Genomic DNA, 72,089 nt, shown 5'->3' with positions numbered 1-72,089 from the left:
GAGGGCTACGAAGATGGTGAAAGGCCTGGAGGGGAAGACGTACGAGGAACGGCTGAGGGCACTGGGCCTGTTCAGCCTGGAGAAGAGGAGGCTAAGGGGAGACCTCATCGCAGTCTACAACTTCCTCGTAAGGGGGTGTCGAGAGGCAGGAGACCTTTTCTCCATTAACACCAGCGACAGGACCCGCGGGAATGGAGTTAAGCTGAGGCAGGGGAAGTTTAGGCTGGACATCAGGAAGGGGTTCTTCACAGAGAGAGTGGTTGCACACTGGAACAGGCTCCCCAGGGAAGTGGTCACTGCACCGAGCCTGACTGAATTTAAGAAGAGATTGGACTGTGCACTTAGTCACATGGTCTGAACTTGGGTAGACCTGTGCGGTGTCAAGAGTTGGACTTGATGATCCTTAAGGGTCCCTTCCAACTCAGGATATTCTATGATTCTATGATTCTATGATAAATATCATATGGGTTATATAAAGAGTATGGATATCAGATGTTGCAAATTACTTTTCCCAGCACTGGTCAGACTCCATCTGAAATAGTCTCCAGGTTAGAGCAACATAGAATCATAGAATACTTGAAGAAGAGCCAATTATATATCAAAAATCAATAATGAAAGTAATAATAAAATGTAATTTTTCACTAGATGTTAGGAAAAAAATAGATAATTGTGAGATCAGAAAACTATGGAGTAAATTGGCTGGACATGTTCTGGAATCTCTGCCATTGGTGAGATGGCCTAGAAAGTACCTGTTAGAAACAATGAGTGATGAAGTGGAAGAACAAACAGATGACTTTTTGAACACACAAGCCTTCTTGTAGACATACTGTTGGGAGAATAAAAGACATAGAAAAAAAAAGACACCATTGGTTTCTTGAACAGGAGAATTAATTCAATGTACTGGAGTCTTTTTCATCCTTACAACCGTAATTTTATGTCTAAATTGTGCAGGAAATGTGCTCCTACTGGAACACAGTGTGATACCTTGTGTATTCTGATTTTCTTCGGTAAACAGGAGAAAACTGGAGGGAAGAACAGATTTGGAGGTGATGGCACGTGCCCAGATCTTCTCATGGAAGCAGCAGCAAGAAAACACACTATGCACACTCAGGTCTTGAAATTCTGCTGTGTCCGTCCCATATTTTAGCGTACTTACTACCTTCATGAATCCGAGACTGTGAATATAATTTTAGCTGTATAAATGACTGTTTTCCTATCCCCACTATCCATACTCCCTCCTCCTGTGTTTTTAGGCTTCTCTCCTGCATTTGATCATTTTGACTACTTGCAGGAAGATGCTTCCATTCATTCTACACCTAACAACATGGATAGCTAATTAAAATTCAGAAAGTAACATTTTAGGACCTTTCTGTAAAGTGGAAGTCTTCTGTTTGGATAGCCTGGACAAAATATCAGCCGTATTCTTAAGAAACAAAATAATAATAATCAAAAAAAGAAATAAAAAGGTACACGATGCTTAGGATAATTCATCTGATCACAGAGACATATAAGAATTCCTTTATGTGTAGTTGGAGAGGAAAAAAAAATATATATATATTTTTAGAAGTCTATCCTATCCCCCTTCTGACAATTCACTAGCTAGCCTGACTACAAAAGTATTTTGTATTTTATCCTATTTTCATATGGGCATAATGTTAAACTTTAATAGTTTCACAAAGGAATGTTTGAAGTGACATGAAAGTGCAAGTCTTTCATTGATACAGTGTAATTGTGTCTATTCCTCACCACAGAAAACTCCTTACCTTCCTAAGACCAACATTTCAAAGACTAATCTCCACTGTCCTACACACTCCCTAGCAGTGATGGATTTACAAGTGTGTGTCCAATGGTTGTCATGTTCATGTACTCATGCTGATGACAGTTATCTTACCTAATTGTTATTTTCCTCGTCATTTTTCCTCATTGTGAAAAATAATTATTAGAAAACTCCAGATGCAGTTTCACAGTTACTTCCATCCATTGATCAGCACAGGTGTGACTGTGAAATCTACACACAGCTTTATACAGAAGAAAAGTTATACCTACAGAGTCTCTTTAGAAACTACAAAATAAAGTTTTTTTCATGTTCAGGTGTTCAAATAATGAGTTTGAATGTTGTTGTGCAAAGAACATGAAAATAAAATAACTTTGACATGATAGAACTATCACAGAAAGCCTCATTTACTATATTTGTATGCAAAATAAGCACTTAAGTGCGAGTCTGACCTCATTATTAAAGGCACTATCTTCTCTAATTTTTTAGGATATTCTGTAGCCTGATCTAAGCTTCTTAAGCCTTTTCTATATTCAAGTGTTGCCCACTGCTGAATTTATATCCACAGAAAGCTGAAAATGAAAGATAAAGGCAGGCTAGGGGAAGATTTTTTACAGAAAAGTATATGCTGACAAAAGTGTATAAGCAAGTTGTAGCACTGCAACGCTATCAATACCACAAGAAAAAATATTTTTTATCATAGCTAAGCATAAAAATAATGTGAAACTACAAAGGAGCAAAATGGTGTGGTAGAGCTGCAGAAAAAAAAATAAATAAATAAATAAAGGAAAAAAAAAAGAAGAAGGTGGCATAAAAATGTGTGCAAGTACTAAAATTTGCAATATAAAGCTAAGGATGTAGAATAGGCAGGAGATATGTCCCATTAAAACAAAATAACCCTGCAAAAGAAGTAAAAATGATGCCTGACATTAGATGAGAAAAGACAAGGAAAAAACACTCACCTTGAGCTTCCCTCAGTAATGAGCTCTTGAGCCTGACCATTTCAACCTCCAGAACCAAATACTGATAAAAAGCAATGTTTACTTGCAAAACGCACTTGCCTATACACTCTTATTTTACAGTCCGTACTTATTCATCCTACAAAAACAATGATCCATTCAGACATCCAGATCCAGAGAAAAAGTGGCCTGCAATCTACTTGAAATTAATATCATCTAGTTGTTACAGTAATATCACAGGTATGTGTTATCAAATTGCTTTATGCTTGCATGCAATGTTTCTCTACTTTTTCCAAACAAAATTCATTTTTAGTTGACATGCTATCTAACCTCTTTTTTACAGTCATGCAAACCTTAACCACAATAGTAAATATCAAAAACATAATTTTATGGAAACATCCAAGTATTTTCAGCAAATTTGATGTCATATTGCAACTGGAAAATTTAACAGAATTTTATATAATTATCAGCAGTTGGGTCTGAGACTATGAATCACGAGGAAAGAGTGGAATAACAAAAAGTAAAAACTGTTCTTCAAAATCAAATATCAATATCAAAACAAAAAATTTAATTTGCAAGTGTAAGTCAACTGCAAGAGACAAAAAGAGAAGATGCCAAGCAAACTGAGGACAAGTGAAGTTTACTGATGCTTTTCAGCCCCATGAGTAAAACAAGTTAATGCTAAATATTATAAGAGTGGACCCAATTCTTTCACAGATTCCAATGTAAGAATATTTGGACCTGCTTGCACTTTTGGACATCTCGTCAAAATATAAAGGAATTGCAGGATATGAGTGACTTCAAGGTTCTCTTTAATCTGAATTGGACTCAAAGGCCCACATCCAGTGAGCAGAAGCACTGTTCAGATGAACTTGTTCTTGGAGAAGTCTTAAAACTACCTATTACACTTAAATAACACCATTCAGAAGCCTGGCAACTGTTTTGATGTGAGTGTGACCCAGATTCACAGTGAGGTAATAGAAAGTGCATTCCCTCCCTCCTAGGATTTAACAGGCTGCATTCAAGATAGATTCACTGATAAGAGTGATCTGTTTGAGAAAACTTGGCCTACTTCAGAGCTCTTTGGGAAAAAAAAAATAAAAAAAATGGAAGAAGCTTCAGAAGCAGCATTCACTGGGACAGTGATGAAGCTGAGGCTGCTGGGCTTGGCATCTAGCTGTGGATGCATTACCACCAGGTCTGCACCCTATCTTGTACATCTCTTATCCAAACCCACAACCTGTTGATTTGACCTTCTGGTTTGACCTTGGCCCTACCTCATCACTATGGACTTGCTGAGTGCTTGCTTGGCTCTTGAGTGACCCCAGTTACCATCACTGGACCTGACAGTGGCCCAGACCTTGATCCTGAATCCCTGCTGCTGCTGCCTGCTTTGCTTTGACTTGTGGATCTAGGTCACCTTCCTTTGCAGAGCAGCCTGCCTTCATTGTTCCTCAAAAGCAGACTTCTCATGCATACTAAAGGAACATTTATATATATATATACACATACACATATACATATATATTAAGTTAGATCCTCTATGCTTAATAAAAATATGTATAACGAATATAAAACCATACACATTTCAGCTGAAAAGATACCCAGTCCCAGTCAAGGCAAGTCTTTGATATTTTAACAAAACCTGAAGTTTTTGCTGGCCTCTGCCAAACTATTTGTCTAAATTTAATCTATTTGGACTGGAACTTTATCCAAACCAGGAATCATAGCTAAATTTAACTATAAAGTTATTGGATTTACTCACACAGAAAGTTAGGAGAAGGTGAAATGATTAGCTCACTCACTATTGCTCCCAAGGACCTGCTGTGCAGTCTTTCACTATGCACAGACCACATCTACCTGATACTTACAAAATCATGCTTCCCAGCACAGTGTTCACAAACTAGTGATTTTCCCTGACCAAGAAGTAGTGCAATTTGCATGTGTCAATCTGGCTCCAGTGCTTCCTGTAATTATGCTCACTCATTTCAAGCTAGATCACTTATCTCTACATTATACCACAGCTTGAATTGCAAATATGTCCATAGTGGGTTCAGTTGTCTACAGATTGTTAGTACACATTTTGTGACAGTCAGAAATATTTGGCTAAGAGTACACAGGCAACTGGTGCTTGTTAGTTAGAACACAGTTATTTACACAATTGATGTATGGCATGGAGTCTACCTTGACTTCTAACTGTAGACAAGCTCTTAGTAAGAATAACAGCTTTGTCCTTGGGGGTTATTCTGGTTATTGTCTATAGCTACATCCTGCTGATTTAGTTGCATACAGTTTTGTTAGCCTCTGAATAAAAATGAATTTACTCCAATTTATCCTTTCCATCCCATGGGCTGTTATTGACCCAAGTCTTTGGGGACAAATCCTTAGACTTTATTTATATATCTAATTGTCAAAAGGGACAACATTACTGTATACCTCATTAAAAACGTATATTTGAGAACACAAGTTATATTCTATGGCACCATACTTAATAAAATAGTCATTAAAATTAATAAAAATTATATTTTAATAATTCATAATGTACTTTCTTTGCCTCATTTATATGTGATTATGTTTGTGCTACTCACATAGTTCTGAAAATTAGATATTTACTTGGACTCATTAGCAAAGATCAAACAGTAGGAGAGTTTTACTGAACTGACAGTAATTTATTAAAACAAAACAAAACATTACAGAATGTGATGAAGAACAATCTACAGGAGAAAACAGCATTTTAATTCATCTTTTAGGGAATCACCTTATAATAGCTTATTACATATTGATAGAAATAGTAGAAGAATGAAATGTCATCATAGAATTATATATATTTACGTAACCATGGTAGCAGTTTAATTTCTGGTGAAAGCATCGATTATTACATTGGGTGGTGGAAAAAAAAAAAAAAAAATATTGGTTCTCATTGGCTCTCAGACATTAAGAATAAATGAAAAATTTGTCTCGCATATGTAAACTCTTTCATCTGTATCAACGTTAGAGCTATTTGACCAAGCAAAGTTTTAACTAAATTAGTTAATAAATTACCATACTTTTAAAAATGTGTTAAAAAAGATTATTTGCACCTGTAACAGTTCCAGTCAAAAGACACAAAAAGATATCTTCTCAAATATTGTGCCTTAACAAACTATACAAAAAGTTCCCAGAATTAAAATAGTGTTTATTACATTAAGGCATGAGGTTCCTTAGCCATAAGTTATTGAAATCAATATTATTCTCAAATTGATGAGAAGGAGTTACCCTCCTTGTAAAAGTAAGGAATTACCATCCTGTAGCTACAGAAGTTCAAACTCAATGAAAATACTAGTATCATTTTCATCTCTATATCAATAAATCTAGGAATATTTTTTTTTCCAGCTAATCTAATAGACTAATTCTGAACTATTTTCTTTCTGTAAAACAAACAGCTAACATTATTTTAAAAGTTCTTCATTTGCTACTGTATTTCTAATCCTTTGAGCCTAGGTACCAGTACTTTATTTTCTGCTGAGAATTTAATTTTAATTTAATAACAGTTCTCCATAAAACTTTCTGAGGATAGACTTTCATATTTGTTAATTCTTTATGTGTCCACTATAAAACATTTTTGTTAGATAGTAGGTATGGAAGCTAGTTATTTTTTCATTTCACATCCTTTTTAATGTGCTTTTTTCCTAATCTATGCCATCACTCAGCCATTCTATAGCCTGACTTTACTTCCTTACTGTGTCTTTAGTCCAAAACTGACTTAAATTTTAACAGAAAATAAGACTATAGGACCAAGGACCAACCTAGAAGGATTGAAGAAAATAAACTGCACAGTTGCTAGACACCCAAAAACCTGGGGTCCTGAGTATAACATAGAGTGTGTTTACCCTGTTACTCTGAAATCGTGTCATCTTATTCTCTTCTCTTAAAACAGAAATTTTGACTGGAGTTTTAAAATAATAATAATTCTGATGTAGCATATCATTACGTTGTGGTTAACCCCAAATATAGTATAATTCAATAAAATCCCCAAATATTGCTTAATTGTGAAAACTTTGACTATCTCAGGTGAGAGGCACAACTGGAATTGGACTGTCTCAGATAGGCGATCTCTGTCCTTTCACTTATGAAGAAAGGGATCTCAGGAGAGAGCTGTTCTGAGTAAGAAGACCGAACTCAGAGTAATAGCTCATTATTTCTGGGGTAGAATAATTCATAGAAATTTAACAGTAGTTAGAACGACATCCCACACTGAATATCTGAACTGTTATTAACAGAGCAGAAACATTAACAGAGCAATGTAACATTACTATAGTTATAGTACATCATTCTAGATGTGCATGCATCATGATAGTAAGACTTAAAGATTATTAAATTGTACTAAATAATGACTTTTATTTAAAAACTGATTTCCTTCCATTGGTCCAAAGTTTTGCAGTGCTTAAAATGTTCAGTTCCTATGTCTGCTGCAGTAAATATATAAACATTTATATATAAACATATATATAGACATATATAAAGCACTCTAGAAGGCAGGAGTCCCCCTCTCTCTAAGTGAATATATTAATCTTGAGAGATTTTCAGATTTAGTCAGCCTTGGATTATTTTCTTCACAGTTGTAGTTAGAATGGTGTAGAGAGCCCATACATTTACCTACTCCAGATCCTGGTAACTACTGTGTTTAATTAAAAAGTGAGCATGTGGATTTGAATTTCCTTAGGTTAGGGTGGGATTCTGAAGTCACATTTCTTGCTGTAGTATGTTTAGGATATAAAAATATTTAATATAAATTAATATTAATTAATTAATATAAAAAATGTTTAGGATATAAAAAGGTTTAAGAACGGGTCACTCAAAGTCTTGCTATTCCCACAGTTTTTAAAGGGGAAGAAAAGGGCAGTCTTCAGAAAATAAACATTATATCTAGCTCTATGAGGAAGCAATGAGGCAAAGACACCTACAACAATGAACAGGTGTTATTTCTCTGTCATTGGCTAGGTCCTTCTTTTGTTCAGCATTTCTTATTCAATTTATCCACCCCTCAGTGTCTTAGCTGTGTGTTTCTTTCTTAGATACTTAACACTTGTCCCATACTTATGGAGAGTTTTATGCCAAACTCTTGACTTCAAGGTCCGGTCTGGAATTGGGATCCAGAGACAATAAAATTGAATACCATATGAATCTAATCTATTTGGCTATGTCTATATTGCTAAATTAAACAGTGCCAGGAAATTTTTCTGGACATTTAGACAAACATTTTTTCCCTCTTTTGTGTGTATGTGTGTGTTTGCATATGTGTGCTCAATATATTATAACAGTCCCTGTCATGATTTTGGCCTGGATAAGCTAGTCTTCTTTCAAAACATTTCTGATTGTGCCCCAAGAGTTCTCATAGGCCAATGACCATTCCTAACAGATATTTTAAAGGTTGAGAGAGCTTGGTAGGATGGGTGCTGGTTATTCCATGCCAGCTGGTGCCAGCACTGGAGAGCAATTCTGGCCACAGTCAATTTAGCATCCACACAGACGTGAAGGTATTGACCTGAGCCACAGCAATGCAATGGATGAATGGGATATGAGAAAAAAGAGGTGGGGAATGGCTAAAATTTAAATACTGCAGCTGTTGTGAATGAAACTGGACCTAGATGTGATTGCCTTATGTGAAAGGAACCAAGAATGTTTCCATAGTGGGTCTCTTTTTCTTTCAACGACAACAACAACAAAAGACAGGTTCCTCTAGAGCACACAGATGTTGTCACCATTTTTTCTTGTACTCAAGCTGTATGAATCATTCTGTTAATAAACAGCAGATGTCCAATGTTGAAGTAAATGTTCTAGATCTAGATAAAACAAGCACCAACACAGCCAACATTGACAGTGTGAAAGTCATCTGAACTTTGTGAAAGCAGACCAGAAGAACAATACAACAATGAAAATAACAACAAAATAAGTAATTTTCTAATACCTCAGTAAGCACCTTAAAACTCACAAGTAGTTTAAAGACCTTTGCTATACAGATATTTTCATCAAGTCTAACAATAATTAATACGATTTTCATAGGAAAAAAAAAAAAAGTGAACTGTTGACATGTTTTTATGTATTTTAATGTTAATGAAGATAGTTATGGCTGTACTTTCACATTCACAATTGTAAGTGTCCTACCTGAATATTTCTTCAACTTAAATTAGTAATAGATAGTTTGTAATGAATGAAATGTAGAATGTTCACTTAAATTCTAAAGCATGGCAGATCGCAGCAGTGTCTGTTTTAATAAGAATGTATTATAGATGAATTTCAACTTTAATTCTAATCATACTCTTTCAGTTATTGCAGCATTATTATGCAAAGTCCTTTCAGATGATATTTCCCTTACTTAAACTTAGTCAAAAAAGATTTGAAAGTACAATCAAAATCAGCGCAACTGTTTCTGAGAATTTGGGGTGCATGGGGAAAGAAAAAAAAAAAGATTTTTTTCTAAAAAAAAATTTTTGATCAATGTTTTTAAATATTCTATCAAATTGTTACAAAACACAATAACATCTTTATTTACTCATAAGCCTAATGAGCAACAGTTAGATACATGGATATGTTTCTAACCCCAGACCTTCCTAGGGAAACATACGGTCAAGCTAGCTTCTTACAGATGAATAACTATGTAGTGCATGTATGTGCCCTTTGCCATCTTGCTTTACCATCCAACTCCAAGTTTTACTTTATTAATAGGTATCTCCTGGACTACTTGACCATTATACAGGAGTGCATTATGCAGGAGTAACTGTGGAAAGACATAACTAAGAAATAGAATCATAGAATATCCTGAGTTGGAAGGGACCCTTAAGGATCATCAAGTCCAACTCTTGACACCGCACAGGTCTACCCAAAAGTTCAGACCATGTGACTAAGTGCACAGTCCAATCTCTTCTTAAATTCAGTCAGGCTCGGTGCAGTGACCACTTCCCTGGGGAGCCTGTTCCAGTGTGCAACCACCCTCTCTGTGAAGAACCCCCTCCTGATGTCTGCCTAAATTTCCCCTGCCTCAGCTTAACCCCGTTCCCGCGGGTCCTGTCACTGGTAAATATTAGGCATCAAACATTTTTTATATAGCAAAGCAGCATGAAGTCAACAATCTTTGTTTCAATAGGTTTTACATAACCTACTCTAACAAAAAGCAATACAATCTATTTTGTATATAATGATGAACCCTGAAAGGGAGTAATATTTTTCCTATAAAATATATTTTCTTTTTGAAACATTTTATATTTGTTTTGTAATGCATTTTGAGAAAGTAGGTAAATTTCTTAAACTAAATATCCCAGTATTTGCAATCCAAACTAAAAATATTCAGCAATGATTTCATTTTTATACACATTATTACAATACTTATGTTACAGTATCAGAAAACTAGGAAATTCAGAGCAAAGAATCTAGAAAATTAATCTGAAAATAAAGAGAAATTGCATTTTAGAAGTAAATTCAGTTATGCAAAACTTTTTATGACCTCATAGCCATGGCTATGATGTGCCATGCTTTTGGCTGGGATAGAGTTAATTTCCTTCATAGAAGCTTGTATGATGCTGTGGCTTGGATTTTTGATGAAGATAGTTGTGATAAGACAATGACGTTTTAGTTGCTTCAGAGCAGTGCTTAGAGCCAACTTTTCTGCTCCTCATGCTGCCCTGCTAGCAAGGGGTCTGGGGGTGCACAAGTAGCTGAGAGGGGACAAAGCCAAGACATGTGGTGTCATGCTCAGCAATAAAGGCTGGGGTAGAGAAGGAGAAGATATGTTTTGAGTGATTATGTTTGTCTTTCCAAGAAACCAAGGGCATGATGAGTCCTGCTTTCCTGGAAGTGGATGAACACCTGCCTGCCAATAGGAGGTAGCAAATGAATTCCCTCTTTTCTTTGCTTGCATGCACATTTTTTTGATTTACCTAGTGTTTTACCTAGTGTTTTATCTCAACCCATAAGTTCTCAAACTTTCACCTTCCTGTTTTTTCTCTGACATCCCATCTGGGGAGAGTGAGCAAGTGGTTGTGTGGTACTTAGCTGCCTGTCAGTGTTAAACTAAAACAGTCTGCAAAGCATTTATAGACTTCAGGAAATAATTTGATAAGAAGATACCAGACCTTCACATTTATTTGCAATGTAGCCACAGATTTCTACAGGGGAAGATGTGGGTTTAGCATAGCTTGGGAGACTTCATAACTGATAGTTATAATGTGTTTGGATTTGAAAGTACTGTTAATGTCCATCTGTTTTTGAAGCAAATATTTGTATATATTTCCAGCAAATTTGCCTTTCCCTGTCTCCTTTTTGGCAAGTTGTATTAAAAGCTTTGTAAAAATGTGTGGAAAACATGCTTTCATACATTTACATTTACCTTTGCCTTTAAAATGGTACAAACTATTTTATTGCAAGACTCAATAAATAATTAATGTGATAAACAGTAGAACCATGATAAATGACATACATTTTATCCTTCTGACTTGACAAAAACCTCTAGTTATCTCTATAGGACATTGGCATATTTCACAAGAAAAAAAAAAAATCATAAAAGCTTCAAGTGCCCATAAGAATACTTCTACCTATGAAATCTTTCTCTCACTATTAACCATGAAACTTTTTGTCTTCAAGAAAAAAAGAGATCTTGCCTCTTGAATAGGTAAAGGATTGTCTAACAGAGCCATATGATCACACTGAATTCTATCCAAAAAATGGTTACAAACATCATCCTATATTTCCTCTATATCACATGCATTTTAAAATAAATACCCTCTATAGGAAGTCCTTTTCCAGTGCAACTATGCAAAAATTCCATTCATTAAAATATCCAGCCACTTTAATTTTCAAATATAACTACTGTACACACTAATTTCTGCTTTGCTACTTTTTCTCATATATAATGTATTAAACTGTCTCTCAGTGAGAGAATGTTCTTTTACATGTGGAGCAGAACTGGAGAGAGGCAGAATCCCATCTCATCTCATAGACTGCTTGAATTTTAAGTACCTTTGAAGCAACTACAAGTACCAAATGCTTTAGAAAGCAAAGAAACATTTTATAGTAAAACCATATCTGCTGAAGCATTTTCTGAATAACCATAACTGTACTTAGAAAGGTCAGCCTTTCTGGAAATTGAGTTTTCATCATAGTCTCTCATTTAAAATCTCAGCTTTTGGACTTATTCAGGACTGGTGGATGGTGAAATTGGAAAGCTAGTGAGAAACGGGAAGAAACTAAGCATTACAGAGAATAGAAATAGGAAGTTAGGAGAAAAAAAGTAAAATGAGGAGAAAGAGCAACAGGAATAATGAACAATGAAAACAACCTAGCTGTGATTTAGCCACAGGTTAGTGTCACAGCTGTTAATTTTCATGGCATCCACTATGGTAGTCTACAAAGAGAATGTCAGAATCATTCCTGATGACTTTCCACTAATGGTGTTATAAAGTTAACCAAGAAAGTTACTGCATTTGTTTTTTTATTAACACAATACAAAAGTTTGATTAACACAATACTAACTTCTGAAATATTCTGTGAGAAAAGTCTTTGGAGAGTGGACTGTACTGAATAAAATTAAATTTATACTCGTACAGAAAATTACTCAGAATAATGCATTGTGCATAAGCTGTAAAAACTGAAATGCACTACATGCAAGCATTTTCAATTCCACTCCAGATTTCATGATAGTTTTCATGTTGTGAGGCATTATATTTTCCTTGAAAACAATGGATTCAAAGTAGATTGCCCATGATAGAATGTGCACATTACATGATATTACCATTTGATAACAGAAAAATAGAACTTCTCATTTAATTTCTTCTGTTTTTTGTTTTGTTTTGTTTTGTTGGTTTTTTTTTTGTCTTATTTATGATTATCTACCAAATTACAAAACTGAAAAGATAGCCAATATTAAATCACCTGACATCATTTTGATACCTGAGTTCTATAAAAAAAGTATGAATGATAAGACACAGATTGGGTGAGAGTATATAAAGTGAATTATCTTCAAATTTTGCCTCAGTTAAAAAACTTTGCAGAAATTCCATTTTCCAGTGCCTCTATTTTTAAAGTTACAGTGCATATCAGAATTCATCCCTGTCTTCAGTCTTTTAGGTCAGTGTTTTGCATAATGTCCCTCACAATGGCAATCATGTGACATGACTTTTCGATACAAAGGAAAAAAACTTAAAAATCTAACTTTAACAGTTCAGAAACTTTCATAAGGGATAGAAATAACCAAAATAAAGGAGGAAAATGATGCTAAATGGAGCTTTACCTTTTCCATTCTTTTCTTTTTCACAAAAATTATGAAGCAACTGTGATAAAACCTGCACGAAAACAATGTACTTTATGCCTCATTCTCTTTATATGTGTTACTTTCTATATGTATTCTCTTTATATGTATTACATTCTGTATGTAGTACCTTCTATAATACTTTCTGATTGGCTGACTTTGATTGGCTGCCAGATGCCCAGCCATCTACTCTCTCAGTTTCCCTTGAGGGAAAGGGGAAAAATGAGATGGAAAAGGTTATGGGGTTGAGACAGAGAAAGGGATACCACTTAGCAATCACTATCACAGACAAAACAGACTTGACACCCTTTCAGGGAAAAAGCTATGGATTTGATGTTTACTACTGATTTAGTTTTCACCTCAGAATCAGTGAAGAAGTAGGGACCAAAGCTGTTCTTGCTTAACAATGCAACTAGGGTAGCACAGAAGTGCTGAGAACAGACAGTCTCTTGTAACTGAGAAGAAGCTAGCTGAGAAGCAACCAAAGAAGAATGAGCATGGCTGAAATCATTGCAGACAATCACGAATACAGTCAGATTGAAGCATTACAGGATGTACCATCTAGATGTACTTTCTGCAGCAACAAACACCTTACCTAAATATATATATATATATATATATATATATATATATATATATATATATATATATATATCAAGTGAATTCCTGTTATACTCTAGTGGCTGCAATACATATAAAGAGAATGGAAATCCAGCAACAGGGTTTGTGGGAGAAAATAATATCACCTCACAGTCATAAAGTCACTTCATACTATTCCTGTGTGGATCTTCGATTTATCTTATCTTCGATCTATATTAGAGATCAATAGCAGCCTGGCCTTTTCCCCAAGCAGAGCTCTATTATAATTCTGTGACTTTCCCAAGCTTCTTACTCAGTAACTATTTTTAACTGAATTCAATCCTGATATGAGTAAGACTTTCAAATCCACCTCTGATTTTCCTCTTCAGTCTACAAAGTATATATATATATATATATATGTGTGTACGTATAACATATATATATGTTTTATGTATATATATATGTATAACACATATATATGTATGTACATGTGTATATATATCCTTTATACATGTATATATATATATGCGCATATATATATACTTTATGTATATATATATAATCCTAATATCTAAATATAGATGGAAAATATTAGTTTCATTTTGATGACCCATCTGATTGTTTTGTTTCAGAGTCACCATATTATTTAAACTTACCAGATTTTGCTTTTTTTTTTTCTTTTCTTACTGTGACTATAGATCTTACATCATATTAGTCAAGCCTGACTTATTCTTCATAGTCCTTTGGTAGAGAAAATTATTTCAAACATGACTTAAAAATCTCCTTTAACCATACACACATCAGTGAACTCTACAATCCAATGTCTGATACCCAGCTAATCAAGATTAATGCATTCATTTACCAGACAGTTACAATGTTATTAAAATGCAAATGGTTGGTTTCTGTTAATTGTTTTATATCACATACAATTAAGTATTCTTGGGACTTATACACTTTCTAGCAGTTTTGGTGCCATTCTACTGAAAATCATGGGGAAAAGAAGTGAAATCTATTTTATTTTTACCTATATTGTTACATGAATAGAAGCATTATAAAAAGCAGCAATTTTGAGATGGAAGTGAATTAGAAGACTTTAAAACCCATCAGATGCAGGAAGTTAGAAGAGATGCAAAGAAAGTGGTTAGATAGATTTTCTAATATAAGAATACTTTTAGAAATTGAAAAACAAAAACAAGAAACAAGGAAGAAAAAAAAAAGACCAACAACAAACACAACAAAGAAACAAACAAAACCCACAAACCAAACCTGACCAGAAACTTCTGTTTAATACTGACTAGGTGTTAAAATTTTGATTTTGAATTTGCAAAATAAATTTTATCATGTTAACCTTTTATCTGAACATTTTGAAGAGTTGGACAAAGACTTGGGAGGACTAAATCTCAGGTAAGTCTGTTAAATTGCTGCAGCTTAACAGAATAACTAATGGTATTCATTCAAAAAGACAGAAAGTTGTGCTTCAGAGAGCATACTTGGTTGCTGTAATTCCTGCCCTCCATTGGTTGCTGCATTGCTACAGTTTGCACAGCCCAAGCAGTTGTGCTCTGCTAGCAGTTTGGGTATTGCTAACCCAAACAGTACAATTTCATTTAGTATTCTGGACTATAAAACCATGATGGAAGGAGGTGAGAGTCACTGAAGGTAGAACGAGGCAATCAGGAGACGCTATTACTATCCTAACACAAGCTTTTTCTCTTCTAAATCACATAGCAGGCAGCTATGCCACAGTTTGTTCCTAAAATTTAAGAAAGGTTCTAGAAAATGTATTTGCTCCTTTCAAATATGAAGACAGCCAAGGTATTTTTGCTATCTTTGAGTATTTAGGGATTATTGTAGAACAGTTACGTGATTTAAGACATGGCATTTAAACCTGGGATCTGTATCTGGTTCCTAAAGCTACCTTATCCTAACTGCTGAAAGCAGCAGATACCCAGAATAAGAAGGGGTTCAGAAGAAGGTTCCCAGAAGTACAAGTTAAGGTGTCCAGGATTGCTAGGGAAAATCAAGCACCTACAAAGAGTTGTCACAATGGCCAACACACTTAGTACACTTCTGCAGTTAGCTGAAAGTGATACACCCAGTGGGAAGCCAGCTGGAGCTTGTTAATAGGGAATACAGGAAGGGCATTGACATTGAGCCTTCTCTTCTTTTTTGACCATCAAGCATAATGACCTAAATTCCAGTCCCTGTTCAAAGATGTTTATGCACATTGCAAAATGTGTAAGCAATGCTCAGTGTGGATTTAAATCTAGGATTTATTTTGCTGTGTAAGCGATGTTCAGTGTGGATTTAAATCTAGGATTTATTTTGCTGTAAATGATAAGCTACACTGTTGTGCTTTTCCTTGTAGTTCTTTTCCTGCCTTCAGTTCTTTTTGGTGTGATGAAAAAACTTTCACTGAAAGGGCGATGTGTCCTGTAAATAAAGAGCCAACAGATTTCTGGATAGGGTACACCTGAATACTGTGGACCCAAATTCCTTCCTAGTAAAGAAAAAGAAGAGGTACCTTCTCACACTCCCCTGAAAGAAAGCAGAAACCAATACTTTCAGACTGTTTATTGGACTGTTCTCATCTATCTACCGGGAATCAGGAAGAATTCCTAGCTCTCAGACCTTGTCAAGATAGAAACATTCACTTTGCTTAAAGCTTACAGAATTCTCTTTTTAGTCTGTCTCTTAATTTTTCCATGATGCTATTCTGAGAACATAAAAGCAAAACATCTGTGCTATGTCAGATCAGAATTCCATCATTGTCAGAGTAGAGAAACAGCATGTGCAAGAAGAGTACTTTATTTTTTTGTACCTGTTCTTCTGCTCTACCGAATTCAGCTTCCAACAATCAAAAATTTATGAACTCCTGAGCTAAAGGCAACAGTGAGGCTATTGTATCTGAGATGTTGAGCAAGCTGTTTTATCTGATGGTGTCTAATTCCCTTGCTTCCCTTTCTCCCCTCTTAATTTTTGACCTGAAGTACCTTAGGCAATGAAGCTACTTCATTGTTTGTTGTTGTTGTTGTTTTGTTGTTGTTGTTGTTGTTGTTGTTGTTGTTGTTGTTGTTGTTTTGTTTTGTTTTGTTTTGTTTTGTTTTGTTTTGTTTTTAATGACCCTCAGTGGTATTGTCTAGTTATAGTGTTGTGGGGAATTAAGAATGATCATTCCTTTTTCACCTAAAATTGCATCTGCCAAGTAGAAGTAGTAATTTATCTGTCACTTAAAAGACACTTACACCAAATATTTAATATGAAATGGCCATAAGAACAGAGGCTTTTGTTTGAAAATATAATATTAATTAGGTGTTTGCATATGAACATTCCAGTTTACAACCTTTCTAGAATACATTTATATTTATAAAAGTGTCTTAGAAGATGGGAGAGAAAAAAAACAGAGTCATACAATAATTTACTTTGGAAGACACCTCTGTAGATCAGCTAATCTTCTTACTGAAAACAAGACCAAATAGATGAGATTGCTTGAGTTTTTGTCCAGTCAAATTCTGATAATTTAAGAAAGACAAAGAGGAGGAGGTTAGCATCTTGAAATTTAATTATACTCAACTTGTGGACTATAACAAATTAATAAATTATTGTGTCTACGTATCTTTAAATTTGATGTATGGCATTTATGCAATTAGCAATACTATCTTACTAGGCAGCAAAATTATTCAGAAGGCACAAGTAGAGCTCTTTCACTAAAATTGTAAGGGTAGAATAGGTAAAAGTTTGCAAAGGTACAGAATACAATGTATAATACTACAATTGTAAGTACCCTTGGTAATGTAAGAAGGCAAGAGTATTTGCCCTGTTCTATGAATTCATACCCACTCTATATAAAAAAGATATACACTGCACAAGCATTATTTCCAACAAGATTTAATCTAATGTTGTGTTACAGTATAAGTTTCAACTTGTTTATTTGAATCAAATTTCAAATCCGCAGATTGTAGTTTACCTACAGGCAACAAAGTTTCAAACTTCATTTCCACAGAAGAAATTGTCTGTGTAGTCCTTCTCACCTTTAAAATCTACATTTAACATTAACTTGAATTACTGATTCTTTCATACAGTTACATTTATATTTAGTATTATATTTTACTTACAGTGATGTAAATTCATAAGCTATGCACAGTCTTAAAAGGATAGCCAGATATTTTACTGGAAATCATACTTTATTTTTGCATGTATTTTATACAGATAAGTAGTTCCTCTATCTTGGCTTTCAGTGCGTTTCTTTTTTTTTTATTTTTCTTTATTTCTGAAAGGAGGGTTGTTTTTCTCCTTTGTGTGCATTTCACTTCTTGAAAATCCAGACAGCTGAATAAAGCAGCATCACTCACCTACTTAATTACCCATGTCTTGCTTTTTGCTGCAAAGCAGTCTTATCAACAAAAGCCAATTATGAATCCCAAGTTTGACTGTCAGGAGAATATTAAGAATTATGAAACAGTGCTGCAGAATAACTGTATTTTGTGACTTCCTAATATTATTTCTATGGTTGAAGTACCTCTCTTCCCCTTCAAATTGTGATATTTGTAAAAGTAAAATTTCTGTGTGAATGAGTGCAGTGTAAAAGAAATACTAAAATGATCTTATGGTTCCAACTACAGTGATCAATATTAAAATGATTTAGAAATTTACAAGGCAAATGTATTTAGTATCATCTGTGGATTAATTTAAAATCAAAGTAGCAGTTTTACTATATCCTTCCGTAACAATTTCTGTTTGAAATCTTATTGAAAGAAAGCTTTCAAAGTCCAGATTTAAGATACCTTTATCACCAAATATGATAGTAGTAAAGAGTACATCTATAATACATTTCTATGTTACTGCTGTTAAAGTAATAGTGTCACATGGAAACACATCAACACAATACACTAGCTCTGTTAAATTATTCCCAAATGATGACTAAACCCATACACACCTACACACTTGAATATATCCTATCTACTAATTTGGGTAGTTTTAATGTTGAATGTTTTTGTACTTCTTCCCACAAAATTTACTTAAACCACTTACAATAGAGTTAAAAATTAACCTTAAACTTTGTTCCATGCACTGCACAAGGCAGGTATGTGAAGTGACTGATACCTCCAGTAAGTCTTTGTGGGTGTTATACAGAGCAGTGACTAACAACTAGATCACTCTTTTCAGCCACGAACCCAGTTCTTTACATCTTCTTCATTTAAATCATTCTATCTGTAGCAGAAAGAGTCTGGTATGTCTTACTAATTGATTAAAGCTTGTATTATTTTCTTGTCACAGCTATTCTACTGCTTTGTCAATTTTCCAATTCTTTTGTTTTGACATTTCTTTGATCTTCCTCCTTCATGTGATACCAAAAAAGAAAGAAACGAAGTGTCTCAAAGATCAAAGGAATAGGTGAACACAGAAAACTGGGAGGGGCGAAGAATGTTTTCTTTCAAGGCCTCACTAGCAAGTTTTATAAACTGAATAATGTGATACAGCAAGTTAAATGTGAGAAATCAGAAGATTGCTTTAGAAATAAAAGCTAAGGAGTTTCTGTAATAAGGCTCATAATCTTATGCACTGAGCTGAGCTTCTGAAAGAAATAGCCAAACATGTAATGTGCTTCCAAAGTAATTCACTTTAGATGTCGTATTTCCAAACTTTCCAACTGTTACCCCCCTTCCCCCCCTCCAGGAACACAGATAAATGATTCAGAAACCAGGACCTGGATATAAATTCCGTCTAAAAATAATAATACTATTAAAAAAAAATAATAGTAGTAATAATATATTTTTGATTGACAGAAATTCAGTTCATGATGGCTTATGTTACCCTCCTTCCTGCTTATACTCCAGAAACTTAGAGATACAAAATCCTAATATATATATATCTATAGATAGATATATAGATATATACACGCTAGTTTTAATTGTTCGTTTGCTTTTAAGAAGCAGGGAAAAAATAAATTGACACTGGTTATTTCTTCCATTAATTCTGTTACTTTTTCTATATTCTGAGAAATTTCAGAGTGGTTACTGACACAAGAATACTCTACCTAAGTGCACAAGTTTCTCCCTTGAAAAAAAAACAACTGTAATTGTCACCGTTCATTTACAAGACCTAGGAGATCCCTCCTCTGGTGAGGTATTTGTAGCTTCCTTGACCTATCTATATACCCTGACATATGATAATAAGCTCCTCGTTAGTGTGGGAGAAAGATGGGTAATCTCTACTCTCAGCTAGAATACTAAATAATCGATCTCCTGGAATCAGAAAACCTGGATTCATTTATTTTTTAAGTGTTATTAAAGGAAGAGAACTGAGAACAAATACTGAATTGTGAAAAACAAAACCAAACTATATTTATATCATTTAAATTACATATTACCAAATACTAAAAGAAAAAATTATAAACATAAATCTCACCCTGAGTTCACAATTCTGGATGAAGGGGTCATTTTGCATATCAATAAAATGAATATCATAAATTTGCATATAATTCAAAATGAAACTCACCAAAGTCTTAAAGTGATATGAAACAAAAATTAAAATGAAAAGTGTAATGATAATAAATTAATCTGCACTAATCAGACTAGTGACGTAGTGACAGCCATAGATATTTTACTCCAATCCCATCTGCTTGCTTGAACTGTGTTCAGAAAAGTTTGATTCTCAGATTTACCCAGAGCTGCACTCTTAAATTTGTGGAAAATATTGGGATGGTGCCATTCCCTAGACGATCTCCAACATGGAGTCCTTCCCATGGGATACCATCTTTCCCTACATGGTCCAACATGGGCTTCCCACAAACTGAAAACTGCTTCAAGAACTGCTCTAATATGGGTCTGTATCATGGGGTCCCTCTAAGAGCAAACTGATACAACAGGGGTTCCCCACTGGACGGCAGCTCCCCCCAGACCGCCTGCTCCTGCGTGGGCTCCTCTCAACGGGCGTCAGCTCCGGCCCGGGGCCTGCTCCTGCAGGGGCTCTCCATGGGCCGCAGCCTCCTCCTCCAGGCCACATCCACTTGCTCCACCGGGGGCTCCTCCATGGGCTGCAGTGTGGAGATCTGCTCCGCCATGGGACCCATGGGCTGCAGGGGGACAGCCAGCTCCACCAGGGGCCTCCCCACAGGCCACAGGGCAACTGCTGCTGCATGCCTGGAGCACCTCCAGCCCTCCTTCTGTACTTACCTTGGGGTCTGCAGAGATGGATCTCTCTCATTTCTCACTCCTCTCTTCCAGTTGTGCAGTGTTCATTGTTGAAGTGGTTGTTGTTGTTTTCCTTTCTTAAATTTGCTCTTCCAGAGATGCAACCAACATCCCTTAGTTTTGGCTAGCAGTGGGACGCTTTTGGAGCTGGCTGAAACTGGCTTTTTGCTAATACAGGTCAGCTTCTCGACTTCACAGAGGCCACCCCTGTCATTAATATAAGAAGAACAGAACGTTAATTCTTTTCTGTTTACATGTTGCAAAGTCAATTTTCCCACTAAAGAGGTATCTGGTCTTATCTTTAATATACACTACCATTTTGTTGTTGTTGTTTTTATTTTTTAGATAAAATATTCATTTATTGTCTTCCGTTCCTTAAATAACTTTGATTCTTACCCAGAAGGGTATTTTGTATGTACTATTAATTCTGAAATGTATTTCTTCAAAAGATTATACAGTCAGGTATGTCATAAAATTGCTTTATGCCAATCTTTGACTCCTGACATTTTCATATTTTTCCAACTTTCCTTCTTTGGAATGACATTATAGTTTGAAATACAGAGACCTCTTTTCCTCTAACACAGTACTCACGTGACATATTCATTTTTATTAGCTCCAGTAGAACAAAATGTGCAACAGTTTTCACATAAATAGTTCTCCATCTGAATTTTTCCCTGAGCTCATCACAGTTTGTCAGCTAATGAAATGCTTATGAAATCACAATCAGGAAGCTGTACATGCCTATTAGATTTCATATTTTGAAATGGAAAATGTATGGTTTATTTCAACAACATACTGAACTAAAATTCCATTTTTCTTTTTAATTTTTTTTTGTTTGTTTGTGTGTGTGCATGCAACAGTATGGATGCCTTTATTTATGATACCTTCTAGAGTATTTTTTTTAAGTTATTTTAATCTTAAATACACACATTAAAATGACATAAAGTTTTGATTTGGATCAAAAGAGAGTAGATGCTGGAGGAGCTCTCTTCTTGTTTCCCCCAACAAAAGTGTGTTCTCTAATTTAAACTTTGGATTTGGAAAGAACTTTGTGCCCTCGCGAGACTTCAAGTAGTTCAGCCTTAAAAAATTCAAACGGTTCAGACTCCCTGCGAGAAGACAAGTCCACATGAGACTTTTCCATTCTTCTGATCCTAGAATAAATTTCCTGGAGCAAGAAGTAGCAATGCTACTCATGTGATTAGTGTTTCTTTGGGCTCTTGAGCCTTTATATCAGGACAATAACAACACCTTGAAAGGCAAAAAAAAAAAAAAAGAAAAGAAAAAGCTAAGCTTCAACATTGTATTTTCTTAGAAGTGTGTATTCATTGAAGAAACATTGAGGTTTAACACGAATTACAGGACAGTTCTCTGTAAGTATGTTAACATGCACACTACTCTTTATAAAAGTATCTGTAATATTGCACCAAACAGATGTTTTTGCTGCTCAGGGAGAGGAGGTGGAGGGGTCAGGGATAGAGAGGTCAGCTTGGGCCTGGGAAGATGGAGGGGAGGAAAGATCTTGTTTAATGTTTGTCTTTTTGTTCCCACTACCTGAAAAAATATTTATTTTAACTGGCTATAAACTATTTTTTCCCCAAGTATAGTCTCTTTAATCTGTGATGGTAACTGTTAAGCAATCTCTCTGTCTTTATCTCACCCCACAAGATATGTTCTTGTTTTTCCTGTTTTCTCCCCTTGTCCTGCCGAGGGTAGGTAACTCCCCAAATTTGGAAGTTTAACTGTTGGCCAAGGTTAATCCAACACACCTTCTTCTACTGAACTAGCTCTATTTGCTTTCTGTTAGCATGGTTTTGCAGTGAAGTTCCTATTAGTAATATCTTTCACTGCAATGCTGAAGTTTGTGCAATGTGGGCCTTGGTGAGAACACGAAGGAAAACAACAGTTTTCATACAAAAGGGTAAAGAACTGCGGCACACAACAAATGATTCAGAGTATTCAGTTCAACTGGTCGGGTACCTTGTTACCACAACTTCCACCAATTACCAGAAGTAGTACAGGAGCAAAGTACATGAAGAAATAATCTGCGTAAGTATCCACTTTAGTGGATTCTCTATTAATCTTCTCTCAAAGTATGCCTGTTGTAACTCAAAAAAAGGGCAGAACTGAAGAGCTAATTTCACAATGTTGAAGAATAAATACATAAAATATAGACCAAGCAATATAAATAAAACCTAAATAAATCAACAATGGGCAGGAGCATTCAGCTGGCATGCATAATTTTCTTTTACTTGGAAATCATCTTAAAAAAAAATCATGGAGAAAAGAGTGGGATTAAAATGCTTAGGAAGAAAATACTGACCTTTGACTATTATTCTAGCCTTGTGTAGGAAAAAAAGAAAAAAAAAAAGAAAGAGAGAGAGAACACTTGCTAATAATACTTGTATGTTCTTGTATGTTTCAAGCAACAGAAATAAACATTAAGAATTTGAGCTGAGAGGTAATGGACTATCATTGCTTGGATTGACACAGATATATTTAAATTAAAAAAAAAAAAAAAAAAGCTAATTGGACAAGTTCTGTCACAGGAAAATGTCAACTGCAGGAGAAAGACTGAGATTTTCTGGAAACTAAATATAATGGCACAACTCCTACAAATTAATTCTCATTATTTCTTTGTAATCATGTTTTCTTTTTTCTTTTTTCTTTTTTTTTTTTTTTTTTCATGATACACAGACGGGTAGAAACAGAAACCTCATTTTATTATAAGAGGTTGTCGTGGTTTAACCCGGCCGGCAGCTAAACACCACGCAGCCGTTCGCTCACCCTCCCCCTCCCTCTCTGGGACGGGGGAGAGAAATGGAAAGTGAAGCCCATGAGTTGAGATAAAGACAATTTAATAAGACAGGAAAATAATAATAACAATAATAATAAAATAATAATAATTATAATAATACAATGGTGATAATAGTACTACTACTAATAATATGTACAAACAAGTGATGCACAATGCAATTGCTCACCACCCACTGACCGATGCCCAGCCTAACCCCGAGCAGTCCGGCCCCCTCCCCCCGGCTAGTCACCCCTATATATTGTTTAGCATGATGTCAGATGGTATGGAATACCCCTTTGGCTAGTTTGGGTCACCTGTCCTGGGTCTGTCCCCTCCCAGCTCTTACTGCATCCCCAGCCTGCCTGTTGGCAGGACAGAGCAAAAGGCTGAGATGTCCTTGGCTTGGTATAAGCACTGCTCTGCAACAATTAAAACATCGGGGTGTTATCAGCACTCTTCTCCTCCTAAGCCAAAACACAGCATTCCACCAGCTACTAGGAAGAAAATTAATTCTGCTCTAACTGAAACCAGGACAGAGGTTTTATAATCCGTTAAACGTTAATTTTTAAATTGCTCCATAATATCATTCAGTGATAATTAAGAAAGAAAGAAACCTCATAAAAGAGCAGTGGACTATGTGGTGGCTTAACACCGATAGGTAGCTCAGCTCCAGAACAACCACTCTCTCACTTTCACTCATCAAAACTACAGAGGGAGAAAATATGAAAAAAGGCTCATAGGCTGTGATAAGGAAAGGGAGATCACTCAACAGGTACTGGCACAGTTAAAACAGACTAAGCATAAGCAAGATTAATGGAAGTTATTGGCCACTACTTGAGCAGTGAAGAATTAAAAGCAAACTAAAAACACCTTCCCACCTTCCATCCCCTTCTACTTCCAGCACAGGGAAAGGAGGAATGGGGGTAGTGGTCAGTCCATAACACTTAATCTCTGCTGCTCCTTTTTCCTCACTCTCTTTCCCCTGCTCCAGCATGGAGTCCCTCCCATGGGATACCATCCTTCCCTACATGGTCCAACATGGGCTTCCCACAAACTGAAAACTGCTTCAAGAACTGCTCTAATATGGGTCTGTATCATGGGGTCCCTCTAAGAGCAAACTGATACAACAGGGGTTCCCCACTGGACGGCAGCTCCCCCCAGACCGCCTGCTCCTGCGTGGGCTCCTCTCAACGGGCGTCAGCTCCGGCCCGGGGCCTGCTCCTGCAGGGGCTCTCCATGGGCCGCAGCCTCCTCCTCCAGGCCACATCCACTTGCTCCACCGGGGGCTCCTCCATGGGCTGCAGTGTGGAGATCTGCTCCGCCATGGGACCCATGGGCTGCAGGGGGACAGCCAGCTCCACCAGGGGCCTCCCCACAGGCCACAGGGCAACTGCTGCTGCATGCCTGGAGCACCTCCAGCCCTCCTTCTGTACTTACCTTGGGGTCTGCAGAGATGGATCTCTCTCATTTCTCACTCCTCTCTTCCAGTTGTGCAGTGTTCATTGTTGAAGTGGTTGTTGTTGTTTTCCTTTCTTAAATTTGCTCTTCCAGAGATGCAACCAACATCCCTTAGTTTTGGCTAGCAGTGGGACGCTTTTGGAGCTGGCTGAAACTGGCTTTTTGCTAATACAGGTCAGCTTCTCGACTTCACAGAGGCTACCCCTTCAGCTCCCTTCCTACCCAAACCTAACGACATAGGCCCAATACAGACTGCCAGGCTTGAAATATGTGTCTTTTTGCTTAAGGACTTACTTTAGGATTGCTCACAATGCTCTGTGAATCTTTTGGGGTGGTCTTTGTTGTCACTGTCATCTATGTATACACTTACACAAATATGTATATATACATACACACTTGTGTATATACGTATTTTAGATGGCCAAAAGTCTTTTCCTTTTCAAATTAATTATTCTCCAGAAAATGTTTACACTGACTGTCTCTATCTTTATTTCCAGTTTTCTACTTAGGCTGTCTTATTGTTCATGCCATATACCTACAAGATGACATTTGGGTGATGTAATTAAGGAAGCCAGCCTAAACCTTGTGTTTGCATTTTATTTATTTATTTTTTTAATTTTCCTTTTTCTTTTTAACAGGTTGTTCTGGGGAGAAATATGAAAAATAAAACCCATAGAAAAACTATTTTTATAAAAAGTTATACTTCAGACAACATTTATTTTCTGGTTCACTTAAAATTATGATGAACAACTACCTACATAAAATGAAAAATGAGGGTCATATAGAGGATCATATAGAATTTACTAGTTTTTTGGATCATATAGCTTTCTTTTTACCTTGTGATTAGGTAATAATTATCTGGTAAAAGTGCAAGTTGATTTGTACAGTGAAGTATAAATTCTCCATTACGAACTTTGATTTCACAAATATTGAGAGCACTTGAGTTTAAAATTGCAACAGTTCACAGCTTATTCTCTATAATGCAAACAAAAAGACATTTGAATCCACGTGAATAGTCTATGAAATCGCTAAGGGAATAGTTCTTGTGCAGTCACTGCTGTTCAAATATATGGATACATGTCAGAAGAAATGAAAGATGACATGATGACATTTGATTAATGAAGGGCAAGGACAAGACCTTGAACTACAAAGTTTTTTGGATCAAGGGCAGGACTGAGGAAAGAGGAATATGATGTCTGATTAGGAAAAAAAAAAAAAATATATATATATATATATATATATATATATGTATATGGCTCCAAAGAGTTGCACTATTATCTACAAAACATTGACAAACCATCGGTTAAGATCACAGAACTATCTTAGTGTTTGATGGGGAAAGATATAAGTAAATAAAGAATAGCAGCCAGAAGCAATTATGTAAAAGTCTGAACAGTATTCCCAAAAAAAGAAAGACATGTATATTTTGCTGTTCAGTTCCATTATTTGTGTTCATTTCAAATCTATACCCTTTCCAATACAAACAGAAATTCATTTTTTTTCAAACAACATTCCCTTGTAATACTTGTGGCAAGTAAGAAAAATGGTACAAAAACTAGCAAATTAAGCAGGTCTTTAGGAACAATGTAAATGTTATTAATTTACTTCCAGTCATAGGAGTTTTCCTGATTCACTACATGACTCTGGTCTATTTGTAGAGAATAAAATATATGTTTCTACTTTTAATCTAGAAAGCTTGTTTATATACAAAAAGATTTTGCAAACTCATGAAAGACAAACGCCTATTATAAGTACAGTCTTTGTTTATAAGTACAGAGTAGGTGATTACACAGCCCTGCTGAGGTGAACTGGTATGGCCATTGTATTCCTCTTACAGGATCAAAAGGAAGACGGTCCTTGGTCAGTAACATCTGGAACATTTATGCACATATTCACTTTCCTATTGCACCGTGGATGCATCCCTACTTAATTCATGATGAACTATGTAAAGTACTTATTGACCACTGCAGGGAAGGAATTGAACAGAGAAGGTATATTTACCTAGAGCATTAACATTTTCTTTATCTGCATATTTTGTTATGTTTATGATTTATTAAAGAGAAGAAACAATAAACTCTTGAAAGAATCAACTGAAGGAATACAATTGCAAAGAATGAGGAGAAAGATGGTATGACAAAATGACATTTCAGGAAAAGCTGCCAGGCTACACACTTTAGTTTGATGTCAGGGATTTCTTTTATAAACTGGAATGTTCCACTGGAAACCAAGGAAGGGAAAGACCAGGATTGTTAAGTAACAAATAATACAATGCATTCCTGAAAATGTAAATATGATCATGACCCTGAAGTATATCAGAAGTTTAAAGACATATACGGTATTATTAATGTGAAAATATGAGGAATTTCTTCGAACCTAAACTGAACTCTGAGCACAATTTTGGTAATCCAAGCTTAGGAAGAGGAATTTAAACAAGACCTGAGGATTAGTCAACAGCCAGCAGCATGATTATGAGAATAGAGGCTTCAGTTCATGGATGGAAATAAGAAAATTTCATATTATTCATCCTAGCAAAATAAAACTAAGAGAGAATACTCCTCTGCCTAGACACAGCAGAAGGTAGCTACTGGAAAAAAAATATATATATATATATTGAAAAGCAAGAACAATATTAGTATGAGAAAGAATGGATGAAGTTCAAGGAAGGTTTCAAAGCAACAATGTTTTGGAGCAGTCTGTCAGTATGAGTAATGGAGGCAAAAGAGCTGTTTGGTTCTAATAGAGAGCAATGATTAGATTATTAAATTTCTAGGTTTATTAAGAGATTTATAGCATATGGTTATCTGCAATATTAAAGGACAGATCCCTATGATCCAATTGTAGGTTCACATGGTTCCAGGAGAGACTCCTGCCATATTAAGTGATGATACTTCACGATGACACAAATAGAGCAGACCTCTGCAAACATTACAGCAAAAGAATAACCTCTTAAACTAGCCCACCCACCACCCAAATAATGCTGATTTCAAAGGGAAGGCCTGAATGTTATCAAAACCAATGCAATACTAATAACCAGAAACAAAGATAATCCATGAAATTCTCATGTGATCCTTCTTGTAAGAAAGGCTCTGGGTCAGTTACTTCACTTTTCAATAAAAGGTTTAAAGAATTAATTAGGAAATGGAGTATTCTCATAACTACCTCAGAGGATACATATTAGTGCTGAATTATTTGACTGGTAGTTACAGACTTGTTCAGTTTATAAAGTTATTAAGCAAGTATAAGGGATACATCAATGAATTACCTCCTCATCTTTGATTACTATCTTTGGGTTTCCAGTCAAGCAGCAAACTCAAGTCAAGTATAAATATCTGGTGAATTTGCATCCAAATTCCAATTAAAGATAATGTGCTATTTTAAGTGATCATTTAGACAAATAAATGCTGAATAAGGTTATTATTTTGCAGCAGAAATAACAGATCTCAGTGACTGAAAACTAGAAGTGAGGCTCTGTGTGATAATCTGTAGCATGATGAGCTTATTGGGATTTGAAATGCCATGGAATGCTGTTTGTTATAAAGAAATATTGTTATTTCAACAATGAATAGGCAACATCCAATGGAAAAATATCAAAAGATCCATCAATGATATCATTAAAGAAAAGATCACCTTACCAGCATTTGCAAATTCACACCTTTTTTGGCACTTCTCAAGAGCACTTGCCAAGTTACAGGTTTGAACTCCTCCATCACAGCAAAGAACAGCTAACTGTAGCAATTTAGTCACCAACCATATTCACATTCTGTCTTGTACCAGTAAGATCTTGCCCTCCAGGCTTCCATGGCAGAAGTTGACTAAAATATTTTTATATAAGCATGTCTAGAGAGATAGGTACAGAGAGATTACAGCATGTTCCAGTTGACATGCCTCATATGAGCTTCCTGCTGTTCCAGTCAGCTTGTGGCTACGTTTGGAGCATAGTCTCTTAAGACAGCATATCTGTTTGGTTACAGCCTGACATGAATGAAAACCTGTGGCCCCTAAAACAAAGTGATTTAAATATCCAGTCTGCTCAGCAAGTAAGCAGAATGGACTTAGTCACACAGTACCCACTTCATCTCAGATAACCTTGCTTAAAGATGTACATTAAAAATAATAATAATAATAATAATAATAATAATAATAATAATAATAATAATAATAATAATAATAATAATAATAATATAATAAAAATTGTTGTTCTTTTACCTGGAAATACTTAATACTTCTAGGACTTCCTAAATGCAGTAGTCCAGTAAGAACAAGGCTGCCACAGCTCCCTGTTTCCAGGACCCAATGGGCATGCACATACAGACACACACATCATTTACACACATACAGAACGCAATACAAACAGGGAACACAGCATTCACACAACCACAAACAGCACAAGTGACTTCATCCTGTTCTTTTCCTGTGCTGATAAAGATGAAATCCTACTAGTAGAAAATATGCATGTACATACTAAATGGATCCTTCCAGTAGCTGTTGTATCCAGCAACTGGTCCCTGGATCCCGTGATCTCTGGGTGCTGGTGGGTATGCCATCTCCTGAGCCTGCAACTCCAGTCCAGCTGCTGGTACTCAGACCTCTTGGCACACACAGAAGCACATGCAGTATGGATCCTTCCGGTAACTCACCTTCTATGCAAGGCCTATCCAGTTTCTGGCACCTGCATCCCCTGGTATCCTAGCCTGCTGCACACTTGCAGATGAGTCTAGTCTAGATCCATGACCTTAGCACTACTAAACAGTAGTGGCAGTCCTTCCAGAAGCTGCCTCAGGTTCCCTGGTCTCCCCAGTAGCCATCCTGCAAAGTTTTGTTTCTCCAGTATTTAGATTTATAGCCTTTCCATTAGTTGTCTACTAAGCCTTTTATCTTATTCACCTTATAAGTGCAGCTTAATGTTGGCTACTGATCACACACTGACACACAAACAGACATACACACACAATGTATATGTCAGCATTTCCAATTGCTGTCACAACAAGTTCATTGGCCCCTATGATACATGATCCTATTCCAGATGTTGGCACATAGACCTCCACACATACACATACATGCAGATAAGAAAGTCCCCTCACTAAGGAAAACAGAAATTATATTTAATAAGAAGACAGGACAGACTGTACTGATCATATCACAGAATCACAGAATTTCTAGGTTGGAAGAGACTTCAAGATCATCGAGTCCAACCTCTGATCTAACACTAACAGTCCTCCACTAAACCATATCCCTAAACTCTACATCTAAACATCTTTTAAAGACCTCCAGGGATGGTGACTCCACCACTTCCCTGGGCAGCCTGTTCCAGTGTCTAACAACCCTTTCAGTAAAGAAGTTCTTCCTAAGATCCAACCTAAAACTCCCCTGGCGCAACTTAAGCCCATTCCCCCTCGTCCTGTCACCAGGCACATGGGAGAACAGACCAACCCCCACCTCTCTACAGCCTCCTTTAAGGTACCTGTAGAGAGCGACAAGGTCGCCCCTGAGCCTCCTCTTCTCCAAGCTGAACAAGCCCAGCTCCTTCAGCCGCTCCTCGTAGGACTTGTTCTCCAGGCCCCTCACCAGCTTCGTCGCCTTTCTCTGGACCCTCTCAAACACCTCGATGTCCTTCTTGTAGCGAGGGGCCCAAAACTGAACACAGTACTCGAGGTGCGGCCTCACCAGAGCCAAGTACAGGGCCAAGTAGATCACTTCCCTAGCCCTGCTGGCCACACTGTTTCTTATGCAAGCCAGGATGCCGTTGGCCTTCTTGTCCACCTGAGCACACTGCTGGCTCATATTCAGCCGACTGTCCACCATCACTCCCAGGTCCTTCTCTGCCTGGTAGCTTTCCATCTGCTCCATGAGCTTCCCTGGCACTGAGGTCAAACTGACAGGCCTATAGTTTCCCGGGTCTGCCCTCCTTGTAGATGGGCGTCACGTTTGCTAGCCGCCAGTCAACCGGGAAATCATGCACAGGTTATGGCCAGATGATCAAACAGTCCATCTGCTTGTTTATGCAACTGACCCCTATTGCTATTTTTCCCCCCCACTGTTTCCTCCCCAGATCACCTTGACCCTTTAATTCAACTGTGGTTCCTCCTCTGAACTTCCCAAGGTATTGTACAATCCCAAGACATTCTTCCCCTATATCCCATAATATCATGCCTCCATAGACAGTAACCCTTCTCAGTCGGAAAATGTGCTCTTTAGATCTGCTCCTATTGTGCAACCCCTGGACCATGTGGCTGATGGCCTTCTGGTGACAACCCTGGGAAGGGCTAGAATAAGAACTCATTTGATTTAGTTATTTTGCCAGGTGGCAAAACCCTAATGCTTCTTTTTGTATGGGGTTGGGGGATTAACCTTTTATAACATAACCTAACAATGTCTTATTTTTAGATGCATATATATATTCCTTACAAGTGATCTCACTGCCCTATGCATCCTGCTCCAGGCTTTTGGCTGATAAAGATTCACACCTTACACAGTTGAGTCCTCATCTCTTAACCAGACTGAATCTGATGGTCTCCCTAGTCTGCTTTCCTGATCAGATCTATGGTCTTCATGGTTTTAGATTGACCCTGGAATCAGTTGTATAACAAGCCAACCTAAACCATCCATCTGTGTGAAAGCAGAAATTGCATTCACCAGTTAATTGTTCTCCACGCTGTCTCTTTAAGGCTTAATATCATCATCACTATTTTTTTTTTTAATTGGTTTTCCATAGACAAACTCCTTTGATATAACATTAGGTATCCAGGCAGGATAATATTGCAGATTAAAACAGGTACATAATATATTAGTGAAGACAAAAACAAAAACAATAAATTTATCAGATTTTGTCAAAGTTTTAATGTGATTTTCCTGTAGTGATAATATTGACTGTCCAGCAAGTAGTGTGATTAAGTGTAGTGTGTTGCTTAAATCATTTTTCTCAGCCAAAGCTGCTAACAGTTGTTTAATCAATTTTATTTAAACAAGTTGAAAGAATGCTAGAAAAGGATAAAACTAATTAGACAGAATTTAGAAAAATATAAGACCTTTTTTTTTTTTTTTTCAATGAAGGGATATATGTATGTCTTACAAATATTTGGGTTTGGATTTTGATCTTTACTACTGCACAAATGAACAGTCACAATGCTATAATAATAACAATAAATCACTAAAATAATTTTGTTAATGTTTGGTGGAAAATTAGAGTTTTCCTTCATGATGAATTAAATTACATAAAACTTCAGCAATCGAGTCTTTATGGAACCACTTCTAGAGTGAAGTCTGGCTTATTTGCTTTGCAAGTTTGTGTTACGTGCTTAGACAACCCAAGTGCTTCCAGCAGGAGGCTCATACACTCAAAGATTCTCTGCAGACTGTTCTTGGTATTACATCCATACCACAAATTGTTAGAGCAAAGCATCTTAAATGCAAATAAGTAAACACTGTGCTACAACACGGAGCCCTGTTCTATAATTCAAAGAATTTTTCTTGTAGCAGCTCATGGCACATTCTTCCCCTTTCTCCAATAATCATCACATTCTTGAAGTTATACTATGAAAGAAAAAAAAAAGTTAAAATGAAAAAAAAACCATAAAAATAAAAAAATAACATTCTGGTAACAAAGCTATCTTTGTAAACGTAACAACATAACAATAACTGTATTTTTAGAAATACCTAGTCAATTTTCAGAAACTAGTCATTTCAAAAACCACTGCACTTTACTCCTACTCAAGCCCTGTGAGTTTCTCCTTTGGCACTGATGATTTTCTGAGCTGCTCATTAAACTGATTGTCCTAAGAAACATTTTTTCCCAGTTGTCAGGATAATCAGAATTCACATAAAATAAGTATCTTTAACTCTGAGAAAGGTATTGTTCCACGTCTTCCTCCTTTGGTGGATTTATTAAGAGATATTAGTCACTAAAGGACATTGATATTTTTCTGCTTCTGTAGATCCACAGATGCTATGAGCACTCAATATTTCTGCTGTGGCAGGAGCAGTACTGTACTTACAAAGTGCTGATGTGGTCACATTCTGCATGATAGCAATTATCATGAACCTCACAAAGCTCTCTGTAGAGCACAATCTAAGACTGTTTTATTTCAACATATTTTCAGGGATATGAATCATGATTTCTACACTATATTATTGTAAAAAGAGCAAGAAAAAGGATTATTAGATTTTATCTATAATCTTGTTTGAACAAGCCTTTCAAATTAAATTCTTCACTGAATATCATTCAGATCTCTTTTGTATCCTTGTGATACTTTGTGAGATTTAAATTAAATAAGAAAAGTGTATGCATTTTAGTTATAGAATAGTTGAGGTAGATGGGACCTCTGGAGGTCATTTAGTCCAACTCTCACCTGTTCAAGCAGCGTCACCTAGAGCAGGTTGCCCAGGACCATGTCCAGATGGCTTTTGAATTTCTCCAAGGAAGCAGACTCCACAAACTCTCTGAGCAACCTATGCCAGTGCTCAATCACCTGCACAGTAAACAATTGTTTCCTGATGTTCAGGGGGAAACTGTCTTTCAGTTTGTGCCCATTGCTTCTTGTCCTATCAGTGGGCATTACTGAAAAGAGCCTGGCTCTGTCATCTCTGCACCCTCCCTCCAGGGATTTATACACATTGATGAGATCCTCACTGAGTCTTCTCTTGTCTGGGCTAAACAGTCCCAGCACTCTCAGCCTTCAGTCCTTTAATCATCTTAGTGGCCCCTCTAGTATGTCAGTGTCTCACTCTGCTGTACTGGGAAGCCCAGAACAGGACACAGTACTCAAAGTGTGGTCTCAGCAGAGTTGATTAGAAGGAATGGATCTCTTTCCTTCACTTGCTGGCAGAATTCCACCTAATGCAGCTGAGAATACCATTAGCCTTCTTTGCATTAAAGGAACATTGATGGTTTATGTTCAATTTGGTGTCCACCAGGACTTTCTTTACACAGTTGTTTTGCAGCTGGGTAGCACTCACCATGTACTGGTGCCTGGGGTTGTTCTTCCTCAGTTGCAGGACTTTGTACTTCTTGTTCAGCTTCATGAAGTTTCTGTCAGCCCATTTCTCCAGCCTCTCCAGGTTCCTTTGAATTGTGTCATGATCTTCTGGTGTATCAGCCACTCCTCACATTATTCTGTCATCAACAAACTTTCTGAGGGTACAATCTGTCCCATAATCAAGATCATTATTGTGGGTGTTGAACAGGAATGCACTATGTATATACTAGTTATATTAGTTATTGAGCTCCAAGTAGACTTCATGCCACCAGTCTCTAAGACTGGTTATTCAGACAGTTTTCAATCCACCTCTGTCTTCTTATCCAGCCTATACTTATCAGCTTCTCTATAAGAATCTAAATAGACATTGTTTAAAAGCCTTTCTGAATTCAAGGTAGACAATATCCTCTACTCTCCCCTCATTTACCAAGGCAGTCATTCCATCACAGAAATTGTGCAAACATGATTTTTCCTTGGTAATCCATGCTGACTATTCCTGATGACATTCTTGTCCTTCATGTGCCTAGAAAGGATTCCCAGGATTAGCTGCTCCATCACCTCCTCAGGTGAATCCTCTAATAAATCTATTAGATTTATTTACATAATACATTTAAATTATTCTATAAGTACACATTGTTAATATAGATACATATTGGTTTTATTAAAAATTCTGCTATATTTATTTAAATATGACTATCATACAATGGATATTTTCTGCATAAATATAAATTTAAATAAGAAATAGGTAATATATATATATATGTATGTATATATTACATATATATTTGTGATGGCTTACGCTTGCCTAGCTGCCATGTGCTCTTCAAGCTGTTCTCTTACTCCCCAGCCTCAGCAAGACAGGGGAGAAAGTATGGGCCAAGATAAGTACAGGAGGATCACTCAGTGATTATTGTTATTGGCAAAACAGACTTGACTTGTGGAAGATTAATTTAATTATTTGCAATTAATAAGAGAATAGGATAATGAGAAATAAAAACAAAATTATGAACACCTTTCTTCACCTTCCTTTCTTCCCAGGTCCAACTTAATTCCTGATTCCTCTACATTTTCTCCCCCAGGAGGTGCAGGGGGTTAGGGAATGGGGGGTTATGGTCAATCCATAACACCTCATCACTGCTACTCCTTCCTCCTTATGCTCTTCCCCTGCTCTAGCATAGGGTCATTCCCACAGCATACAGTTCTTTATGAACCCCCATCATGGGTCCATTCCACGGAATGCAGTCCTTCAAGAATGGACTACTCCAGTATGCTCCCCCCTCCCCCATGTGTTACAGATCCTTCCAGTAAACATGCTCCAGAATGGGCTCCTCAATATGGGCTGTGATTCTGGCCTGGAGCCTGCTCTCCACAGGCAGAACCTTCATCCAGGCCACCTCCACCTGGTCCACTGGGGGCTCCTCCACAGGCTGCAGCATGGAGATCTGCTCTGCCATGGGACCCATGGGCTGCAAGGGGACAGCCTGCTCCACCAGGGGCCTCTCCACAGGCCACAAGGGAACTTCTGCTCTGGTGCCAGGAGTACCTCCTCCCCCTCCTTTTTTACTGACCTTCGTGTCTGTAGGATTGCTTCTCTCACTCCTCTCTCCCAGCTGCTGTTGTGCAGCATTGTTTACTGTTTCTTAAATCTGCTGTCACAAAGGTGCAACCAACATCTATCATTGGCTCAGCTTTGGCCAGTGGCAGGTTCCTTATCCATTTTGTAGCCAGCAGGAACTGGCTCTTATCTAACATGGAGCAACTTCTGGACTCTTCTCAAAGGGGTCACCTCTGCAGCTCCCCGTTACCAAAACCTCACTACATAAACCCAATGCAACATTATATATGTATATGCATTATATATAATACGTATTTTTGTGTGCAGTCACCTAACTCCATCACTCCCATTAAGTTTTCTTTATATACTACTGATGAATAAAACTTTGCAGCAACATCTATGGTACAAAGTAGAAAAATAAGTGGTAACCTAACAGATTTTGCTAAAATAGAATATATGTCAAAGTGAAGGTGAGCACAAGTCAAATCCTTCTTAACTCTCCTCTCAGAGAGGAGTGTTTAAAAACATATGAAATTGCAGAGATCTGTCTGACAGTATTCATTATCTACATCTCTAAAGTGCCAGACAGAAACAGCATACAGGAAGCTCTCCACTGTCCATCCAGTCCCTAAGACACTGTATGTGGCATCCACAGTATCCTTTGCTGGCAATTTGAATTAATCATGTGTGCTGCCTCCTCACAAATTTTTTACACCTCTGTAGCAGCCAGTGTCAAAAACAGCACCGTAAAATGTGCCTTGGCCTGAACATTACCATGGCAAGGACAGAGGGGAAAGCTGCAGGCTGCATGAATTTTTCAGCACCTCCTAAACAGTTAAATGCATGCTATTATATCAGTTCATGCATAGGTCATACTTGTGTGTCCCTGAATTGTCACCAAGGGCACTGCTGCAAACAATATCATGACAAGTAGATAATTTGACTGTGAACCTTGTCTATTGACCCATTCTAACAGCAGAGCACAGGTAGTTCTTGATTCTGCCCTTGGCCTAGACCTCTGGAAGCAGTGATTTAGAAGAATCAGATTTAAGAACCATAGTTTATTGGATAAAAATAATCTCAGATTTACTTTTTTAATGTTATCTTTACAGTTTAGCTCTTAGAAAGGGAGTGAAAGCCTGAGCTAATTTCAGTTGGGGTCAAGTCCTTAAGGCCAGAAAATAGTTAATATAAATAAATAAATACATACATATTTATAAAAATAATTCTAGATTATAAAGTTTCTTTTCAACTAAGCTCTGGTCAGGAAAGATGAGGAAGATAAGTAACAACTGCATGGTATTAATGTATTATCTCTCAGGATACACCAGTAATTGGTTACAAAATTAATTGAAGGAAATGTAATTCACTTATCCCTCAAGATAATAAAAGGAAGTCAGTATACCTTTAAGGCGCTTTAAAATAAGTTTTCCTAAACTGAATTTGGGCCTATATATAAGGAAATGTCTTCATAGAAACCTCAAAAAAAAAAAAAAAAAAAAAAAAAGTGTACTAAATAAGAATGAAGTTGTCCTCAGAAGAGCTACAGCTGCTCTGCTCAAAAGTTTCTGGCTGCAATACAGTAAAGCTCTTGCCTCCATGGCAGGGAGAAATCACATTTCAAATACATGAATGAAAAGAAATGCTCAGATGCAATGTTTACATGCATAATTCTCACCATGTCTAAGACCAAGCATAAACTCTTAAAAGCATGTCCGTGTAGACATGAAAAATATTTTTTTCTAAAATTCACCTCCTATTTAAAATTTTACAATTTTTATTTGAGCTCAGTGAAGTATACTGTATATATAGTAGGCTGTTCATCTAGCCTAGTCATAGCTTTATTGCATTATTCAAACTTTTGAATCTCTGAGCTGCATGATAATGTGTCTAGAAATTGGCACATAAAGAAGAAAATAACTAAGTATCAAGATCTCTTTGGGTGCTTTAGAAGTAGACCAGCTGTCACAGTCCTGATCTACCTGTCAGTCCATACTTGCTTTATATACAGAGTGGAGGTTGTATGCAGATAGACATGAGAAAAAATTGATATTCAATAAGTATCTCTATCTCCCTTCCAGAGATCTGCAGCTCATGAAGATGGCAATGATCTGATCTTTTGTCATACTTTACATGAAGCATTTCCTGTTCTGACCTTCGAGCTTAGCAACAGCTTCTCAAAAGCATTTATAAAGTTAACACAGTGCCCTTCTTCAAGATGCTCATTAAAGATCTCTTTTACCATGAAGCATACAAAAACATTTAACTGCAGTTAGGTTGACAAAATAATATAATCTCTTCCTATCATGCAGACTGATATTGTCTCTTTAGACTCATCTATCAATGTCTATTCAGGGTCTGTCCATTTTCTCTCCCATTAAAAAATAAGACCCTTAAAGCAGGGATTTTCCCATCCACAGGAATAAAGCCTGATCAATAGCTTTCAGTGGCCACCTGCCAGTGGGTCTCTAGTTACACTGTTCAGGGATAACACAGTAGGGAAAAATAACACAAAGGAAGCCCATCATGATGTAATAATCAATAATTTGATAGCTCAGTGACTGTGGCTTATTAAAACCTGCATTAAAACTTCCTAGTACATTGCTGGCAGTCTGAAATGGTCTGAATATTTAATCAGATCTGACTGGATTTGAAGTTCTACTGAATTACTTGAAAGCCCACAGTAAGCCAATATGGTTAAAAAAAAAAAGTTACGGTATATTCTCTTTGTGAAAGTCTCCTGACATTTTATTTTTCTAATCAGAGTCTGAAATAGTGTCTTAATTCATAAACGCAAAGCAAGAGAGAAATTCTGAAATAAAATAATCAATATAATTCTCATTTTTTTACATGTCTCTAGCATTTTGTGAGAGAAAAACATAAACATGATATATAATGTACTATTTGCAACCAAAGGGTTTTTAAAGAATTCCCAAATTTCAGAATTAAACCATTCAAAATACAAGCTTTCATGTAACTTCATGCCAGTGACTCTTATGAATAGTCATTTTTAGAAAATTCATGCAACTATTATTTTCTTGCAAGTAGTGGCAATTAAAAAAAAAAAAGTTTCCCATTCAGCTAATGAGATTTTATTTAGCTTTGAAATAATTATAAGGCAATATAGGATGACCTAATATTTTATTTTACTTCATATTTCATTTAATATTCATCCTCACCTCCACCCCTGGAAAGGTGATGGAAACACTCATCCTGGAGGTCATCTCCAAGAACATGGAGAAGAAGAAGGTGATCGGGAGTAGTCAGTGGGAAATCATGTTTGATCAACCTGACAGCCTTCTGAGATGGAATGACTAGCTGGGTGGATGACGGGAGAGCAATGGACACTGTCTAGTTTGACTTCAGCAAGGCTTTCGACACTGTTTTCCATCTCATCCTCAGAGACAAGCTCAGAAAGTGTGGGAAAGGTCAGAAAGCTCAGAAAGGATGGGTGAGTGGACAGTGAAATGTATTGAGAACTGGCTGGATGGCAGAGCTCAGAATGTTGTGAACAGTGGTGCTAAGTCTAGTTGGAGGCCTGTAGCTAGAGGTGTCCCTCAGGGGTCTGTACTGGGTCCAGTCCTGTTCAGTCTATTCATCAGTGACCTGAATAATAGAATAGAGTGCACCCTCAGCAAGTCTGTGGATGACACAAAACTGGAGGAGTGACTGATACACCAGAGGGCTGTACTGCCATTCAGAGGCACTTGGACAGGCTGGAGCATTGGACAATGAGGAACCCAAGGAAATTCAGCAAAGAAAAACACAGAGTCTTGCACATAGGGTGGAATAACCCTATGCACCAGTTCAGGTTGAGGCTGACCTGCTGGAAAGCAGTTCTGTAGAGAAGGACGTGGGGGTCCTGGTGGACAGCAGGTTAACCATGAGCCAGCATTGTGCCCTTGTGGCCAAGAAGGCCAATGGTATCCTCGGTTGCATTAAGAAGTGTTGCCAACAGGTCAAGGGAGGTGATCCTGCCCCCCTACTCAGCCCTGGTGAGGTTCAGCTGGAGTAGTGTCCAGTTCTGGGCTCCCCAGTACAAAAGAGACATGGAGATTCTGGAAAGAGGCCAGCAGAGGGCTACAAAGATGATTAGGGGCTGGAACATCTCTCAAAAAAGGAAAGACTGAGAGAGCTGGGCATGTTTAGCTTGGAGAAGAAAAGACTGAGAGGGAGGTCTTATCAATGTATACAAATATCTGAAGGGAGGGTGTCAATAGGATGGGGATGGACTCTTTTCAGTGGTGCCCAGTGACAAGACAAAAGGCAACAGGCACAAACTGAAACACAGGAAGTTCTGGCTGAATATGAAGAAACGTTTCTTTACTGTGGGGGTGACAGAGCACTGGGACAGGCTGCCCTCAGAGGTTATGGAGTCTCCTTCTCTGGAGATATTCAGAACCCACCTGGATGTAATCTTGTGTAACAGGTTTACAGGTGACCCTGCTTGGGCAAGGGGGGGTGGACTAGATGATCTCTAAAGGTCTCTTCCAACCTCAGCCTTTCTGTGACTCTATGATTCTGTGATATTACAGTACATATTAAATACATTAGATTTGTTTCACAATTGCAGGAAACAATAGGTACATAGTTTCTTAACACTATTAGTAACTGGTTTATTTACATATGTGTATCTAATCGCCGTGAACATTTGGACATCATTACTCTCCCACTGATTCCTTTGGGCTGTATGTCATAATAGTTGTTATTAATCAGTGTACAATCAGATTGCATATGAATTGTTTGCTTCTGATAAACTCTGACTGTGCACTGTTATCCATTGTTCAATGAAGCATGTCAGGTAAAAAAAATAATAAATAAACAAATAAATAAAAATTCCTGAGACAAATCAGTCAATTCCCAGCTCCATGAACCTTGTGGTGACCCTCAGTCCATTAATTCCAATATCTTTGGCATAATTATTTAAAAAGCTGGCAGAAGGGAAGAGTCAGTAGAAAAAAACACCACACAGAAAGTCATGAAGCATGAGCTCGTCTCTGATATTTTGTTTAAATCTGACAAGTCACTTCATTTCTTTATCATCTTCTTTCTAATCTAGTGTGGAATCAAGGCATTTTTCATCTGTATCTGCAGTAGCAATCAAGACATTTTAGCTGAGTCTGAAAAAAACTATGTGTTGCATTTATCTTTTCAGTCTGCGTTTGGATAGTGCCTATTACAATGGATTCTAGAGACTGATTGTTCTTACAAAAACAATTGTAATAGAAAAAATGATAACTTTATTCTGTTACTTGTTTTCAAATTTACCAGAAATCCTTTAAACTGATATAGCAACTGGGGAGATAAAACTTTGTTTTTTATAGATGAGGACTTGGCACTTGTGTGGTTTTGTACTGCACCTTGATACGACAGGAGAATCTGGTATTTTTGCTGTTTTAATGGCTCAGCTTCCTTTTAAGTAACTGGTAAGGGCAGTTTTAACTTCAAGGAATAGTTTGGACAGACTTCTTGTTCTTTGATTCATAACAGAACAATTAGGCCCACCCCACCTTACTGCCTGTCGGTCCTTTCAGAACTCCCTGCAGATGAACATGCAGATTTGATGTTCTCTAGACAGAGATCTAATGGAACAAGGACACAATCATTTAAGCTCAATAGGAACAACTGTTTGCTGTATCGTCAAGCCAAACAGGTGTTTACATAATCAGGCAGTTTATACTGTTTGATTCTAGAGCAAGCAGAATCAACTGATTTTTTCCTAACAACTTTGGAAAAAAATGGGCAGTGCAGTCATCTGCAGCACCCAAAAGTCCCTGGATAAGTCACTGATAACAAAACAGGTCTGGGTGGTTAAATGAAAAAAGAGATTTGCAATCTGTCTGGTAGTCAGCTTTCATTGTCTAATTTCTCCTTTTCTCACTAGATATGCTGCATTTCTCCTTTCAGGAGATCAATGCAAACTCACACAGATCATTAGCACAGATGAAAAATAGTTTGCCAAGTAATGAAATACCTCCAGTGATATAACAATGGCCTATCTGTGCATGCTGAGCCTGAAAATATACAGGCAAGACAGAAGTGTTGAAGGAAAATGATTCAGCCAGTGATGCTCTCTACTTGTAGAAAGTTGTCAGCTTGATCCATATAGCACAGCTGAGTTCTGAGAGTAAGCATCATGTAAGAAAGGTAATCCTTCATTTAACAGTTGAAAGAATCACAGAGGAAAATTTTTCAATGGATCCATCCCTGGCAGTTAATAATTTGCTTGCTGTACTTGCCTGCCACAAAGGTTTTAAGTCAACTCTGCAGCTCTTAAAGGGCATATTAAATGAACAAGTCCAGACAACCATGTATCAGCAGAGCCAATATCACAGTGTAGAATGAGTAGTTGTCAGCCTGGCATTGGGCTCAGTTTGTTAAGTTACTCAACATGTGAACATCTTTCCAAGTTGGGATATGTTTGGAGGAGATATATAATAGTCCACACTAACTTATGTGGGCAAATCCCAAACTACTGGGAAGCATGGTAGCAATACAATATGCTTAAAAACTTCTACAGAAAACAGGACTCTTCAATTCTCTTGGATCATAAGGTAAGTTGATGAAAGTGAAAAGGTTAATTTTTTTTTTCAAGAAAATTAATTTATTTTGAGTTGTTTTATAGAAATATTCTACCTTGATTGAAAGGGAGATTGTTTTGCAACTTGTTGTACACTGTCTCAGATAGCAGGGGATATTGCTTATACTCTTTATTATGTGTAAAAGAGACTTTGCTAATATCTGAGGCACATTTCAAATGTGAAATGCTTTTTCACATTTGACTTCATATATGACCAAAGAAGGCACATAATTTCATCTATAAATACAGAGATAAATGTGACAGCAAAGCTATTAATAACCTACAAGGAGCACAAAATTATTTTAATTGTAAGACAAATTCTTCATGAAAAGATTGCACTGGGAAGCTAGAAAGACATCAGCTCTGCAAATATAATCAGCCAGAATCTGCTTTATAGTAAATCGTTAGCAGTAAAATAGGAAATGGGAGGAATGGAACAGTGTTTTAAGCATGCAGTCTAGGTAAATATCTTTGTTTTAGCATGGGCTTACTAACATCTCCCTCATAGTTTGCTCTTCATATGTATCCCCAGGTACTGTTTCCATATTTCACTGGTCTGTACAAGGTGCCATTCACACTTGCTCTTTACATTCCTTACAACTAAAATAGGGTACACTGGGTTCTAGACCTTGTCTAAATGGGTTGCATAAGTTGTCTCAAAAAGTAATGGAGAAAGATGGGGTCTGTCAGGACACAAGTTTTCCTTTCCAAATACAGAAAGGAAAAGGGCAGCCTTCTCCCAGGAGATTCAGCTTTTAGTGTTAGTAAGTCTCAGAAGACAAAGGCATACAGAAATTAGATGTAGAAAACTAGCTCCACATCCACGGTGGGCTCCCTTGTGCTGCTGCTATCAGTACTATGACCAATGTATAATACTATAGGAGGACTATTGCAGAACCAACCTTGTGAGAATCCAGACCTAGTACTATTGGTTTACTGCTTCTGGCATCCCTGATTTCACAATTTCTTCTTTTCTTCACTGTAAATAATCACAGAAAGAAAATAAACAAACAAGCAGTAAAAATAGCAAACAAGTAATGGCCATGCCAGGAATTCAGATGTTTTTCTTTCTGCTTTTTTTCCCTGGGGTTAGAAGGGCTCACCACAGTCATAAAGGAATGCTGGAGTTCATCATTAAGATAAAATTCTAAGGGATTTCACTAGCAATTCCTTCTTTTGAGAATTTTCTCTTTTAACATATATTGTTCTCTTTTCAATCCATGCAATCATATTTGCAGTTCTTGTCCTTTTACTCACTATTATTTTTAAATTTATCTTTTAAAACGTAGCAATAAATTGTATGTTTTACTCAGGCCTCCATAGAGTCATTCTTTGTTTTATAAACACCTGTTCATCTTAAAGAAAAGTGTCACGTTAGTTTTGTCATGATTCATAACACTACTTTATTTTATTCCACTTCTGATATCCATTTCTGTGAAGTGTTAATTTCATGCTAGAGCCAAACACGCATGTTTTTATCTTTATTCTGTCTTGCTTCTTCCCATATTCTCATTTTATTTCTGTGATATGTTTTCACTGATTTTTCTAGATCTAATCCCTTACCCTCTGCTATTTATTTATTTTTTTTTTTTTTTAAGGGGAAAAAAATCTCTATGATGAGAGATTTTTCTTTCCTCATATGATTCTAGTTAATGGTAACCTCACTTCCTCACTTTCCTGTGGTGATCTATGTTAGTATGACCTTAAAGAACTGTATGATGCCACTATACAAATAGAACCATCTATTCTCAAAGTAAATTTGCTCAAAACAGACTCCATGACAGATAATTTTATTTGTATTACATCTGTTTAGCCAATGCAAGGTTATCCCATCATGTTAATCTTTCTCTTTTCATTCTCTTTGGGCCATCAATACATAGCAATATGTCTGTTTTGGTCACAGTTCTTATTTTATTTCTTGTTGTTGTTTGTTTGTTTTTATTAAATTATTCTATTTTAAAATATCTGCATTGTATTTCTCATTCTGTATTACTCCAGGCTCTGTTTTTTGTGTTGTCAAGGATTAGCATACACTTCATTAGAATAAAAATATTTTAGTTATTTTACCACTGCATGAATAAAGTAATCTGGCAATAATTGTTGAAGCTCAGTTATATGTTTTTGCTAATTAAAGATTAAGAAGAATGACATACAAGAAAAAGTGACGTTTCTTAACAGGAAAACAGTAATAGTTTGGCTATTTAAAAAAAAAAAAAAAAAAGTGTTTTGTGGTTTTTAATCTATTTACCCAACAAATTAGGGTCTGCATCATGATTCTAATTCTAATTAAAGTTGGATTTTACAAATTCTTGGTGACATAATTCTTAAACTTTGTGAGCCATTCTTACTAGCAAATAAATTAGGTCATGTTTACAGACCTTTTCAATAACAGCCATGGCCTTTCAGCAACAATAAATTGGAAAAGGTAAACACTATTCATTTTTCTACCTTAATACTGATGGTCCTATAAAAATTTTGGAACTTTTACTTTGACAAACATGAGCTATAGGAATGTATAAGCCATTTGTAAAATGCCATGAAGTTGATCAGAGTGATGAAGCACCTCTCCTATGAAGACAGGCTGAGAGAGCTGGGAATGTTCAGCCTACAGAAGAGAAGGCTCCGGAGTGACCTCACTGCAGCCTTTCAGTACTTACAGGGGACTTATAAAAAAAAAAATGAGAAGAACTCCACTCAATCAGATAATTGCAGGACAAGAAGGAATGGTTTTAAACTAAAAGAGGGGAGATTTAGATTAGGAGGAAATTCTTCACTCAGAGGGTGAAGAAGGCATTAGAACTGGTTGCCCAGAGAGGTTGTGGATGCCCCATCCCTGGAGATGTTCAAGACCAGGTTAGATGAGGCCCAGTGCAACCTGATTTAGTAGGTAACATCCCACTACATCATCCCTATGGCAGCGGGGGTTGGAACTAGATGATCTTTGAGGTCCCTTCCAACCTGAGCTATTCTGATATTCTATGATAACATCTCGTTTTGTAGATAAGTAACAGGAAGAATTCCGATTTTAAAGCTCCTTACTGAAAAAAAAAAAAAAAAAAAAAAAAAAAAAAAAAAAAAGACTGGTAGCCAAAAAGAACCTGCCTAATTCACTTTCTGAGGATCTAAGTTGTTTGGCTGACAATTTTGAAAATGTCACATTTATCTGAATACATAAATGTAGATCTAAATACCTAATATTTAGGCCCTCAGTTTTGGAGGACAGATCTGAAATGGAAGAGTGCTTGAACTTTTACTCAAATGCAATGAATATTAGACTGGGCAATGTATTACGACTTTTACTGTCTATATTACAGCCTAATAGTGAATAATCATTTTACCCTTGGAAGAGGGGAACAAGACACTCCAAGAGTGTCTTTAAGCTGTTTGATATGCACAAGGATGTAATGTTGTCACCAGTTAAATAGTGTGAATGGGTCCACATTGTCCCCTTTTTTCTGGACTTTGGGGAACAAAGCCTGAAATCAGAGTGACAGAGTGACAGAACTGAACCTCAGTAGAAGAATCAAATCTTTTTTTTTTTTTCTTTTTTTCTAGCATTTATTTTAATCTGACTTTTTTTTTTTTTAACTTGCTTCTGTCATGGTTCCACTTGAGTGGGCAGCCGAGCTCCACCACAGCCGCTCTCTCACTCCCCCTCCTCAAAGAGGAACGGGAAGAAAATATGATGAAAAGGGCTCAAAGGTTGAGATAAGGACAAGAAGATCACGCAGTAATTATTGTAATGGGCAAAACAGACTCAGCATAGGGAGATAGTAAGATTTATTGCTTATTACTAACAAGCTAGAGAAGTGAGAAACAAGGGAAAGAAACCAAAAGCACCTTCCCCCCCATCCACCCTCTCCCACCTCCTCCCCCCAGAGCGGTGCAGGGGAACGGGGGAATGGGGGTTATGGTCAGTCTACAGCGCTTCTTCTCTGCTGCTCCTTCTCGGTCACTCTCGTCCCCTGTGCTGTGGGGTCCCACCCACGGGATACAGTCCTTGATGAACTGATCCGGTGTGGGCTTCCCACAGGCAGCAGCTCTTCCAGAACTGCTCCAGATATGGGTCCATACCACGGGGTCCATCCCTCAGGAGAAAACTGCTCCAACCTGGCTCCCCCACGGGCAGCAGCTCCTGCCAGGTCACCTGCTCCTGTGTGGTCTCCTCTCCACGGGCTACAGGTCCGGCCCTGAATCTGCTCCGGCAGGGGTCTTCCACAGGCGGCAGCCTCCGTCGGTGCAGGGCCACCTGCTCCACCGTGGTCTCCTCCACAGGCTGCAGCATGGAACCCTGCTCCACTGTGGTACTCCATGGGCTGCAGGGGGACATCCTGCTTCACCATGGTCCTCACCACAGGCCACAGGGGACTTCTGCTCCAGAAGAAGGAGGGGGAGCACCTCTCCCCCTCCTTCTTCACTGACCTTGGCACCTCCAAGGCTGTTCCTCATTCCTCTCACTCTCCCAGCTGCTGAGTGGCGCAGCGTTTTTTCCCTGTCTTAAATATGCTCTCACAGAAGCGCAAAACAACATTGCTTTTTGGCTCAGCTCTGGAAAACAATGGGGCCCTTCCCAAACGGCAGCTTCTAGAACCTTCTCACAGAAACCACCCCTATGGCTCCCTGCTACCAAAACCTTGCCACGTAAACCTACTACAGCTTCACATACAGTTTTTCCTACTCTGAAAGCAGTTTTCCTCTCACAACAGCATATGTGGTGCTGGCTTCTTTTGACAGCTGTTTCCCTAATAGCATCTATGCAATCTGCTCACTGTTTATCCTAGAGCCAGCAGTCTTTAATCTAAACAGAAACTGGAGCATGGGAAGAACAAGAAGTAAGCATCCAGAAAATTAGGAAGAGGCTGTCCAAGTCCAGACTCAGAGCCATAAGCATCTATGGAAACCTTTACATATGGATTCCTAGGTTTACAATCAGCTTCTTTACAGTCTGTGTCTGTAGAGCACTACAAGAACAGCTCTCCATGTGATGCTGTGTGAGCAACTGGAAATTGCCCAGAAACCTAATAGAAGTGGATGAGGTCTGGAATCAACCCTATTGACACATACAACCCCACAGCAGCCTTGAGGTGGCGGGGGGAGCGGGGGGGAGGGGAGATAAGTAATCAGATCTAGTACAGTTTGTAACCAAACTATGTTTGTGGCAGGAACCAAAGCTTCCAGGCTCAAACGGCTCCTGAGAAGAACCTGGGTACAAAGTAGTATGGTTTGGATTGTTAGTGAGTTGGTGAAAAACAGAAAATGAGAGAAAATCAATGTAACAGGATAGATGTACTCTAAGGGGTACTCAGCATCTTCTTGTGTGTACAAGTCTAACTGTAAAAAGAAAAATCAGGGTATGGGGAGATCGAAATGGAGCTGTTCTGGTTATTGATCCTTAATGATCTATCTCTAGAAATCATTTGTTAGGTGCTAAAATCCTATGGAAAAACAAACAAACAAACAAAAAAATGAATTTAAAGCAGACTTCATAGCCATTGTTCTCGGTATTTGAACGAAGTTCATGAAGTTCTTTGTATTCACAGTATATATTCAAACTTGCCATTGCTTCCATTAATTGCTGGAAGACAAGATAGACATGCAAAAGGTCATACATTAACACAATGTTATTTAATTTTAGTCAGTTAAAGTATTGATCACATTAAGGCCAAATAACTTAGATAACCATTCCATATCCAGGTCCACAGGTGTTCTACTTGCTTTTAGTTCGTGTTTTACAAAAGAAAATGTTTTCATTCCTTATCATAGTCAGAATCCTAATATTTCTGTCATGAAGTTATCTTTTCTTTTTTATGTATACTAATTATGTAAATATGATGTAATCCCAAGTATAACTGCAAATTAAATAATTGCTTCAGTGGTGATTGATGCAATAGAGGCACTGAAGCAAAGATCTTCAAATTACAAATCAAACTATTATTTATCTTTGAAGTGTCTTTAGAAACCTTATTTGTTTATGGAAATTGGTAAATATATATATATATTTGCAAGCAGCAGAACAAGACATGGAACAATGTGAGAGTAATGCAAGAAAATAGAGTAACAAAACTGTTTCTTTTAGTATCAGGCTTAAACTTCAAGGTTCTGCTGCAACCAAACTACCATGCTCTAGTGACATGTAACTGCTATTTAATAACTGGCAATGTGTCCAAATGTTTATATTTAATTTTGCCTGGTTATGAATGATGTTTGGGAGCTAAATTATTTCAAAACCTAATATGCAGTCTTTAGACTGGTTAGAGATAAATTGAGTGATGTCTTATATTTTTAAATTCTAATTGCAAGGTGGGACTGTTAAAAGAGAAGTCCTCAGAACTAGTTTTGATACATAATCATGCTTATAGCTAGAATTTTGATATCTTTCATTTGATTCTCACATTTTATTTCATAGTCTGATGCTGGTTTATTAAATATTCCTCAATATGTATCATAGACCTCAGAAAGGAAATCAAGTTATAAACAGACATAAAATAAATAAATAAATAAAATAAAAGTACATTTTGACTGAGGTAGATGGATTATTTCTAGAAACTAAATTATTTTCATTCCGTAGCTCAAACTGCATGATTTCTCTGGCTTTTGCATCATGTAAGCAACCTTTCTCCTTGTAGCATTTATTTATTTTTTTGATACAGTCAAAAGGAAAATAGTATGTTCAATTCTACTTTTTGTCAATAAGCAGCAGTATTAGTTTTTAATGGTGTATAGTGGAATAGTTCACAAAGTGTAAGTCCCGTACGTACAAAAGAACAGATTTTTCATTTTAGTTCTTATTTTTTTTTCCACAGCACATTCTTCTACAATTGTCATTTGTGTTTCATCACCTTCCTTTTTTTCTTTTTTTTCTTTTTTTTTTTTTTTTTTTCCATAAATTGTTTCCTTTTGTCAGTTTTTCATGGTACTTTTGCTTCCAGTTTCTGTCATGCTCTGTGCCTTTGTAAATTCCTATAGAACCTTCTTTTGCTGTGGCATTATTCAGCTTGATATAAAAGCATGATCTGGTGCTCCCAGTCCTTCAAATCTTGTAGAAAATCTTTTTCATATAAACTTTTTTTTTTTTTTTTTTTTTCCCACAGGTTGGCACTATCCTGTGATCCTGTTTCTGTGTGTGACTCCTCCTTAAGCACAAGAGCGCCAGGATGAACCAAATTTGTTATCCAGCACTGTATGACAAGTAGTTCTACATTTGCCTTCTCATATCATTTTAAGATAGAATTCACGTGTCACATATTGCTTTTTTAGCTATGTTCTCATTTTTATCACTGTCCTAACTATTCTCCAATCAGAGACTGATAACTTGAGGGAACGGTTCAGCAATTTGACTGGGGTTTAGTTGATGAATTGTTCACAGATGAGCAGTGTTTCCTCAGAGCCAGTTCTGAGGTTCTTTGACATTTGTCATTGCGGACTGAGCAGAGATTATTGTCCTTCCTGAAATGCATCTAATATGCATCTGTTTCATCATGTCACACTCTACTCTCATAAATAGCCAGGATTTTGAACTCACTAGGATCTGCTTCTCTTGTGATCTGAGAGGACTTTGTTCAAAATGTCCGTTTAGAATCATTTACTGTTCATAAGAAGATTCACAGATTAACCTTAATTTACAGATTCCTAACCTTGCATTACTTTGAAGGAAAAGAAGTCATAATAAATCACATATAAATGACAATGACAGTTACGTAAAACTTTGAAAATGAAGAAAGTAGCTGATCATATTTTTATTATCCTGGTTAACAAATATAAATTCAATTTAACTGTTATATACACAAAGGCAAAGCCAAAAGAAGTAAGATGTAAACATATTTACATTAAAAGACATTTGGACACTTTAATATCAGAAATAATGCATACATAATGTCTTTCACCACACATCTTTAATTGCAATAAATAATTAACAATAACTTCTCCCTTTTTCATGAATTGTGCATTGAAAATGGCATATTCCCCCAGTTACACTTATTCCTGAAAAATATATATCTTTTTTTTTTTTCAGAAAAAAAAAATCAAATATTAGCATATTGTACAATTATTTGATGTTAAAACAGTTTGCTTATTTGTTTGTTTCATTGTCAGAAGGGTAAATGTAATTCTCTGAATAAATTTTTGTTTGAGACTGTTCATGGAAAACGTATTAACATTTTTTATTATTATTCTTCAGGAATTCTGTTTCATGCCTGCTAATCTAAGTGAGTCATTGTAAGTGAAGCTTAGTTATGTATATAAGTGGAAAAAAACAAAATAGGTTCATAATTGTAATTTCACCGATTTAGAGGTTTCATATAAATTATTTATGTCAGAATTTTCTCATGAAATAATAGCTCAATCTTATGCCCCACTGATATTTATTGCAGAAAACAAAAATGATCCTTGTGGGTCCCTTTCAACTCTATGATTCTATGATTCTTTGCATTTGTCAGATTCATATTATTATAACAAAATAATTTTCTAATTCAGCCAGCTTCTATGATCTACGGTCTGAAAATCAAGATCTTTCTGTCTTTCTTTTTTCCCAGGAATAGCTTTTAACAATCATGTCAAAACTCTACATATTGTCAGTATTTTCAGTATTTCCTGTAAATTCTTTACTAAAAATTGAGATTTAGCCATCTTTTATTTCTCCAGTATATGATTATAAATATTTATCTCATCATACTTAATAGCTCAAACTGAACTTTTAGATTAGGAACATTTAAAATCACATTCATCAAGTAACTACTAAACAGTTTAATATAGGAATCTCATCTGTTTTGCAAGCTCCATGATCCTTTGATCAAGGATTATAATTAAATATATATATATTTCAAATTACAATTCAGAAGAAGTATTACAGGCAGAAGAAGCACAAAAGACCATTTTTTCTTCCAAGATGACCTTTTTTAAAACCTGTTGGCAGTCCAAACTGTACACAGTGTATTCAGTAATGTGAATTAAACAGTTTGAAAACAGACAAACCCAAAATTAGTTATGTTCTTATCCTGAAATCACAGGCTCTATGCTGTCAGTTATGATCAATTATGACAAATGTCATGTACAGATAGAGTAAGTCAGAGATTTGTAATACTCTGATAGTCATTTGTCTTCTAATTCCTGTCACCAAATTTTAACAAGATAGTTATGCTTTTATCCACTCTTTCCTCAAAACTGAAGAATATATTTAGGAAGAAGAAATTGTGGTCAAGTCTTCATTCCCTTCCAGAAATCACAAGGCTATCACAATATTACAGTAACACATATTACAGAATTTCCCCAGTAAGAGATTGTTGGTTTGGTGACATGAAGCAGAAATCACCGAAAGGAACCACGACAGCAAGATGATGATCGTTTTTCAAGCTTATTTGTATTAAACATCAATGATGTCCTCTCAAAGAGGGTGTACAGGTTCAAATAAAGCTATAAACCCTCCCAACATTAATTATTCATGCCAAACTGTTGCACTATTCTGTCCATGTGAGCACTATTCTCTCCATTAGAAGACAGAGAGATAAAAAGGAAAGTATAGACTAGAAACTATGAAAATGGTATTTGCTTTGATATTGTAGGAGCACAGATCACTTTATTTTACAGGAATAAAATGACTAGATGTATTGGGTCTGGCTGGAATGTTAACTTTCCCAGCAGCAGCCCATACAGTGCCGTACTCTGTACTTGTAGCTGGAACAGCAGTGTTATCACACCAGTGTTGTGTCTGCTGCTGAGCAGCAGTGGCACAGTATTAGGCCTTTCTCTAACCCTCCTAGGGGGTGGGCAAAAGGTGAGGAGAGAAACATCACTAGGGCAGCTGGCCTAAACCAATCAAAGGGATATTCCATACCATGTGGTGTCACACTCAGCAATAAAAGGTGGAAACAGGAAGAAGAGGGGAGGGGTGGGCTCTCGTTTGGAAGACGTCGGTCCTCCTCTCGAACACCGGCTGCGTGCGTTGAGGCCTTGCTTCAAGGACGTGGTCAATCATTGCTCATTTGTGGGAAGTAGAGGGTAATTTCTTTCCTCTGCACTTCCATATAGCCTTCATTTATTTTGTTTGTTTGTTTTCCTCCCTTCTTTTTATTTTCCTTTTTTCCCCTCCCTTTCCCCTTTCCCTTTTTATTTCCCCTTAGTTAAATTGTTTAGTTCATGGTAGTCTTTATTTAATTATTATAATTATTTCCCTTTAATTAAATTATCCTTATCTCAACCCGTGAGTTGTTCTTTGCTTTACTTCTCCCCCTCCTCATCTAAAGGAGGGGGAGTGAGAGAGCGGTTGTGGGGTTTAGCTGCCCAGTACGGTAAAACCACCACACTAGAAATAATACATATAAATAAGATTCTTCTTTATACACTGGTGACTGCATAAGTAGCTGTAGGGTGTAGGAGCTGCAATTCCTAGAATAGATACTACATATTGGAGTGAAGTTCCAATTGATTAGTGGACTTCAAATGTAGGGGATGCAGCCACCTGGGATGCAGCTAAAAGCAGGTAATTGATGGTTTAGGTTACATCTTTTACATGTCACTGCACTATGTTTGGGTTCTTGCTATGTGCATTATGGGCATATGGGCTAGCCCAATTTAAGTTATACCATAAAACTATTCTTAACTTACTTCAGTCAACTGTGAGAATACACAATGGATTTCAAACTACTGATTCTAGAAATAGGACTAGACAAAACCTGAGACCAAGATATAAAAAATAGTCCATTCCACCAATAGCAGTTATGTATGAGGAGCTATCTCTGGTTATTAATTCTTTGTAGGAGTTTGCTGTGGTCTTCTGGATGACAGTTCTCTGGATATGACTTTGGAAAATAAGACAGCTCTTCTTGTTACACACAGTACATTACCTCAAGAAAAATAGGCTGATTGATATAGCCTGAGATTTTTTCAGTGTTTAATTTCTTTTATCATATCAGCAACACAGAAAAGAGAAGGATTTAATTGGGGTGCAAAGGACAGGACATGCTTTGTTTTATTTTACCATAGAGATGGTAGGCACTCAAGAAATTCAGGAAATTTTCTCATCTAATGTTTGTCCTGCAACACTACTTTATAAATTATGTACAAAAATATTTCCATCACTGTTCGTTAAATATAAAGTTTAGTGCGCTAAATGATGTGTTTATTAATGCAACCAGTAAGAGAGATGGGATGTAGAATGTGGCTGAGATGGTTTTCCTGGGGAAAGCTTATATTTTTATGATTTCTTGAGAACCTCAGTTTTCAGCATTAATATTTTATCAGTGATAGAAAGATTTCTGGTCTCATTATAATTTTCAAATTTGCTGTGATATGCAAACCTGACATCTCTGAGTTTTGGGCTAACTGACCTAAGCAATAGCTGTGTAATATCTAAAACTGAGCTGAAAGAGCTAGGATTCTCTATTCCAGTATTAGATTTGCCATGGATCCAGTTACTGATGTCAGACTGCGTAATCACTGTACTTAAGTTTTCTCATCTTTAAGCTATGAACAATAATCCTCTCAATTCCGCTTCTCATTCCTCCTCATTTTTCAAAAATATTTGTGAAGTCTGATAAAGGACATCATTTAACTTGTTTGAAGGACATTTGAGTTTATACACAAATTGAGATCCAGGAAAACTAAAAACTCCAAACCAGATGATATGAGTGAAGCCCTGTAGTCCTTCTTATCCATGCAAAATGTTTATTAAATAATTGGATAACATTAGATACGATGCAGTTCAGTGGTGAAAGACCACTGATTCCTCATAACTGTCAAGTGTGATTACAGATTTTTCATGTGTTGACAATACACCAAGTCCTTGGAAACTTGCAGTCATTCTTACTAATTATAGTTTGAATTCAACCATAAAAATCTAAGTTGTATAATAAAAATATGTGTAATAACAAAGATACTTAACAGGAGTTTATAGCATAAGCCATAATTAGGAAACACAAAGACACCCACCAGTGAGAAACTATTAGTTATTTCATCACAGAAGGTAAGTAGCTGAGTAGCAAATTTCAGGACATTAAACTGATGTGATAAGAGAGTTTATTTGAAAGAGAACCTGAAATATAAGAAAGTGTAGGAATAAAGTAATCAGGTTTTGTAGCAGAATATAATTAAATATGGATGCCACTAAAATGTCAGCAGTCGATGATAGCAGCCTAAATAGAAGTGGTTGGAAAAGAAAGAACCGCTGATAACAAAACATGCTGATAATACACAGATTATTCACAACAGTCTAAATTAAAGGATTGTGAAGAGGAAAAGGATTGGTACTCCCATCCTTCTCTCTCTGGTGCCAAGGTGTGGAGACACTCATGAACAAGTTGACCTAAGTGTTAGGTCACAAAGAGGAAGGGAGACACCCAATTGTGCCATAATGACCACATGGACACCAGGGTTCTTTTAGGATCAGTAACTGATGTTTCTTTATTGGTGACATAACTTCATCTCTCTTACTGAGGGCCTAACTTCATCTTCCATATTGAGGACATAACTTCATGCTTCCTGTTGCATCTCCATCTTGAGGATGTGCTCCCCTCATACCCTTCGCCCCACAGCAGTCCTTTTCAAACAACTTTTCATTGGTCATACAACTTTGCCCGGCAACCAGGAAACACCCAGCAACTTCCATGCCTTAACGGCTGAAGAACAAGCAACCCGAAATGGCATGGTGTCTCCTGAATCACCCTTCTTTGTTCCCTCTGAACTCTTTACATTCCTGATGGCCTCATCATTAAGAGTCTGATGTTATCACCAGCCATGGGGCTTGTCGACCCCAATGGCCACTCTCCCACACCCACTGAGCCAAGGTGCTGGGTTGCCAGGATGCAGTGACAACTTCATGGAACCAGGAAACATAACAGTACAGGGAGTTCTGTCCATGAAACCAAGCAGCATCAAGTCCTGTGTGGGACTTGGACTAGACCTGCTGCTACTGGACATCAAAACCCGTGATGCCTGATGGCCAGGGATGCTTACATAATCATCAGTCTCCTCCAAAGGCTGAGTGATTCAAGATCTTTTACATAAAATCTGAGTCTGTGTTATGACTGTAAAGTGAAAAGACTTTGATCCAATCTGCAGAGATATTATAGATAATAAGTTACACCAATTGCAATAATAAATCTTTAATTACAACCACAACATTGTTGCCAGTCCTCATTCAGCCAAAGAAGCCTAGGGCAACCTGCGTGTCCTCCATAGAAACATTCAAAAATACTATATTAAAGATAGCAATAATCTTTCCAAATAAATGCCATGATCCTTATCTTAGAAAGCCTTTTTGCTCCTTCCAGCATTTTGGTGGTAACAGAGATGTTTGTGGATTAGTCTTAATTGGGACAGGTAGGAAGTGAGATGGTCTGCTGAGATGCTGAAAGTGAGCACAGCACCACAAAGGATACAATAGAAGTCACTTGGCAATAAAACTGGTGATGAAATTTATTGCAGAGTAACACAGTCATTTAGCTAACTACAGATGGTTATACAGCAAAAGGTGAAAGCTCTGAGAAATACCTCAGGTCTTATCAGCTATAAATTTTGTGATTTGAGCTTCTGCCCTTATCCTCAATTCATGGCTCTTTCCTTTTTACTTGATAGATAGAATGACATATCAGACATCCTGGCACCCTTCAGATCAATTTCTGTTCCTCTACTGATCAGGATAATTTATCCATGTCATACTTCAAATAATTCAATCTAAGTGACACAGCTTGGTTTTAATATTTGATTTGCTCTACAGAAATTATTTTTGTTTTAAAATTATATCCAAGATTTCCATGTTAATAGAATTTACACTAGCATTCAAACAACTAAAAGAATGATGTGACTCACTATCAATAAAATAGTAATTCCCCCATATTCACTCTACTTTTTGTCATGGCATTACTTGCTTTGCATGAATGGTTTCTATCATAGTGACTCAATTTATGTCAATCTGCATTTTTACACATCCTTGAACAGCTTGCATATTTTTTTCTGAACACTGTAAGTGCTGTCAGCCTCATTTACTTTCCACTGAAAGCACCATCTCTCTGCAATGAAAATCAGAAACAATAGAACAGAATCTTATTTAAATGTTCCTGTGGACATAACATAATAGCACATATTTGAAGCTATTCAATTATCAGTCATTTGCAATATAAGAGAAATCTTTTCCCAGACAACAGAAGCAGAGAGTTTACTTCTGAGTATGTACACATCCTGCTGAAAGCAATGTTGACCTGCTAACTAGTATTTTGTATCATAATGTGATATATGGAGTAATAATTCCTGTCAAGAAGATGGTTGGTGTTAATAAAGAAGGGGGAGATGTGGGAGTGTGGCCATTGGGGTCAACAAGCCCCATGGCTGGTGATAACATCAGATTCTTAAGAATGAGGCCATCTTGAATGTAAAAGAGTTTAGAGGGAACAAAGGGTGATTCAGGAGACACCATGCCATTTCGGGTCACTTGTTCTTCAGCTGTTAAGGCATGGAAGTTGCTGGGTGTTTCCTGGTTGCCGGGCAAAGTTGTATGACCAATGAAAAGTTATTTGAAAAGGACTGCTGTGGGGCGAAGGGTATGAGGGGTGCCTGTCCTCAAGAAAAAAAAAAAAAAAAAAAAAAAAAAGCAACATGATATAATAATGTTATATCATCAATAAAGTAGAAAAAAAAAAAAAAAAAAAAAAGAATGAATAGGGACAGGCTAGCAGAACAGAGACCAAGAAGACAGGAACAGGGACATTGATAGCCTCATGAAAATAGGTTCGGCCAAACTCAGCAAAATGCTCAAAGAAGCTCGTACAGAAAGTCCCTGGAAATAGGCACACTGGAGCTGGAGAGAAGCTCAAACTGAGAGAAGCGGAGCCGTGCACACAACTGCCCCTCGCTAGTAAGCAGTTGCGCATCATGGGGAATCATACGTCCTTAGGAACAAAGATTGTCCTGGTAATCTTACAGCTTATTCTCCTTATTAACAATCAGACAGTTTATTATCCTGAAATATGAGTCCAAATTGAGGTCAAGGTGTGGGACTCTGTTACTAAAAATGACAAGGTTGTGGTGGGATTGCTTGGCACTTGGTGAGCAGTCTCTGAGGCCTTAAAGAGCCCTGTGGGATCACAGTCAGAAACATGTGGTTTGCCAGACAGTGAGGGAGCTGTGGGCTCGTCCACACTCGTCCACTTCTGCTACACCATCAACCACCCCGCCGCTACTGCCATTGCAGGCCTTTGCTGTTACGCCCCCTGGTGACCTAGACGTGCCTTTCGACCCAGGCCCGACTGGCCTTGAAAAGGAGACGGATATGTTTCCCTTCGATCCGGGAGGAATAGGATACATAGGGCCTGAAGGCCGAGTAGCTTAACAACTTAAAGCGAGACATATTGTTCCCACGACTAGCCCTGGAATTCTCCAGTGTTTATAGCAAGAAAAGGAATGGAAAATGGAGATGTTATATAATCTGAGAAAAATTAATGAAGTCATGGAAGATACGGGAGCACTTCAACCAGGATTACCACCTCCAACTATGCTCCCCCAGTCATGGACATTAATAGTAATAGACTTAAAGGATTGTTTATTAAACACTTGCCAGAATTCAGAACTTTGCCATGTTTATGTTTCAATCGATAACTTTTCTGATTGTACATATGTATAGGCGTATTCGGGTTTGTTATGAATATATAAAAACAATGTTCTATATATTTTGAAAGTTCGATGGTTGTACATGCGTGTTGGTAGTGCGTAGGCTCCCTGCGCACCCAGCACTGTTTACTTGCCTTTTATAAATATCACTAAATTCAGATTGAGTTGTACCCTGCCTCAAAAAAGCTTTGTCTGGCTCTTCTGTCTAAGCCTCCACTGCTTCCCTTGTCTCAGCACTAGAAATTGTACAGGTTGTTTATATGGCTAATAACTGCAAAAGACCCAGTAGAAAACACTAAGCATATAAAAGGGGAAAATAAACCTTTCATTAGCATTGGACGATCCCTTTGAATATAATGATGCCAGTTAAAAGGCATTTAGATGTAGAGCTTAGTGATATGGTTTAGTGGAGGACTTGTTAGTATTAGGTCAGAGGTTCGACTCGGTGATGTTGGAGGTCTCTTCCAACCTAGATGATTCTGTGATTCTGTGATTCACTTATAACAATAAGAAAAAACAAAGGCCAATGGCAGGCTTAGTCTTTCCATTTCAAAATCCCATTTTCCTTGGCTTAACGTGTTAAGGGGATGTGGACCAGAACAACACAGACCTCTCCAGTTCTCTCTCAAAAGAATCTGACAGCAAAGAATGATAGTAGATCTGGAGACTGGTGACAAATTTACCTCAGTGAGAAATCAAGGAGCATCTGTGATCCTTTCCCCAAGGCAGCATTACTTTCGGTGTCTTGGCACATGCCAGAAAAATAGTCTCTTCAGTATGGAAACTCCAGATGCTTCCTGTAGTAGAAAATTCAAAACAGGAGAAGTACTGAAAACACAAACATAGTCTTACCTACAGGCAGTTCAATGTACCTGTTGTTTCATTTAACAGAATTACAGTATGGCTAAAGTTGGAAAGGACCTCTGGAGGTCATATAGTGCAACCCCCAAATAGACTATTTCATCTATTAAAACTTACACTCTGAGATGTACAGTAGGAGAATGAATATTTACCTAACAAATTTACAATTAAAAGCTATATAATCGTTCAGTGTAGCTTGTTTTGTATGGAAAACAGAAATACATGATCTTAAATTAGTCTATGAAGATGTTCAAAGGTAATGAAGAGCTAAAACTAATTTCTATGTCATTATGACAGAAGCACTGTGTGCTGGAAAAAACACTTATATCTCATACACCATAGTAAAGAGGAAGCAACAGATACAAAGTTACCATGACTATTTTTACTGATTCAAAATGCCTTTCTTTTCTGTTCCAGCTACATCCCACAGATTATTCCTTAATGTTTGTAAAATATGAAGGTGAATATATTTTAAGTATATTTATTGCAGAATACTTTATCCTGCCCTGTGTACTAATAAGTCACTTTTATTAACTGCAAACTGAAAGTAAGAGATGCGTTTCTAAATGACTCTGCACATTGATGTGTTCTTGCATATATTGATAATGAACATCAAGCACATCTTTAAGAGTAAAATCATAAAATCAATTGTTACTGCTTTATAGATTTTTTTCCTCTAGGGGAGGAAGGAAAAAAACAAAAACAAAAACAAAAACAAAAACAAAAACAAAAGCTAGGCAGATAGTAATACTAATTTTTATTTATTCCTTTTTTTTTTTTTTTTTAAGGTAAACCTATATTTCATGTTTCTTAGATTGCACTAGTCAACTTCCTCAGGCTCCTTTGTAGCAGGAGAGCTGCAAGAGGCATGCCAAGCATGAAGACAACAAGCCAAGCCCAAGGCAACTTCTTCTCTATACTATTTTTTCAAGCTACAAATATTCCTCCAAAATACTGTTGTGCTATGGCTGAAGAAGACGCAGCAGGAAACTTCACTTTTTTTCCCCCCCCTTTTTTTTTTTTAATAAATGCATAAAACACTGCTAACTAAAATGGAACCAACAGTTATTAAATAACTGAGAGCATGTCCAATAATTAAAACCAAGCTATATTTCTGTAATACTAATTTTAAAACAATAAATAGGTCTTACTTTACATTCTACATTGTTAATATTTCTTTATTTTGTTATATTCTGCAGTCTTTCTTAGAATAAGGTTTGACTTGAGGTATAACTTTTGTTAGAGAAAAATAGGAGGGTATGAACTACATTTTCAGGTAAGAAGAAACTGTCTTTCCTCCATCTGTTCACTCAATAAGTACAGGGTAGGATATATAGCCAAGATATTAGTCTTCTACTGAATGACCTCCTCTGACAGAATTTGAAGCCACAGTACTGATGCCCAGAGAACTGCATTAACTGCCAGGCTGTCATTAAACTTTCCTGCTGACATCTTCAATTGGGAAAAATTTACTGGGACAAGATCTGGAACCTGGGCATTTCATATCTCCAGTGAGAATGTGAACTATCAAGAAAACAACACTTTAATAAGATGTATCATCAACCTAAGCATACTTGTTTCCAGACAAAGGTTCGGCAGCACATACTCATTCAGTCTGACTTCACTCACCCATGGTTCTGACAAGGTAATGTAAAGAACTGAGTATTGGGATAGGCAAAACTACAAACAATTTCAGCCTGAAGTCAGCAAAAAATGTGAACTTCTGGAAAGAATCAAAGTGTTTTATTTATTTTCACATTTTTAAAGAAAAACAGGTATGAGTTTTTGAAAAGACAATGTTTGGGCTCTTTAAAATACCTTTTCTAAAATTGATCATTTAAGATTATTTTAAAATTTATTTAAAATTTGTAAGACTGCTTTTACTGAGTAGTTTTCCTTTGTACTAATGATCTGTGTCATGTAAGGCTTTACATATTTCTGAGACTAGGAAATAGTTCAAGTAATGTCATGTTCACCTAATGAAGATCATTTTAGCAAATGACAAAATGTACATGGCAATACAACACAATACAGTTCTGAAGGTGTTTTGTTATGTTTTGTTTTGTTTTTTTGTGGCAAATGTAATTTTTCCTACAATACAGTCAAATTGTTTTTCCTCAGCAGTTTTGTATCAAGTACAGCAAGCCATTTAGGGGAGCCAATGACAGAATTATTCTTCATATCCATTCTATCTTTTCCTAGCCTTTCTTGATCATCACCTCACAGACTCATCTGATATGCAGTACTGTTCCACCACCATTTTATCTGCTCATCTGCTGATTGCTTTTCTGACACTTTGCCCTCTAGTAATACTTGCTCTGATTGTTATCCAGTCTCTTGCTGAAATAAAACAAGAGTTTTCATTTTTGTCTCTCAGATGTGTATATTGAATGCCTACTGTACACCAGCTCTTGAAGTATCTACCCACTAGCAGTTTCAAGCATTGGCTTGAACCTTGAAACAGAGGCATAAGTTTAAAAAGGAAAATAGACAAAGATGATTATTTGAGTGCAGTCTGTTTCTCAGTCATGTGAAAGTGTGGACCAAAGTAAGAACTACATAGTTTAGGTAGAGTTCTGTTCATATGGATCCTCAACTGAGGGTTTTTACAGCCAAGCCACAAATAAATAAATAAATTGGAAAGCTGCATGTGTAAAATAATACAAATGCTTGGTATTAGGAGAATACCACAAACAAATTCTGGTGGATATTCACTTAAATTTGCAATTAATTGATTTTGAAGTGTTTGCAGCATTTTTGTTTTTCTGAAAGTATTAGTGTTAAATAAAGTTAATTTCAGAGTAGTATCATAATAAGAAGAAGAACTGCAAGTTTTCAAACTGCAGTATTTATGTTTTATGTACTTGAATACTCATGCAAATAGGGAATAAAAACCTTTGAATGACTATTCTGTCCAGCTTAAGCTAACAAATTTCTGAAAAATCATCAAATTTCACCTGTTTAAGTCTTAGGCCTTACTATTGGACATTAATATATCTCATTATACTAAATAAAATATTTAAAAATTGTACAGCAAATATTTTTGAAACCACTTTAAAAACCCTTATCTGAGACTGGGTCAAATTTATAACCCATACAAACAAACAGACAGTCTCTGAGCATAGAGGAAGCTGAGATGAACCTTATGTCTTCCAAATGTTGAATAAATGTGCTTGGAGATGTTTTGAAAAGCTGATAAGGAAATTAAGAGCAATGAGTAAATTTGTGTTGTAGAGTACTTATTACCTCTAGTAATGAGGCTGCTCCCCTTATTTTTTGTTTCATCTGTAGCAATGAGAAAACCCTTTATTCACATCTAAAGCATTGCTCTAAGTATATTGAATATATTTATTGAATATTGAATATATTGAATAGTTGTTGTAAATCAATATACTAAAACAATTCAAAATGTATACAGTAATAGAACTAATGTTCTATTCTGCTTCCACTAAGTGAGAAAAAAAATATTAAATAAAATCTTTTAATTATAATAGCATCCTAGTGGCAATTTATAACAGTTATGCCATCTAACCTAATGACCAAGCTACAGAATGAAAACACTTGGAAGCACACGGAGATGGAGGATGTTCCAATGTGAACAAAACCTGAGCTACATCAAATAATGGTTCCTCACTTTGTAGAACTAATATGACCCATTGTTGTGGCAGGGCATTGGGCAGGCATCTGGGACTAGTTTTTGGCACTCTCTTTAACACACAGGAACATACTGGTCTGCTGAGGTCACTGTCAAAATGTGCAGCTGAGTGATTTTCCCCTTTTTATTGTCACATGTGGAGCTATATGTTGGGCTGGATTTCTCATTGCAATGATCAATAAGCACTTGAAAGAAAAGATCCATCCCACCTCTCTGGCTGTTCAACCAAACTTTGAAGCAAGATTGAACAGAATAGTGGTCCCGTTGATTTTAATTTCCATGAGAAAACATGAATTGCTTGTCTCCATCTTAAACATGAAATGGTGACATTACCAGTTCTTACAAGATGCCCATAGGTTTACTTTTCTTTACAGTGTCAAATGGAAATTAAGCATCTTTCTGAAGTGATAAGACCAAGACCGGCAAATGGAGCTTAACAACACATCACAGTTTCAAGAAAATGGCCCCCTCTTGCCTCACCCTTGCCCACTCTTCCCCCATGGAGAAAAAGAAAGAATGATGGGAGAAAACATTGTGAATTGAGATTCAATTAGAAATATTTTAATGAAATTAATTCTGTGAACAATTTATTTTCCTAAGAAAAAATACTGAAAAAAGGCAGTGCTTATCTACATCCAGTTCTACTTCTTCATGAAAATGAAATTCTACAAACAGAAATAGAAAGAACTTTTATAAATGAAAGTAGACTATAAAGTTCGTGTTCCACTCAAGGGAAGAATTAGAGTATAAAAGTTTCCTTCAAGGAGTAGTGAGTGATTAATATTATTTCAGATAAAAAATCGAACCTGTTTCCTTAAAACCAAAAAAATGCCTTATATTCTGTATTAAATTAATTTTACTTAACTCATGAAAAGATGAATAAAAGTGATTAGATAATAATGTTTGTCCTGCAAAGCTTTAATCTGTATTTTGGAGCTTTACTTCTTTACTACCAAGAAAAAAAAAAAAATCTCCATAATTTATACTCCCAGTTTCTCAAACATATTCTCATTGAGCTTAGAGTCTGTACCTGTTCATTCTCTGAACATCTACAGAGACGGATAACAAAAGAAAGCGGCCTCTGATTTTCCCCGTGCTTTCACTGAACACCATCATGGTGAGAGTATGACTGTCTGCTCTAGGAAGTTACATGTCTAACAAACAGCAAGAAAACATCAGGTACCTGTCCCACCAACAGACACATAAAGTGTAAAACTTAATGAGGCATTATAAAGACAAATGGTATAACTAAATTGTTCGTGTTCATTTCCCGTAAAGATTCCTGTAGATTTCCATAGAGACAAAAGGAAAAACTGGTGTTAATACAATGGCTAGGGAAATCCTGCCTGTGCTGAAACAGTCTGGAGTGTTTCATATATAAACATATATAAACACTGGAGTGTTTAATATAAACCAAATCCTCACAGTGGACAAATGCATGTTTTATCGTAAATAAGAAATTATGAGTCACTCCGCAAACGATGTTACATGCCACCTATAAAATGGGAAAACCTTCTTAGGAGGTAAGAAACAGAGACTCTCTATAGAGTGAGAAATTAGCAAAATAAACAAGGGAGACATTCCAGGCAGATCTCATCTCTTTGATTCTTTTTTATTTATTTATTTATTTATTTTTGTGACATATATTTCAAGTAATTAAACAAACAAACATCATGTATAAACAATTAAGCAATTCAATTAACCAATATAATTAGGCATATGAGATATAGATTATAAAACTAAAAGATGAAAGATAAAAGCATCTGAAAAGATGCTTTTCTAGGGGTCTAGTATTTAGAAAGTAAAGTTCAGCAGATCTTGACTAGCTACTGCATTTTTCATTGTTAAAATATAAATAACATACTATATAACCATTAGCTAGCAATGTACACTCATATGTGTATTCAAATACACAAAAGAACAAGAAAAGACTTCCATAATGCTCTTCAAAAATAAGATATTTGACTTCAAAACAATAAATTCTAATCATTTATATTTTCCACCACAAGGACACTACCCTAACAAAAATGGATTAATCCACTAATCTTGCACTTTCCACCCCCCAAAAAAATCATATTAAAATTAGTCAGATGTCTTTTCCTTAATGAAAAAAAATTGTGGAAAAACAGAGAAAGTAGAATCCTGCTATTGCTAACAACAGAAGAAAAAATGCATGAAATGTATTTATTTTAACATGATTCTTCAACATGTGCATATTTAAGTTAGGCAACTATATTAAAGCCGATGCCTTACTTTGATCTTAGAGTCAAAATATTAGTTAGGAGTATTTTTTATGATTTACAGTTGTGAACTTCTTAGACTCAATGAAATATCTAATAGTACTTTTCCCACCTATTCACTAACTTAGCAAAGATGACTGTATATATGCACGATAAGAAAAGGAAGAGAGGAAAATTAATTGCATTATTACATTTTTTTACATATATTTTGGACTTCTTTATTTATTTAAACTATTTATTTATTTTTAAGAAAATTACACAATGTGAAAACTTTAATTTGAGACCTAAACCAAAATATTGAATAATTGTCTCCCCATACCCTGATTTATTTCTGAAGTGGTCTACAACCAGACTACATATTATTGCTATTGTCTTGTAGTTGTCACTAACATTATCACTACTTTCAATTGAAATCATCTTAAGAGCATAAACTTCACAGAATTGTAAATATATGATAGTAATCAATTTGGTTTATTATTTAATATATATTTCTGCCTGTGGCAGAACTCTTTTATTTTGTACTCACAGTGATATCAGCTGTTTCAAACTAAATTCCTTTCCAAAAACTACAGCTGTCAGTAGGTATTTAGAAATTCAAATACGATGACCTTACATACAAGCATTGCTTCCAAACTCCTTGATTCAAATACAGAGATATATTAAATTAAAAGAAATCTCACTCTCACAGAAAAAAAAAAAAAAAAAAAAAAAAAAAGTACGGGATCCTAAAAGTAGCCTAGCAGTTTTTCTTCCTTAGTTAAAATGTTCTCATTTCTTGCTTACCATAATGAGCACGATAATTTATCTATCTATCTATTTATTTATTTATTTATTTTGCCATATTGTATTCTTTAAGAACATAATGCTGATGTATTTTTTCTCCAAATAGGTACATGCTGGATAGAAAATGGTAATAATGTACCTCTACAAAGTATTTTTTATTATGTGTGGGGAAAAAAAGACGAAGTATGACAAGTATGAACATTGTCCTTGAATAATTCTTCCTGTAAAATTAGAGGAAACTTTAACAAATCTATTACTTTGTGCAACAGTATGTTTTCTGATACTCCTCTCATGCAGGGAACATGTCCCCACCATGTTATGAGTTACCAGGGAAGAGACCCAGTTCTCCAGGATCTTGCACTATTTCCTACTCTCTCACTACAGCCCTAGAAGTAGGTTCATATGCAATGGCAAAGCTGTGACTTCAGTCACAAATACCTCTGAAGGGCATTAAAGTAAGTGGTGGGAAAACATCTCCAGGAAGGGATTAGAGGGATGAGTTTACACTTAAAATATGTGACCTGAGAGGCTTGGCCCTGTGGTGGTATGATATTTGGCTCCATGGACAATGGTATCCTTTGCAGGAGTACAAGTGACATACTTAGAGACATTTTAACTGCAAAGGCCACAGACTATTCTTTTAGAACATTATTTTTTCCTTGAGGTATATTTTTGACCTTTCTCGCTCACTTTTCTTTGTAAATTTTTAATTGAAAGATTGTTCTAACTTGTATTCAAAATATATACTGGTATATTCCTCTCATTTTGCACTGCAGACATCTAATTAAAGACATGCTCACTGAAGTAGAAAACATCTTATAAACTATACTGTTCTACTTATTACAGTGTTAAGTAGACAGAAATAATGATAGATACAAAAATAACAGAAAGAGGAAATACTATTAAAATATATTTTGTTTATATTGTAAGAATTATTTATAGGTATTTTTATAACTAAATGAGGCACTTGCCACATTAAAATACCATTTTGTAAGTTCAGAATATATCTATGAAATTTATATGTTGTATAAAGTCATCCTTTAAATTATACTTGTCAACTAACGTGCAACAAATTATATAATAATTCTTAATTATATAGTTACTATATTTATAATAAATACACATTAGCCTGTTTCAACAAAATATTTTCTTTGATGCAGTCTCAATTAACATTTGCTTAAAGGTTAAAGCAGCATCAGCATTACAAGGAAAGTTATATACAGATAAAGGCAAGAATACCATCATTATCATTTGCCTTCTTCCTACACTGTCTCTTCCTACTTGCTCCCACCTAACACTGAAACGTATGTTTTATAATGAGATGTGCCTGCAGAAGGAAAAACAATTGTACAAAAGGATTATATGCTGTATAGGGGAAAACGAATACACTCTTTTTGGTTAGGATCAGAAGGCTGGGGCCCAAAGGAACAAGTACAAATATTCACACTGCAATCCTTCACACTACCAGCCGCATGTTTCAAGCAGAGATACCTTCCTGAACACTTCTGCGGCAGGGTTAGAGCATATATCACAGTTTTTGATAATTCATGCTAACCTTTTACATTATGAATGTTTGTATCATCTTCCCAATCTGAACATTACAACTTTGCCTACAGAAGTTACAATATAAGTTTTTTAAGGTATCCTTCTGGACATCGAATATAAACTCTTATGCTTGATACAGTTTCAAAATTTATTATATGGTAATATATTGAGAACAGTACTAAAACTAGGGACATCAGTAGAAAGTGATTCCATTTTGAATGTATAGAGAATCTAGAATCATGAACAGGAATTTTCATAGTACTGCTTAATATACTATAGATATTTAATAACTTTCAACTCCCTGTAAAGAAATGATTCCTTCATCCTTCCTTTGTCATATTCTGTCACTTCAATTGTTTGACTTGGAAGTTTTTGACTCTTATTTTCACAAATTTATTACAGTGAGACATGTAAAAGTCTTGGTTAAACTGAGATACAGATGGAAGAAAGCAAGCAATACCAGTGTCAATACATCAACAAATTATAGGTTCTCTCAAAATAATCCCACTGGGCTGAAATTCATTAGCCATACTCATAGTGAATAATTACACAGATTTAATTTCACAAGAAGCTACATACAATGTAGGGTATTAAATGCCACTAATGAATGTAGAATCAGGCCCATTGACGGAAACAGGAATGCAATCACCGCTGAGTATAAGACTTGCTGAAACAAACCCTATACCAGTATCCAAGGCATGCAATCTCAGTTCATACACTTTATCTTTACTTGTAGCCATTTGCTAAATCTTACTTGCATACCAACTACTCATCTCATTTACTTTGTGAATTATGTATGCTGCTTAAATCCACTTAAAACTGAAATCATCATGAGATGATGAAGTGAAGGAAACACATATGAGCATAATATTTACAGTAGATTTTCCACATCTGCCTGTTATTAACAAAGCACATCTATCATTTTACATTTTATCATTTTATCATTCTATCATTTTACATTAAAAGTCTCTGAGTGTTAGAAGAGTGGAAAAATAAATTTATTAAAACCAGTTAAACTAGACACTAGAGTTTTGCTCTGAAGCTTTCTCCAAGCCCGTAATGCCCCAACCCTCAGCCCCCAACATAAAAAGAAGTAATCAAGGTCCCAAATTTGAGAACCCTCTCTATCACCACCCCCACCCAGACTGTTTTTTCTCCTGGTATAAGTACTGTATTCTCTTTATTTTATTGTCATCATCATTACCATTGTTATCATTATTAAAGTGCTAAAGCTACAAGCTGGTCTTGCTATGTCTGAAGCCCACAGTTATTGGACGTGCTCCAGTTTACACCAATGTTACTAAAGCAATTTGTTTTTTTTATGGTGATAGATTTTTGTTTACAGTTCAAGAGGGAAAATATCACTTGATTTGCAGGGTGTGAGAAAATGATTTATGTAGCATTTTCTGACTACTGCAATCAAAATTGAAAAACTTATATTACACTGTGCACAGTGATCTAAGATCTCATTTATAAACCTAATATAACATATAATAGAATACTGGACAATCAATCAAGAAATTGAGACACTGATGACTAAATTATACAAAATGTGAAAGATTCATGACTGAACTGCTGAGGTTGGATTTCTTGGGTACTGTAAATATCAGAGAATTCAACCTACTTTACTGCAAGTTCATAAATTCAGTTTACAAACACAGAGTAAAACAGAAAAGAGAAATAAAAACACCATGAGTTAAACATTTCTCTCCTAAGAAACATGATTTTCCAATTTCATATTTTATCCAAGAATTCACTTCAATACATAAAGAAATAGAGTTCACAACGAAACTAACTATATGTTAATAGAAGTCATTTTCCATTTGCATCAGGAAATTAAAAAATATTTGTCTCAAAGTTACAAACTCTGAGCTTCAGTATTGCCTTCTGGTACAACAAATTATACCTGATTCTCACTTCTTATAACAACTAATGATTCCAAGTAATTCCAGCTAGAAGATCTCACAAACCTCAAATTAATTTATAGATGTTGTTAATAGCTATTGTTTTCCATCACATAAAACATTAAATATATATATTTATATATATAGTGGAAAAATCAGGAATACTGCACTGTTTCAGTATGTAATAATGTGGCTTCTGGGTTAAGGCAAAGGCACCGAATATGAGGGATTCAAAAGCTCTCTTTCCCAAAATTGAACAGTGATGCCTGAGCACCATAGCCACTAGGACACTGATTCTTCATTTTCTTCCTCTGGAATTTCACTCTGTGGGGCAAATGCTATTGCTTTCTATGTGCTGGCACAGGGAGGCTCAGCATTCAAGCACAGCATCTACGTACAATTAAGGGTTTCTGACAGTTTCAAGTACAACTGAACTATGGAAAATTTGTACTAAATCTTTGCTGGAAGTTCTGTCATGTCTAAGAGGGCTTTACGGGCTGTCACTGAGATTCAGCAGATCATCCCATTGACCCGTCTACAAATACAGTTTGACGACTGTCTTGCAGAAAATTGTGGGAATGGATCTTCCTCTTCTCCCACTCATCAGCTCAGGGGGAATCACTATAAAATAGAAATATGTGAGTTGCCTCAGTCTCTGACACTTTTGGCTAATTCCTTTTCTTACTGTACTAACCACAAATTCTGAAGTTTCAGAATGTATTGTAATAATACATTCTTCTACTTTCTCAGCATAACTCTTACTCACGGATAGTTAACCATTGCAGTTGTATTTCTCACTAATAAATACAGTAAAACAGTCAGCTCATCAGGTACCATATGCAATAGGTCATTTTCCTCTGTACAGACTGATAGAAGCAACATTATAATCAGCTACATAAACATATACATATAATAAACATAATCAGCCACATATACATACAAAATGAAAAACATATCTAACCACATGTTAAATCCAAGGATGCTAGGAGAATATAAGGGCCTCTCACTGACTAGATGTCAAAGATAATGATGGTATCTCTAAGATATAAAACAAATCCTACAAGACATCAGAAAAAGAAGGAAAAAACAAACAAACGACAAAAAAAAAAAAAAAAAAAAAAAAAAAGGTTTCACAAATTCTATATCCTAGAAAACAAAAACATGTCTCTCTATTTTTAAGTCATCTCAAATATTTTACTCTGACAGGAAAAGAACATTAGAGACTTTTATATGAAGTATATTTGAATATATGTGGTAGCGAAAAGGCAACAGCAACACATTTGAAAATAAAATTACATACTGCAGGTTTAGTAATCCGACTGTTAAAAACACTAGACAATCATTGACTGTGAAATTTATACTTTTCAAATTATCAACCATTTAAATCTAAATGCTGATATTTCTTTTTTTATATATAGAATCTGTAAGAATAATGACTGATATAAAAATCATTGTACAAAAATTCCTTGACACTTTTAAAAAATGAAAGCATTTAAACCATTTTCTTCCTAAATTAGCTAACACCTGTATTTCTTAAGGTATGTACTGTGAAATTAACTTTGTTACTAGCATCTTACTTATATTCACTATTTATTTATTGTCGTGGTTTAACGACAATAAATAAATAATGGTAAATAAATTAATGGTTTTTGAGGGAGAAGGCAGAGTGATCCAGGAGGATACAGGGGTGGTGAAGGAGAAAGGGAGAGTAAGCAAGTAAGAAAAAATATCCTCCCCTTTCCCCTCCACAGATTGACTCCCTAATGGAAAAAAACAATAGGTATAATTGCTAATAGTTTCCAAGATACAGTTTCCAAAGTACAGAGTCGACGATGTTACTGAATACAAATAACAAGTTAGAGTCATGACCAGATATTTCATTGTCTCATAAGCCATTGCTACAACACACAGTACCATAATGATCTGAAACCAGGGCCCGGAGAGGATAAACAACACGACAGAGAGCAAATACGGAAAATAATGTACTATAATACTCAATTTGGAAAACAGAGTTGAGATTAAAGCAATCAGCATTATGACAAGTGACTATTAAGCAGGTCTAATCCTTACACCAATTTTAGTTTAACACACTCTGGTCAGATCTGCCGTTATCTCAACCTTTCGGGCCCCACGTTGGGCGCCAAAAAGACTGTCGTGGTTTAATCCGGCCGGCAGTTAAACACCACGCAGCCGTTCACTCACCCTCTCCCCTCCCTCTCTGGGACGGGGGAGAGAAATGGAAAGTGAAGCCCATGAGTTGAGATAAAGACAGTTTAATAAGACAGGAAAATAATAATAACAATAATAATAACAATAATAACAATAATAATACAATGGTGATAATAGGGAAATAATAATAATATGTACAAACAAGTGATGCACAATGCAATTGCTCACCACTCGCTGACCGATGCCCAGCCTAACCCCGAGCAGTCCGGCTCCCTCCCCCCGGCTAGCCACCCCTATATATTGTTTAGCATGATGTCAGATGGTATGGAATACCCCTTTGGCTAGTTTGGGTCACCTGTCCTGGGTCTGTCCCCTCCCAGCTCTTACTGCACCCCCAGCCTGCCCGTTGGCAGGACAGAGCAAAAGGCTGAGATGTCCTTGGCTTAGTATAAGCACTGCTCTGCAACAATTAAAGCATCGGGGTGTTATCAGCACTCTTCTCATCCTAAGCCAAAACACAGCATTCCACCAGCTACTAGGAAGAAAATTAATTCTGTTCTAACTGAAACCAGGACATTTATTTAAACTGTGGAAGAAAATTCTACTACAAAAAATATACTATTACAGCAAAAATTTGCCAGGGAACCAAAGAAAGACCTTTTCAATTTTATCCAAGTTTTCTGTCTGTAAAACAGGAGTACTTTTCTAATTATAGAATCTTCCCTACTGACAGCTCTCATCTTATACAGGTCTGCCAAAGGTGCAACCATCAAAGCATGTGGTAGAAAAGATTCACATAAATCTTGTACAAGGAATAGTAGTAAGTAATGAAAAGTGCTCTAGCAGTGTATGTTTGAAAATTAGCCAGAAAATCTCTTCTGGATTATAAACATCCCTATTTTCCTATTTCTCAAAGAGGCAGTCTTCTGTAATGTAACAATTATCAAATGAGAGTCACATTCTGTCCTTTGGACATATGAACTCTGTTTTATTTAGCTCGATTCGAAAAAAATTTTGAGCTACCACAAATGGTTTCTAATAAATATCTATGTCATCAATGGTTAGGGCTCTGAAAATAGCAAAGCTTCAGACTAAACTTTCTGAAGTTTAAGAATCCTGAAGTTTAGGAATCCTTTTGAAACTAGCTGTCTAGAAACCCTTTAGGGCAAAGACAAGTGTTTCTCCAGGTCAG

General features: G+C 36.4%; 1 long non-coding RNA gene across 2 annotated transcripts; it reads right to left on the bottom strand.

The window, feature by feature from the left end:
- Positions 1-24,592: 24,592 nt before the first annotated feature.
- Positions 24,593-71,472, bottom strand: LOC137850609 (uncharacterized). Of its 2 annotated transcripts, none has more exons than XR_011092670.1 (3): positions 71,126-71,472; positions 58,424-58,537; positions 24,593-25,243 (listed from the first exon to the last, which is right to left on the bottom strand). It is a non-coding gene; the product is annotated as an uncharacterized lncRNA (long non-coding RNA). The 2 variants fall into 2 exon arrangements; XR_011092671.1 differs by lacking the exon at positions 24,593-25,243 and adding an exon at positions 47,274-47,721.
- Between the last annotated feature and the right edge of the window lie 617 nt (positions 71,473-72,089).

This window comes from Anas acuta, chromosome 2 (genome assembly GCF_963932015.1).
Source record: "Anas acuta chromosome 2, bAnaAcu1.1, whole genome shotgun sequence".
Taxonomy (NCBI): Eukaryota; Metazoa; Chordata; class Aves; order Anseriformes; family Anatidae; genus Anas; species Anas acuta.
Note: the sequence above shows the minus strand (reverse complement) of the source record. Positions and strands in the feature narration are given on the sequence as shown.